This window comes from Odocoileus virginianus, chromosome 22 (genome assembly GCF_023699985.2).
Source record: "Odocoileus virginianus isolate 20LAN1187 ecotype Illinois chromosome 22, Ovbor_1.2, whole genome shotgun sequence".
NCBI lineage: Eukaryota > Metazoa > Chordata > Mammalia > Artiodactyla > Cervidae > Odocoileus > Odocoileus virginianus.
Window position 1 is genome coordinate 31,646,447 of NC_069695.1, and position 72,089 is coordinate 31,718,535.

At 40.2% G+C, this 72,089-nt stretch overlaps 1 long non-coding RNA gene across 1 annotated transcript; it reads right to left on the reverse strand.

Moving 5' to 3' along the window:
- Nucleotides 1-4,100: 4,100 nt before the first annotated feature.
- LOC139030388 (uncharacterized) lies at nt 4,101-31,058 on the reverse strand. The gene is made up of 2 exons (XR_011482753.1): nt 30,839-31,058; nt 4,101-5,092 (listed from the first exon to the last, which is right to left on the reverse strand). It is a non-coding gene; the product is annotated as an uncharacterized lncRNA (long non-coding RNA).
- Nucleotides 31,059-72,089: the final 41,031 nt, after the last annotated feature.

The following is a 72,089-nucleotide window of genomic DNA, read 5'->3' on the forward strand; positions in this document are numbered from 1 at the left end:
GGCATCTGTGACTGTGTGTGAATAAACTGAATATTGAGAATTGGTCCTTGAATGCTCTGAAAGGGATGGATGGTTAGTTAAACCAAATACACATGCACAAAAACATATGCAAGGAAAAGGTAGAAAATTTTAAAAGAAAAACTTTGCTTTTTTAATGAGAGGCAGCAGTAAGATGAATTGGAGGGAATTTTGTCATCAAACAAAAAACAGACCAGTTCAGCTTGTTTAGCATTTTTATTGGACGTCTCCTGTGTTTCTCAAACTTGGCTGATTATCAAAACACCCAGGGTGCTTGTTAAAAGCACAGATTCCTTTGGTCCACTTCAGACTTAAGGAATCAGATTCTTGAGGGAGTGACCAAGGAAGCTACATTTTTAACAGTTGCCCCTGGTGATTCTGATGACTAGCCAAGGAGGAGAAACACTGCTTAGGTCAGGGGTTCTCAACTTCAACCAGTTATAAAGTTAAAAAAAAAAAAAATTACTGATGTCTGGGCCCCACCCCAGGCCAATTAAATCCAAATCTCTGGGATTTGAACTCAGATACTTAAATAAACAAAGAAACCAAACAAAGATATCCTTCCAGGTGATTTTAATGAGATGCCAAGGGTGAAGACCACTGGCCAGCTAAATAAGCTAAGAGAATCCTCCTCTAACAAGAACTAATAAACTTTTCACAAGAAATGCCTTTCATCCAATCTGTGGATATCTTTAGAAATTTAAAATAAAAGGTAGCAAATTTGGGGCACTTCTGCGTGTTTTGATGACTACAAAGAAATGAGTAGTCTACAAAGTCTACTACAAAGAAATAGTTCTTCCTCTTGTCATCTCATGTATTAATTTTTAAATAGAGAAATGGAAGGTAGAGAGGGAAAAAAAGTGGATTCACTTCCATGTATATTCTGAGTGTTTAAAATCTCTAAGGACATCTCACTCATTCCCCAAACGATTTAAACCAGAGCATACATAGCAACTCACTCCAGTATTCTTGCCTGGGAAATTCCATAGACAGAGGAAATGGGCAGGCTACAGTCTATGGGGTTGCAGAGTTGGACATGACTGCGTGTGCACTCACGCACACATGCTACCCTATGTACGCAAATATCTGCTTGCTATTTAAGAATTTTCTTTTTATTTTCATTACCCAGTCTTGCAGAGAAAATTCTCTTCTTTAATTTTAATAAGGTCCAATGAACATTAAAATAAATAAAAAGTGGCTCATGGCTAAGATCAACACTATTGGAGAAAACCTTCTTTTAAAAAAATTGTTTCTTTAAAATTTCCAGTTTAGACTGGTTGTGAATCCTAAGTGCTACTTATGCAATAAAACATAGAACTAATGTAATTACCAAGAACAAGATACAAAGCTGCAGATTTACCTATAAAGGTTTTCTTTGAACAGTCAAGAGAAATGTCATGCTTCGTATTTACCAAATTAGGAAGATTTAGCTTGCTTTCGCATACTTTGTATATTCTAATTAAAGGGCTCTAAGAAACAAGGTACAGTATTTTTTAAAGTAAATCTTTTTTAAAAAGTTTTTTTGGTTGTGTGAAATGTGGGATCTTAGTTCCCCAGTCAGGGCTTGAACCTACACCCCGTGAACTAGAAACATGCAGTCTTAACCACTGGACTGACAGGGAAGCCCCAACCTTATTTTCAGAGCAGATTTAGGGTCACAACAACCTTGAGAGGAAAGTACAGAGAGTTCCCACATGCCTCCTGCCCCCACACATTGTAACTTCCCCTATTTGCAACATCCCCATCAGAATGGAACATTTATTATAGGCACACAGATAACACTGTTATCCAATGTCCAGGGTTCACAGTAGAGTTTTTTTCCTGTGGTATATACTATATGGGTTTGGTGAATGTAGCCTCCATTACAGTATTGTACAGAATAGTTTACCTACCCTAAAATTAGGCTGTGTTCCACCTATTCATCCTTCCTCCCCACCTCAACCTCTGTGGACCACTGACCAATTTACTGTCTCCACAATTTTGCCTTTTCCAGAATGTCATATAGTTGGAATTATACAGTGTGGAACCTTTTCAAATTGGCTTCTTTCATTTAGTAATACACATTTAAGTTTCTTCATTGTCTTCATGACTTGATAGGTCATTTCTTTTTAGTACTGATGAATATTCCATTGTCTGAATGTATTGCAATCTGTGAATCCATTCGACTGCTGAGGGACATCTTGGTTTCTTCTAAGTTTTGGCAACGGTGAATAAAAACGCTATAAACATCTGTGTGCAGGTTTTTGGGTGGACGTAAGTTTTCAGTTCTCTTAGGTAAACACAGAGATACAATTGTTGGATCATAGGAGTACGCTTGTTGTTCAAGTCACTCAGTCGAGTCCAACTCTTTGCAACCCATGGACTGCAGCCCACCAGGCTCCTTTGTCCAAGGGATTTTCCAGGCAAAAACATTTATGCTTGCTGAGTCACTTCAGTTGTGTCCGACTCCGTGTGATCCTATGGACTGGAGCCTGCCAGGCTACTCTGTCCATGAGATTTTCCAGGCAAGAAGAATGGAGCGGGTTGCCATTTTCTTCTCCAGGGGACCTTCCTGACACAGGGATCAAACCTGTGTCTCCTGCTTTGGCAGGCAGGTTCTTTACAGCTGAGCCACCTGGGAAAGAAACTGCCAAGCTGCCTTTAGCACAGCTGTATCGTTTTGTTTTCCTTTTGTCCCACACGCTTGTCAGCATTTAGTGGTGTCAGTGTTCCAGATTTTAGCCATTCTAATAGGTGTGCAGTGGTATCTCGTTGTTTCAGTTTGCATTTCCCTGATGACAAGATGTGAAGCATATTTTCATATGCTTATTTGCCATCTGTATATCATCTGGAGAAGGGAAGGGCAACCCACTCCAGTATTCTTGCCTGGAGAATCCTGTGGACAGAGGAGCCTAGCGGGCTACAGTCCATGGGGATGCAAAGAATTGGACAGGACTGAATGACTAAGACACACACACACACACACACACACACATATCATATTTGATGAGGACTCGGGTTCTTTGGCCCATTTTTTAGTTGACTTGTTTTTTTACTGCTGAAGTTTGAAACATTCTTTGTATATTTTTGGCTACCAGTCTTTTATCAGATACATCTTTCACAAATATTTTCTCCCAAAGGTGTAATATTTTTGTTTGTGTGTGTGTACTTTTAGGATACATTACCAAGTTATAGGTGAATATATATACATTCTGTGGCTTCCCAGATAGCGCTGTGGTAAAGAATCTGCCTGCCAATGCAGGAAATTCAAGAGACTTGGGTTCAATTCCTGGGTCAGGAAGATCCCCTTGAGAAGTAAAAGGCAACCTACTCCAATATTCTTGCCTGAAAAATTCCATGGACAGAGGAGTCTGGTGGGCTACAGTCCATGGGGTTGAAAAGACTTGAACACAAATGAGTGCTTACACATAACACATATACTTTCTGTATATTCCTTTCATTTAAGACAATCATGTAAGTATTTTCTAGTTTATGTTTATATTAGCTTAGTAGGGCTGCTGTAACAAAATATCACAAACTGGGTGACTTAAACAACAGAAATTTATTATCTCATTGTTCTCAAGATGTGAGAAAAGTGTTTTTTCCGGGGGACAGGATCTGTTCCAGTCCTCTCTCCCTGGCTTAGAGATGACTGTCTTTTCCACATGGCCTTTCACATTACCTTCCCTTTTTATGTATTCCTGTGTGCAAATGTCCCCTTTTTATAAGATACCAATCAGACTGGATCAGGGCCCATAATAATAGCCTCATTTTAGCTAATGGGCATATGCTATGACCCTGATCCCACGTAAGGTCACATTCTGAGGTATCAGACCTCAGCATATAAATATGCATGTGCGTGCTAAGTTGCTTCTGTCGTGTCTAACTCTGCGACCCTATGAACTGTAGCCCACCAGGCTCCTCTGTCCATGGATTCTCCAGGTAAGAATACTGGAGTGGGTTGCCTTGTCCTCCTCCAGGGGATCTTCCTGACCCAGGGATCAACCCATGTTCCCTGAAGCTCCTGCATTGCAGGTGGATTCTTTACTGCTGAGTCACTGGGGAAGCCCATACAAACATGGGGGGAACACAGCTCAACCATAGAGATGTTGAAGTCATTTATTCAACTCTTCCAATCCAATGAAAGGAGACAATTACACCCCCTGTGTTTCCATGCCCTGTTAATGATATGTAATTCCCCTTGTGCCCAGCTGTCTGCTTGGACGTTACCTGTGTAGGCAAACCTTTCCTGGTTCATTACCCCCACGTGAATTGGTAGTAGGTATGCTTCTCATATAAAGCCTCTTTTTACTCTGATTAGTCATTTCCAGTTGACTGACAAGTTTTCCTTCCTGAACGATAAATTCTTTCTGTTCAGGGACTGTTTATTCCCATTGACTAGAATTATGCCTCCCACATAGAAACAAATAAATATTTGTTGCATAAAAAAGAAAATGACAGGATTAGGTGTTGAGAAATTAATTGGTCCCCAGGAGACCACACAGGTAAGTCATCGTTCTTGCCTTGACTTGGTCATGCCCTATCCCTCTGTCTCGAATTCCTGCTCAGCAGCTAGTTCACTCCTGGTTCATCCCCCTTTCCACGGTGGTGGTGATTTAGTCACTCAGTCGTGTCCCACTCTTTTGTGATCCCATGGACTGTAGCCCGCTGGGCTCCTCTGTCTATAGGATTTCCCAGGCAAGAAACTGGAGCATGCTGCCATTTCCTTCTCTGGGGGATTCTCCTGACCCAGGAATCCAACTCAAGTCTCCTGCTTTGCAGGTGGATTCCTTACTACCTGGGAAGCTATGAATCAGCTTGTATCTTCCTCTCAGAGAGCTTCTCCTGGCCACCTAACAGAGCAGATCCCAAGATCCCAATGACTTTCTCTGCCAGTCCCTTCTTTGATTGCTTCTTAGCAGTTATTATGATTGTACACTGTATCTCATTTATTTTTGCCTCTTTGTCTATCTTCTCCATTAGAGTGTGCCCTCCGTTAGGGCAAGGACCCAGCAGCCTTGCTGATCATCGTATCCACAGAGTCCAGCAGTGTTCAGCACACAGATTTTGTTCCTTCCCCTGTGCTGGGGTTTCCCTGGAGGGGGGGAAGAAGCATATGATGAATAGACTATTTCTCTGTCTCTTTAGGAAAAATTTACAGGCTTTTGTATTCTGAGTTTGGAATTCCTTGCCGAAAAATCTGTTGCAGAGTCCTAAAAATTCTTTTCAAGCAGCAGACTTCCCTGGGGGTTCTCTCTGTGCTCCCAGCGCAGGGGGCCCAGGTTCCACCCCTGGTCAGAGAACTAGATCCCACACACTGCAACTAAGAGTTCGAATGATCCCACCTGCTGCAGCAAAGATTGAAGATCCCACATGCAGGCACAGCCAAATAAGTAAATAAATTATTTTCAAGCATAAAAAGGAGAGAGATAAATATAGAAGAAAAAGGAAGAAGAGGGATAGGGAACATGGCCGAGCTCCTGCAATAACGCTCTCATTTAGAGTAATTCGCTCATGCTAAGTCATTTCAGTCGTGTTGGACTCCCCTGTCCCTGGAATTCTCCAGGCAAGAATATCGCAGTGGGTTGCCATGCCCTCATCCAGGGGATCTTTTGGACCCAGGGATCGAACCTGAGTCTCCTGAATTGCATGTGGATTCTTTACAGTCTGAGCCATCAGGAAAACCCCATTCAGAATAATAGGTAATGTCATTTAGCCATTTAGTCATTTAAGGGGTAGGTTTGCCTCTTACACTTGTGTACGTTGAGTTAAAACACTTCTCTGCACATGAATTGCTTAATCTGTGAAACTTGCAGTTACCTGGATTAAATATTGAATTTGTTACAACACTGTTTCTCTTTTATACTTTGGTTTGTGAGTCAGGTAGCATGTGATATCTTAGCTCCCTGACCAGGAATCAAGCCCCCACCTCCTGCATTGGAAAGCAAAGTCTTCACCACTGGGCCACAAGGGGAGTCCCTCAAATATTCATATATAAATCTAAAGGCAAGTACATTTCACAGCAAACAGCATCCTGATATAAGGTTGCAAAGTTTCTGTTTTTGTTTTCATTTTTTACCTCTTCATTTGTATGAGAGAGAACATTTTAATAAAAAACATTTGATTTATTTTTATTTTATTGAGGATATTAAATATTAAACTCTAGTTTTAGCATAGCAACTTAGTGGAATTGCATTAATAAATAGAGTCAAACAATATTCTTAGGAAACTTATTTATGAAATCATTCCAATAAAGTAGCTGCTAGGCTTCTTGGGAGAATTTCCTTCAAAAAGATGACTCCTACCGTTATAAACTAGAAGTCTATTAAAGATAATATAACAACATAATATATAAACTCCCAATTATCCTCCATGTACAACATGGAGGTATCCATGTTTAAATTCTGCTTATAACCCATGCCATTGTTTTAAATATTATAAAATTAAAATGACATTTTCTGAGCAATAATCTATTTAGGACTTAAAGTCACTCCAAACCTGTGTGATGGGGATATGGAAGGGACATGGCAAAAAACTCTGTATGATCAGGAGGCAAGATGCCCTTTGTATCTGTGTTAAGTCAGCCAGGAAACATGCAGATCTGAGAGCGAAACAAGAGAAGGCAAGGCTAAGAGATCGAGGGTGGAACATACAGTGCATCCCGTGCATTACATTCATTTCTCAGAGATGAATTTAGGCTCTCAAAGACCTGATGCTTTTAAACTGTGGGGCTGAAGACTCTTGAGAGTCCTTTGGACAGCAAGGAGATCAAACCCATCAGTCCTAAAGGAAATCAACGCTGAATATTCATTGGAAGGACTGATGCTGAAACTCCAATACTTTGGCCACTTGATGTAAAGAGCCAACTCATTGGAAAAGACCCTGATGCTGGGAGAGATTGAGGGCAGGAGAAGAAGGGGATGACAGAGGATGAGATGGTTGGATGGCAACACCGACTCAATGGACATGAGTTTGAGCAAACTCCGGGAGACAGTGAAGGACAGAGAAGCCTGGTGTGCTTCAGTCCATGAGGTCACAAAGAGTCAGACACAAATGAGTGACTGAACAATAACAAAGGAGAGCTGTCTTCCCAAGGGAAGAGAGAATTTTAAGATTCAGCAGTGATCCCTGTAAGCTCTCAGGATTCCTGGCTTCAGACAAGAGAAAGGAACACCAGTTAATATCACAGAAAAGGAATTTGATGAAGCAATAAGACATACATGACAGAATCAGCATAAAAGCTAATGAACCAGGTTCAGAAAACTGGGAAGAGCCAGGGAGACATCACTCTGAGAAAGTGCACTGAAGACCCTATTACAGGATGCTTCTGCCTAGGATGGCCACCTGCAGTGACAGGACACAACACTGTCACCCTCACAGGCTTTTGAAGCCTCTGATATAGCAAGGAATATCTTCTCAGCCTTTGTTTCCCTTGCTCAGGTATCAAATCCCCAGGAGAGGGAGTCTAAACTCCTAGCTCGCATGCCAGAAGGCAGGGACAGGGGATCCCTCACCTTTGCATTGCCTCCCATGAAGTCTCTCAATAGATGTATTCCCTGCATCAAGAAGAATAATAGCTTGCGATTTTTGGCCTCACTGTGCGGCATGAGGGATCTTAGTTGCCCGACTGGGGATTGAACCTGCATCCCCTGAATTGAGAGTGTGGATTAAGCCTTAACCATTGCACTGCTAGGGAGGTTCCAATAACAACTATTGCTAATATAGCTCATATGATGTTCTAGGTCCTGTTCTGAGCACTTCACAGACATTAACTTCTTCTCACAACCACCCAGTGTGATGATTATTATTATTTTCCATTTTCATAGAGGTTAAGCTGAGAAATCCAGTAGCCAAATAACTCCCCAAATGTTACACTAGTAGAAAGTGGCAGAGCAGAAATGGAAAGCCAGCAGTCAGTGGGTTACAGAGTGCTCTTGGGACAGGGTCTTATACATTGACTGGCACCTGTAGGTAGCAACAGGTGCGTTGATCAAGGAAGCAAGAGCAAATGTTGAACTCTTAGATTTAGATAATGATACAGAGTGCCTTCTGAGCTTAAAGGAAAGGAGGGGAGGATGGATGAAGATGCCGTAGAGGATGGTTTTGAGGTCCTTATCTTGATTCAAGTTTCTGCTCAAAATAAGTAAGAACATCACTCAAAAAAAAAAAAGAAAGGTGAGATAATGAAAGTCAACTGCAAAGGGCAAGACTTTGCAGTGACCACTGTGTAGAAAGGTCTTCCTTGACAGCTCAGCAGTAAAGAATTTGCCTGCAATGCAGGAGATGCAAGTTTTATCCCTGGGTTGGGAAGATCTCTTGGACAAGGAAATGGCAACCCACTCCAGTATTCTGCCTGGAAAATCCCATGGACAGAGAAGCCTGGTGGGTTACAGTCCATGGGGTCGCAAAGAGTTGGACATGACTGAGCAGGCACACAATGACTGTGTAGAAAAAGTAGACTTACCCTACCCTCATCTTAAGAAGATGAGTAAGTACGAGCCCTAATCTTCCTTTTTTGGTAATTATACTTGAAAAGTCCAACTAAGATGAAGAGACCATAAATTCAAATTTGACATTTATTGGTTAGGACCAGCAGAAACCCAAGGGTCAAAAGGTGAGAGAGTAAATTAAGTGAGTGATGAACTGTAGTGCCTGAGCTAGACAAATACCCATCATTATTATAATTACCATCATAGTCATACTAGCTGTCATTTATTGACTAGTTTCTATGTATCAGACCTTGCTAAATGCTCTATGTGCATTATCTCAAACCATGCTCATAACAATTTTATAAAGTTGGTACTGTTATTACCCCATTTTTATAGACAAGAAAACTAAGGCCTAGAGAGTTTAAGGTCAGAGAGCCAGCAAGTCATGGAGATAAGATTTGAACTTACTTGGAAGCAGTAGAGCCCTGTGAATGGACAAATTGTAAGAATCAAGGATTAGAAATTGGGGGAAGAAAGATTACAAGTTGGAAAACTGGTCAAATAAAAGTAAGAAAGAGAGTGGATTGAATTCCAGAAGATTGGTTAAAGTCAGAGAACAGAATGTTTGGGTTACTATCTTACCCCTCCAGTGGCTCTGGGTGACCAGCTCCAAGGTTCATTATGGGATTAGTAAATACACACAAAATTAAAAGACACTTGCTCCTTGGAAGGAAAGCCATGACAAACACAGCAAATTTAAAAGCCGACATCACTTTGCTGACAAAGGTCTGTATAGTCAAATCTATAGTTTTTGCAGTAGTCATGTACAGATGTGAGAGTTGGACCAGAGCAGGCTGAGCACCAAAGAATTGATGCTTTCAAATTGTGGTGTTGGACAGGACTCTTGAGAGTCCCTTGGACAGCAAGGAGATCAAACCAGTCAATCCTAAAGGAAATCAACCCTGAATATTCATTGGAAGGACTGATGCTAAAGCTGAAGCTCCAATACTTTGGCCACTTGATGTTGGGAGTGGACTCATTGTAAAATACCCTGATGCTAGGAAAGATTGAAGGTAAAAGGAGAAGAGGGCGGCAGAGGATGAGATGGTTAGATAGCATCACCAACTCAATGGGCATGAATTCGAGCAAACTCTGGAAGATAGTGAAGGACAGGGAAGCCTGGCATGCTGCAGTCGATGGGGTTGCAGAAATTAGGATATGCCTTAGTGATGGAACAACAAAAGCAAATACATGTGATGCCCAAATATGCACAATCTTAAACAACGGAGGACACAAACTGGTGGAGAAGTAGTTCTCCCTTTTATTCTCAAAAGTTTTAGGGGATATTTCATAACGCCTCTCAGAAATTGACATGGGATTGAGGGCCAGTCACCTACAGTGGTGATCAACCCAGTAATGTCCCCGTGTATTGGTTCTTCCTCCCCCATTTTTCTCTCTCCCATCCTTTACTCTGTCTTCCTCAAATAAGTAACCTGCACTTAAGAGTCTACATTGCCTCAGGCTTTGCTACTGGGAGAACCCAAGCCAAGACAATAGACAATATAGTATCCCTCGAAGAAAAAACTTTAAGATGAGTGGGCCTTCCTGGGAATAAGCATTCTCTTTCCAAATCTACCCATTCTCTTCTCATTGCCTTCAAACCTATGATCAAGTTTGGGTTTGGGTTAGAGTTTTCAGAGAATCAGAACCAACAGAAAAAATATATATCAAACACTCTGTGTGTGTGTGTGTGTGTGTGTGTGTGTGTGTGTGTGTGTGTGTATGCAGACTGAAAGAGAAAAAGAGGTCTATTTTAAGGAATTGGTCTGGATGATTGTGAGGTCTGCCAACTTGGAAATCTATACAGCAGGCCAGCAAGCTGCAAATTTATGAAAGTGTTCAACATGAGTCCAAAACCGGCTGAGGAACAAACTAGAAACTCAGGCGAGGATTTTTATGTTGCAGCCTTGAGGAGAATTCCTTTCATTTCAAGGAAACTTTGTCTTCACCCTTAAATCCTTCAGTGGATTGGACGAGGGTTGCCCATATTGTGGAGGGTAATATGCTTTATTTCAAGTCTACTGACAATTTACAACTAAAATATACCTTCACAACAACATCTAGACTGGTATTTGGCCAAACAACCGACACCATAGCCTAGCCAAGTTGACATATAAGATTGAGTATCACAGTTCTCACAGGGCTTTATGGAGAAATACAATCTCTGCTGTGGGGAGAAATAGCTTACACACCAAAGGAACTGAAAGAGCTTGTCTATCTATACAGGTAGGAACTTTGAGACCACATGTAGGAGTAGATGTTGGGCTTTAGAAGGTAGCATATAAAGCTGGTTAAGAAAGGCTCAGACTGTAAAGAATCTGCCTGCAATGCTGGAGACCCAGGTTCAATCCCTGGGTCAGGAAGATCCTCTGGAGAAGGGAATGGCTACCCACTCCAGTACTGTTGCCTGGAAATTTTCTTTGACAGAGGAGCTTGGCGGGCTACAGTCCGTGGGGTCAGACACGACTGAGCAGCAAACACTCTTGCTACTTCTGCTGCTTCACTCAAGGAAGAATTATTTGATATGATAATACTCCCTTGTGGCTCGGGATTTAATGTCTACAAGAACAGTTGGAGCCATTCCTAATATGCTGCTGAGAATATTCCTTGGCATTTGGATACGGAAATGACCTACAGTAAATGAAGTGGCAATGTTGAAGTTTGAGGATTAGAAGGTTTGGGAGGTGGGAATATTTTAATGAATGTGTTATATGAGATGATAGAATCCACTATCTGATTATGTCCTTGAGAAGGCCTACATGGTGCTCATGCTCAATCATGTCCAACTCTTTGAGACCCCATGGACTATAGCCCACCAGGCTCCTCTGTCCATAGGATTCTCCAGCAAGGATACTAGAGTGGGCTGCCATGCCCTCCTCCAGGGGATCTTCCTGACCCAGGGATCAAACCTGCATCTCTTATGTCTCCTGCATTGGCAGGAGGATTCTTTACCACTAGCGCCATCTGGGAAGTCCCAAGGCCTACATGGCACTACTTAGACAAGGAAGTAAGGACTACACTGGTGCAACGATACTGGCATCTTTGAGACTGACAGTGCTTGTCCCCTTTTGGCTGGAGTTTACTGTAAAAGATGCTGCCACCATTACCGCTATGGTAATGACATTCCAGAATGGCAGAGGCTAGAGCTAAGTATGACACAGTTATTACAATGAGTGGCAAGGCTGGAATGACAATTATTAAGGTCTGGAGAAATTGGTATCTGTGGTGATGGACCACAGTTTGTGGTGTTCTCAGAGTGGAAGGAGATAATCAGTCAAAATAAGCTTCATCAAAAGATGGTGAGCAAAAGACTGATAGTCATCAGGACAGAAAATTCATGGTCCCTCATCCAGTTTTCAGATGGAAGAGAGCTTATAGACCCAGAGTCCATTCATTGAAAGGTAAATTGGGTCTCTTTGAGGAAGGACCCTGCAATTGAGTCTTTCCATCAATAACCTGGGTATTATAAAATCCACCAAGAAATAAGACCTTGGTCTTACTTGTGAGAACATGAAAAATTTATTAGCTGATGGAAACTGAAATTTTGGGATGGATCCCAAGAACGCTCAGAAAACACAAGTACATGATATGATTAGGTGGTCCTGACTGTTGTGGCCCCTATTTCCTTTGTATTCTTGTTCTCTTCCCCAATTAACACAGATAGCCTCATGGGCATCAATTATGATCCACAGATGAAACAGGGCAAAAACAAAAACAAGATTAGAAATAAAAGCCCCTGGCTCACAGCTGAGTCAGCACACTATGTCAGAGCCAGTTGTAGGAGGACTGTGGCCACATTACAGCCCCACTCGGGGGTGGCCGCGCTGGTGAAGGGAAATCCTCCCAAAGGGCAAGGCCAAGAGCAGTGTACCCAGTTTTTCACTTTGTGTAGAGGAAGGAGGAGCCTGAATTAGGGATATTCATGAACTCCTGGGTGGGGATGAATGGCTAGGCTAACTGGTCAGCGTTGTCACAAAAACCAGATTAGACGATTGGAGAAATTCAGAATGAAAGATGATGGTAATAGTGATAATAGTGGCAAAAGTAAGCAATGACATCTAGACCCATCTGCTAGCATTTGTTCCATCTTACCATCTGAATAGCGTCAATCTATTTGTCATAAATACTCACCCTTTCAGCCTCCTTTCTCCTTTCCCTACTGCTTATAAGATTTCTCCATTTCAAAGGCAGTTATTGAGACTTGGAGAGCTGAAGAGGGTGAATATTTCTGTGGGATTGTGTTGTGGTCAATAAAGGGTCAATAGTGAATAAAATAAAATAGATAATTAGTAAGGACCTACTGTAAAGCACGGGGAACTCTATTCAGTACTCTGTTTGGTTTAGTCATTCAGTCATGACTGACTCTTTATGACCCTGTCCATGGGCTTTTTTCAGGCAAGAATACTGGAATGGGTTGCCATTTCCTCCTCTAGGGGATCTTCTCAACCCAGGGATCGAACCCGTGTTTCCTGCATTGCAGGCAGATTCTTTACCCGCTTGAGCCATCAGGGAAGCCCACTGAGTACTCCATAATAACCTATATGGGAAAAGAATCTAAAAATCAGCGGATATATGCATATTTATAATTGACTCACTTTGCTGTATACCTAAAACACAGCATTGTAAATCAACTATACTCCAATGAAAATCATTTTAAAGTAAACTAATAAATAAAGTTCAGATTCACTCATAATAAAAAAATAAAAATAGAAATTAAAAAAGAATATTGAAAATCAATTATCCTCTAATAAAAAATAAATCAATAAAACAATAAAAAAGAGTTTTATAATCTAAAAAACACCCTTTACATCCCCCAGAGCCTCTGCTGCAGAACACACTATTTTAGTTGGAGTTTCCAAAATCTGTCAATATTTGCATCAACAGTTGATGTGTTTAAAACTTTTAATCTTCCAATTTAGTTACAAGCTATGATTCTCAATTTATTATTTTATATGTATCAGTAAAGTTTTGAATTTTTTTCATATGGATGATGCATATATCTTATTCAAGTCATCCTTAACCATATTATATTTTATTCTTATGGTTACTAATAAGTTCTCTTTCCACACATCTGCTGTATATGTTTGTTTGGGTTGATCTCTGAGTAGGGGGACCCGGGGAAGGGCAAGCGGGAGGTGGAAGCTGGCCATGGTCTCCTCACATCAACTGTGTGCCCTGGTGTGAAGCTGTATCTGCCAAAAGGAAGAGCTCCTTTGTCTATTTCACACACAGGTACCTCCTGGACCCCATGTGTGTGTATGCTTCTGTGTGTGTGTGAGAGTGAGAGAGATTTTAATAATCATTTATATCCAAAATATACTGATTTACATATTCCTTTTCCTTATCATCCATTTTAACAAGTATATTTTTAATTATTTTTTCCACTGTCCACTGAGATGGAAATACTAGGCGGTGTTGCTTAGTTTCTGGGCATTCATTTCAACTTATCAAGACCCTGTATTTAGAGTTCACAGTACCTTGAGGGTTAAACTTAAGCCCTATAATAAGACAAAAGAGTTTATAAGAATGAGTAAACCTATATTCTATATTGGAACTGTAGTCAGCCTACTATAAATGTTTCTAAAAAACAAATTATAAAGATGTGTTTCACAGAGATTTCCGTGAAGCATCAATACACAACTCTCTACTGGTTGTTTACTAATTTCACGCACGGTAATATGTGGATCCTGCAGTGCAGGAGACACGGGTTTGATTCTTAGGTCAGGAAGTTCCCCTGGAGAAAGAAATGGAAACCCACTCCAGTATTCTTGCCTGGAGAAGCCCATGGACAGAGAAGCCTGGCAGGCTACGGTCCACGGGATTGCAAGAGTCAGATACAATTTAGCGGCTAAACCACCACCACCAGTATGTTGATTAAAATGTTATGTGCAAACAGCAATAATTTTTCTCTATTCCCTTCCAATTTTTCTAATTTTCTATCTCTTTTTCTGTTGTGGATGTTATTATACTTGTTGGAATATTATCTTACTATACTTGTTGGAATATTATGGATCTACAAAATTGATCAAATGGGGAAGGAAGAAGGTGGCACTGCCCACTCCCGAGTCGGGGCGACCCTGCAGCTGCGCCTCCACACCCCTCCGCTAATCCACAGGCTGCCAGTGCTTTCTGCTCTTCAGCACGTGGAGCTCCCTGGCCACGCTTTCTGTGAGTCTGTCCAGTCAGCCCCATTGTCCCAGCCTTTTACTGACCACAGTGCCAACCCCGACATAAACGCACAGGCACACCAGGGGTTCCTGGAGGTTTGGAGAGATGAGGGAGTGGGTAGGAGAAGCCAGGAAGCAGAAACAAGAAGACAAAACATCACAAAATTTAAAAATGCTTCTTTTTAAAATTTTGGGATTTACTCAAACGCCTGATAGCTTTTGTCATTCTCTGGCTCCAACCCATGTGGTCATGCGTGAATTCCCTCTCTTTTCTCTGCTTTCTAGTCTTTCCTTTTCTATTTTCTGCTCTGATCTCTTCTCTAGTCCCCTCTAAATTCAGGTTTACTTCTAATGTAGAATGGTTTATCCATTTAGGGGGTTTGTTTCCTTAACTCTTCCCAGTCTTTGCTTCAAGTCCTCACTTCATGTCAACAAACTTATCAAAGTATATCCTTGAACAAGGGCATTTTTCTCCTAAGGCAAAGGTCTGGTGTCAGAGGCCAAGATACCCTCATGACGATGGTCAACCACCAGTAGGGACACAGATGAGGCAATACAGCAGACAAATGTGAGCTCACAGGTTAAGCTGGGAGGATTTGGCTAAAGTTAAGGAAATGTATTTATCTTCCTCATTTAAAAAATTACAGTAAGGTTATTAGGAATAGTTGCCAAATTCTGTCAAATGGCTTTCTGTGTATCTTTTGAAATAATTCTTTATTACTGTTTTACACATTGATAGGAGACACTCCGCTTCATTCACAGATATCTCACTTATTTCTACAGTTCTCCCCTGCCTTCTTTAAGTTGGTTATTATGCCTAAGTATGGATTTATTTATGTTTATAGAGAGGAGCCAATGGTTCCTGAAGATTAGTAAAAGGAACACTTCTTTCCTTAAATCCAAGACTTAAAGCCTCATTTGTTTCACACCAGGTATTTAGGCCCAGAAAACTGGCCCACTGGCTTAAATATAACAAATCATAAGTAAAACTTATTCAACTTTAACATTTTCTTTGTGCTATTTTAAACTTTGGCTACCTGATGCGAAGAACTGACTCACTGGAAAAGACCCTGACGCTGGGAAAGATTGAAGGCAGGAGAAGAGGACGACAGAGGATGAGATGGGTGGATGGCATCACCGGCTCAATGGACATGAGCTTGAGCAAACTCCAGGAGGTGGTACTGGACAGGGAGGCCAGCTGCAGTCCATGGGGCTGCAAAGAGTCAGACATGACTTAGCGACTGAACAACAAGCCAGCAATCCTGGCTTCAACTATTACACAAAACTTCTCTAACGAAGAGTGGAGCAGTTGATGAGGAATATGTTTCAGGAGTACCCTCTTATGGTGAAAGCACTTCCTTTGAAAGGGATTTACTGTAAATTCCTAGCAGTTATCATCCTAGAAAAATGAAGAGAAATTGGATCTCATCTGAAGGGCCCATGGGTGGAGAGTAGATTTGAGGGAGGAGCTGATAGAAAAGGAAGCGAGAAAATGAAATGTTACAGTTTTGGTTCTATCCCTGTGGATCTCCACCCTGGCTGGCCCAGGCTATGAGAAACATTTTGTTGCTACCTTAGCCACACCCGTCTTACATTTCCAGCTGCTGTTCTAGTCACTGATAACCTGCAGGTGTGTTCTGGAGTGGCATCTGGATTACAAGCGTTGGGAAACACCCAGGTGCTCAGTAAACCTGATATTCCTGATCTGGTTCCAGATCAGATGACTGTGTCCTAGGGTGGGGGGAGGGGAGGGATCAAGGAAAATGCACTTTGAGCAAGAACCTCAGGCAGTATTTCAAACTACAGGTTGCAAACCACTGCTTGACCACTTTTTGCGGGTGAGTTTTTCGTGTTGGTTAGCAGTGGGGCTTCCCTGGTGGCTCAGATGGTAAAGAATCCGCCTGCAATGCAGAAGACCTGGGTTTGATACCTGAGTTAGGAAGATCCCCTAGAGGAGGGCTTGGCAACCCACTCCAGTATTCTTACCTGGAGAATACCCATGGACAGAGGGGAGCCTGGCAGGCTACAGTCCATAGGGTCACAAAGAGTCGGATATGACTGAGTGTCTAAGCACTGAAATAACTGCAAAGGGGTCTCTTTACCTAGAGTCTACAGTCCTGGGAGCTTGTGTGCTAAGTCACTTCAGTTGTGTTCGACTCTTTGTGACCCCATGGACTATAGCTGGCCAGGCTCCTCTCTCCATGGGATACTCCAGGCAAGAATACTGGAGTGGGTACCATTCTCTTCTCCAGGGGATCCTTCCGGCCCAGGGATCGAACCCACATCTCACATTGGCAGGTGAGTTCTTTACCACTGAGCCACTAAGGGAAGCCTTCCTGGGTACAGAACCGCAACGTAAATGATGAGCTTCTTCACCTTAGGGCTCAAGTGTTCCTTTGATGTAGCAAATAAACGGACTGGAAAATGCAAAAAATCTCTTTTCCTATGAAAGAGAGCCAAAGGTATACCTCAAAAAGATTAGTATAACTAACCTAACCTTAATAAATCTATAGGTAAATAACTTTACAAAATCAAAAATCCATTAGTCTCCTCTTGTAATATCTTTTACTAGTATTTGTAGCTGCTCTAACGGAGGAGGAAATGGCAACCCACTCCAGTATTCTTGCCTGGGAAATCCCATGGACAGAGGAGCCTGGCGGGCTACAGTCCATCGGATCACAAAGAGTTGGACACGACTGAGCACACTGCACTCACATAGGTGCTCTAAAGCATCTTTTGTCACTTATGTACGAAATGATTGTGTTAAGTGTCTCACAGTACATCCTTGGGATCAAGTATTTTGATGTTGATTTTTTGGATTAAAATATATTTTCACACACCAAGCAAGAAAAAATGTCCGTAAACATAAATGTCTGTTGCTACATTAAGCACTGTATTATAATTCTACCATTTAATCTAGTACCCGGACACTTCAGATCATCCTAAATATAACTGAGCCAAAGAATGCTGCTCCAAATCTGCACATTGGTGGAAACTAAGGAAAAGAGATTAACTGAATAGTCAAATCATTTTTCCACATTGAATTTTATAATTTTATATCTTTAATTTGCATAATAACTGACAGACTATAATCATTTTCAACTTATTCTTTAGTTTTAACATAAAGTGACAGTATACCTTTTATGATGTAATTTTAAAATATTCTATTTATTTTTAATTGGAGGATGATTGCTTTACAATACTGTGTTAGCTTCTGCCATATATCAATATGAATCAGCCATAGGCATATATATGTCTCCCCCCTCTTGAACCTGCCTTCCAAATTCCACCCCACCCCACCCGCTAAGTTATCACAGAGCACCGGGTTTGAGCTCCCTGTGAGACTTGTTAAGTTTTTGAAAGACAGCACAGTCCACAGGGTCGCACAGAGTTGGACCAACTGAAGCAACTTAGCATGCACACACACAGGCATGAAGTAAAACTGGACAAGATTCTATTAATTTGGCTTATCCAATCTTGAATCATTTGGGATAATGCTGACAACATCAGAGTCTACTTCTGTTTGAGAGTTGGGTCTTCCAAGGCATATAATTGAACAAGTTTCTACTTGTATTCTTAGTGCTTATCCCAATTCAAAATATGATTCAGTCTATCTGTGCATGCAGAACAAGTTTTAGTTTCTTGTTAAGTAACGATCACACAGAGCATTTGTCATTATGAATTGACTAAGCATTTGCTAATGCAAAATAATGAAAGTCATTAGAAGATACACCAAGTGGATATTTGAGGTTCCTTGCTTCAGATGGTGTTCATGTTGAGAGAGTGTCACAAATAACCCTAAAGATACAATCCCAGGGCCTGTTGATGATAATAATATCTTACAAATCATCTTTCATCAGGAATCTCAATTGGATTCTATAAATACTAATTTCACCTTTTCCTGAGATGTGTACTGATAGCAATTGTACAAGAGAGAGAAAAGAGCTAGGAAACAGCTCCAACGTGTTCAACCCTTGGGAAACCCAGTGAAAGAGAAACCAAAAGTGGGCTGGCACCACGACAGGCAGAACTGAGTTCCATCCCAGCCACTGTCCTGGGAGAGTTAAAGAAGCTCTCTTTTGTTTGGAATTTTGTTGGCAACTCAAGCAGATTTAGGTGAAAATGTTTCCCTTGGACAAATTAAAACATTTAATTTCTTGAGTGGATGCTGATATAAGAAGATATTTTCTTATAATGTGCATGGAGATGGTCCCATGAAAGTTAGAAATGAAAGATGGAATTACTATGATCAAGTCCCTAACCTACAGTGCCCCTGGCTAGGACTTCCTGTTGGCTTAGATGTGACTTTATGTTATGTTGACCCCAAGTTCCAGAACCCCCAGACAGTCCTAGTCTCTACCCATTACTGCAGCATAATAACATTAATTTCCATCAACTTCAAAAGTGTTCTGGATTAGGTGGGAACATATATGATCACAAAGATCACTTCAACCTCAGTGCATAGTTCTACGTGTAAAGATCCTTTTTTAGAAGAAAGGAAATAGACAGCCTCAATGAGTAAAGAGAGAATGTTCAGCTCTGCTTATCCTTTCTAATCCTTAAGTTTCTCATAAGGAATATGAGTAATGTCATCTACTTTACAGTGCTGTTATGAGGCTTAAATGCAGTAATACAAGTAAAGTGCCTCCTTCCCCCTGCCTCCACACACCCTCCGAAGGGCCAGGCATATCTCTCTCAAGAAGGTCTAATCTCAGTTTATTCATTTCCCTTTTCCCTTTGTCACACCAAAAGAAACTTCTAAGAACCATTCTATTCTAAAGAAATGTTGAAGAGTTGAAGCATCTTCTTCACCTTATCAAGTCATCAGTGGCACAGAGATTTTCTGTTCCGAGAAATCTCAAGGTCCCTAACTCTCCTTTTTTGGAGGAACACTGGACTGCAAGGAGATGCAACCAGTCCATCCTAAAGGAAATCAGTCCTGAATATTCATTGGAAGGACTGATGCTGAAGCTGAAACTCCAATACTTTGGCCACCTGATGCGATGAACTGACGCATTGGAAAAGACCCTGATACTGGGCAAGGTATCAGGTGGGAGGAGAAGGTGGGAGGAGAAGGGGCTGACAGAGGATGAGATGGTTGGATGGCATCACTGACTCAATGGACATGAGTTTGAGTAAACTCCGGGAGTTGGTGATGGACAGGGAGGACTGGCGTGCTGCATTCCATGGGGTGGCAAAGAGCCGGATACGACTGAGCCACTGAACTGAACTGAAAATGAGCAGACAGGAGCTTAGTAACTCTTAGCAAGGCTTCAGATATATCTGCCGGCGGAGGGCAGGGGCCCAACTACCAGATGGGGCCAAAACTTCAGATCAATCTCAATTAAATATAAGAAAGAGCCTTCTAATTACAGTAAGTCATCTACATATGAACCTTCAAGTTGCGAACTTTCAAAGATGCAAATGTATGTTTGCATGTTCAATCACTTAAGTTAGGTCACACGTCTGGTGTACCCTGTCACATGAGCACATGTGCTTTTGTTAACTGTACAGTACTGTATAGAATGATGCTGCTGCTGCTAGGTCGCATCAGTCGTGTCCAGACTTTGTGAGACCCCATAGATGGCAGCCTACCAGGCTCCTCCATCCCTGGGATTCTCCAGACAAGAACACTGGAGTGGGTTGCCATTTCCTTCTCCAATGCATGAGAGTGAAAAGTGAAAGTGAAGTCATATAGAATACAGCAGCACAATATTTTTATTTCTTGCCTGTTAACTCAATGCCAGCCCCTGTATGCTATCTGTTATACCGTATTACTGTACTTTTCAAGGTATGGTACTGCAAGATTAAAAATGTTTTATTTGTTGTTATAAACCTATTACAGTACAGCACTATATAACCGATTGTGTTAGTTGGGTTTGTAGGCTAACGTTGCTGGACTTGGAATGAACATTCTCATGGAAAGAAACTCATTTGTATGTAGGGGACTTACTGTACATTATTCAGGATGGAATGAGTGTCCCCACAAGCTACTGAGTTCCTTGCCATCACTGAGGACAAATATGGGTGGGTTAATCATTTGATTGGGGTATTATTCAGGCTTCCACTTCAGAGAGGGCTTAGCTCAGTACTAAGAAGGCCCCTTTCTTTTTTTTTCTGTTCTTATACATTTTGGTACCTTACAGTTCCTGTATTTTCCAACAAACTGTTTTATCCTGTATTTTTCCTTTTCTGACCTTTCAGTCAAAAGTACAATTTAGTCTTGTTTTTGGGTGTTGTTATTCAAAAGGACCATGCCTGACACACATTTTGACTCTCCCACAGTTGTGATCTCAAATGCTGAGCACTTTCAAATATTCAGCAGGCATTTTACTGACTAGAAACGCAGCCACAATCAAGATTTTCCCATTCCTGTTCTACTACACAATGACACTGCAGTCAGCATCACCTGTGGCTTTACAGTATCTTTCCTGTCTTCTCATGAGGCAAGACACATGGCATTAGGCAAACTCTAAAAATGCTTTGGATCTTTGATTATGACTCAAATTCTTGATTCTAGAGACTACAATTCTGGGTCAACAGGGCAATGGTGAATAAAAACACAAAATACATAAACATGACAGAAAATATGACAAGTGGAACTTGATAAGCTAATAAAAAAACAGCATTAAAAACTATTATAATTATTGTTCAGAACATTAGACATCTTGGGCTACTTTGTTGCTTGAAAGTCTGAAAATATTTCATATGTTAGGTCAAACAGAGTCAGAACTGAGATTATAGCTAAAAATGTGATGAAAGTGACAGACTCTGGCAAGAACATGGATCATTTCAAATCATTTAGAAGATTTTTATAAAATATTATTTATTACTATATTATTTTGTTGGTCAGTTGCCAAGTCATGTCCAACTCTTTGTGACAACATGGACTGTAGCATGCTACATTCATGGGGTTCTCCAGGCAAGAATATTGGTGTGGTTGCCATTTTCTTCTCCAGGGAATCTTCCTGGACCAGGAATTAAATCTGTGTCTCCTTCATCAGCAGGAAGATTATTTAGCATGAACCACCAGGGAAATCTGTATTATAATTAACCAATAGATAAAATACGTTTGAATTGAAAAAAAAGCACACCTAACCTTCTATTGGAATTTATAACTATATGAATAATAAATTTAACTTAATTGGGAAGCTTTTCCCAAAATCACTGGTATTTTGAAATTAAAATACACCAAAAATTCTTAAAAAGGGAGGGGGGACTTCCCTGTTGGCCCAGAAGTTGAGGCTTGCACTTCCAATGTAGGGGGTGCAGGTTCAATCCCTGGTCAGGGAACTAAGATCCCACATGCTGCAGGTATGGCCAAATATTTTTAAAAAATAATAATACACAATATGGCATTAAATTTAGTCTATAGGAAACTGAAGTATGTCAGTGCAGTTATGCCAAATACAAAATATTATTTAGTAATAACTGTTGAAATCTACTCTCATATGTACTGTTCCTCTCTTGGCTTTTGTTGTTGCTGTTTTGAGCTTCTTATTTTTCTAGAAAATAGCCAGCAGTGAAAACTTCTGTGAGAACAGCCACCAATATATTTGCCTCTGCCATCCTCTCTGTACTCAACAAGTGCATTCTATGAGAAAGTCAAATAAGGTGAATTTTCCCCAAATCCTAAGGGTATTCTGAATTTTTATTGTTTTAAAACTCTTTTGGCTGCAAATTACATATATGGAGTCCAAACTGGTTTTGAAACCAAAAATAAAAACGTATTGATTCACCAAAACAAAGAAACAGGGTGGACAGGCTGGGTAGGAGACTCATGGGATGACGGGACAAGGACTCCAGCCCTGCCAACCCTCCTACCCTATTTCCAGTCCCTCCCTTTGCCTTCACGTTCTCCCACAGAAGATGATCCCGTGCCTTCACCAGCAGAGGTGAGAAGGCTTTCTTCTCTTAACTCCCATTTTAATCAATTCCAAAGAGACCCTGTGCCCATATTCTTAAGCCATGTGTCAACCCCTGTGTCTTAGTGAGAAGAATATTATGATTAATACCATCCTCTGAACACATAGCTTAAAAGGAAAGGAAGATGAATTTTCAGAAGAACAGAAGTGTTGCTCCCAGGATAGTGGAAAAGTGTTAAGGGGAGAAGGCTATAGTTGTCCCCTATAACTAATGACTGTCTTTGGAAGCCTATTTGAATCATCAAAACGTGACACCATTAGGAACATCTTTTTTGGTCTTTTAATTATGTAGCTCATTGAAGTGATGAAAAGGGGCACAATTAGGAAGTAAATGGAAAAGACTTTAGAAAACTGGGGTTTATAAAATCCTATGTGAAATATATCCGCTACACTAGCAGTCCCTATCCCCCGGGGCATGGACTGGTACCAGTTGATCCATGGACTTTTAGGAACCAGGTTGCACAATAGAAGGTGAGCAGCTGCCAGCGAGTGAAGTTTCGTCTGTATTTACAGATGCTCCCCATCACTCACATTACTACCTAAGCTCCCTCTCCTGTCAGATCAAGGGTGGCATGAGATTCTCATAGGAGCATAAAACCTACTGTCACCATCTCCCATTATGCCTGGATGGGACCATCTATTGCAGGAAAACAAACTTAGGGCTCCCATTGATTCTGCAATATGGTGAGTTGCATGATTATTTCATTATATATCACAATGTAATACTAATAGAAATAAAGTGCACAAATAACTATGATGCACTTGAATCATCCAGAAACCATCTCGCCCCAGTCCCACCCCCAAACCAGTCCGTGGAAAAATTGTCTTCCACAAAACCAGTCTTTGGTGCCCAAAAGGTTAGGGACCACTGTTCTACACATCAAGCTTGGTCTGTGATTTTGCCTAATGTCATTAAGTCAATTATTTGGCCTAAGATGCTGTGGTTTCTGTTTTTTGTTTTTTTTATGTTATTCTTTCATAGACATCCTTATATTACTATTTTTAAAAATGCACCATTCATTAATTCCTATTGGGTTATTTATTCAGAATTTAGTCCAAACACTGAGTTCTCAGTTTAAAATATTCCAAGATGTATTTTGGTGATAGAGTCAGTTGTAAAATCCTCAGTGAAAATTAAGTGGACATGCCTGTTCATTAAGCTCAGAGGTTCTCTTACCGAAGCTAGAAATCACACAGTGACAACAAGGATCCTGGAAAGAATCAGCCTGAAATTAAAAACTATTGGAGTTTCACCAGACTAAAATTTTACAGCTGCATTCCTTAAGTAGCCAGATACTTGAACCGCCTTGGAAAGCAAAGTGTTGCCTATTCAATATCCTCTATTTCTCAAACAGTGGATCCATATTCATCACTTTAGCAACACCCAGAGAGTTTTCTCATCATATACTAGTGCCTGGGTCCAACCTTACCAACCTGAGTCAGTTGGTCTGTGTTGGATCCCTTAGCTGTTTATTTTCTTGCTTTGTTTTTCTGATTTCTCAGGTGATTCAGAAGCACTGCCATCTTGGGGAAACCATAAATGTAAACTCAAATGACTAATCTTTCTGCAGATTTCATTAGTAATAATTTGCAGTGTGTATTCATTTTATATAACTCACAAAAGAATGCTGTTCTTAAAAATCAGAGTATTAGCAGAGGAGATAATCCTGGGTGACAGTAGATATGGCCTCTATTTTGCTCATCTATAAAATGAGAGGTATAGATGACATGATTCTTAAACCTTTAAGTCATAAATTTGCTTAACCTATATAATCCCAGAGAATTAGACATTAAAAAGAAATGCAAGTAGAAGCATTTATTACAATTTTTTCAAAAGTGTACAGGTCATATAAAATTGTAGAAAAAAATATAGAGCAAATAAAAAAGCCATACATAAATGAGATTAGTTGTTGAATTAAAAAAAAAATCCATATTCAGAGCTGAATCTATCACAAGAGCCAGCAGTAAAGTCATATAATGATTTAAGCTGACTTGGTCAGCATTTTCATATAATTTCTTTGCCAATCCAGAACAACATGGTGACATGTCTAGAAAGTGGTTGTCAGTATGCTGAGCTTGGGCAAAGAACAGTTTCCAGGATGGGTGGAGTAAACCTTTTTTTTTTTTTAAAGTGAGATGTCATGCCTGTCTGATTAGGACGCCGTGAATCACTGTATTTGGCATACTCTCAACTGAAACACTCATCTGCTTTTCTTCCTTTGGTCTCTCTCTCACTTATCATCCTGGGAAAAGACACAATTCACAAACTACAGATGAAGCTACTACCACTCAAAAGAAACATTCTGTTTTAGAAGTACAGAATCTTACCTTGTTTAGATTGCCTTCAATCTAAAAATATTACCTGTGATAAAATGGTCTAAATGTTTGCATTGCTCTCTTATGCCTTTCAATTGAACTGTGAGGATATTTACTTTTCATTCCATTCCACTGGTTAATGGTTGTAGATCAAATATTAAATAGGGACTGCTAGACTTTCAGGTGGCAATATTACAAACCATTTCTTAACCTTTGAAGATTATTTCCGCCTTTACTCTCTTGCACCCTGAATAACCCACTTCCATTCCTTTGCTAATAAATGCTATTATATAGATATCAGTCCCACAATAGAGAATAAAAAGAGAAATAGTCATGAGTTTTATTTAGAGTGTTGTGTGTGCTCAGTCGCTCAGTTGTGCCCAACTCTTTGTGACCCCATGGACTGTAGCCCATCAGGCTCTTCTGTCCGTGGGATTTTCCAGATAAGAACACTGGAGCAGGTTATTACTTCCTCCTCCAGGGGATCTTCCTGACCCAGGGATCGAACCTGCATCCCTTGTGTCTCCTGCATTGACAGGTGGATTCTTCACCGTAACAGCTTCATCAGAGTAAATGCTACAAGATCTTGGTTCCTCTGTCTCCACTTTTTCATTTACTTTGAATGAAAGTCAAACTCACTTCCCTTAGAGTCATTCAACAAGGGTCATTTTCCTTATTGCAAGCCTACCTTCAGACCTTGGCAATACACTGCCCTCAGTGAGACAATTCCAATGAGCTGCAGAAGGACGCACATGAAGAAGGACCAGGGAGGACAGGGCAGAGGCAGGTTCCAGGAGAGGTGGCCTGGCTCTAAGACAACACCCAGAAAGTCAAGAAGTTACAGCTGAGATTCTAGACTCGTCATTTGAGGTCTGAATGGAACATATCATAAGAAAAAAAAATAATTTATAACTATGTACGGTGACAGATGTTAACTAGACTTTTTGGGGTGATCGCTTGTGCAATATTTACAAACATCCAATCATTATGTTGTACAGCTGAAACTAATATAATATTGCATGTCAAAGAAAACAAAGACAATTCCATTCCAAGTGTTCTCTCTGGCCCACTGACCCTGCTGTACAGATCTAAGATTTCCTCTCTTGACGTTAAAGCAGCTCTGATGTCACCACCTCCTCCTTTTCTCTCTTTTGGGTCTTTTATTCTTCAAATCCAAATGTCTCCTTGCTCTGAAGAGCTCAGAAATGAGACACTGGACTTTTAGATTGATACAAGCAGATAAAACTTGATTTTCTTCCAAGACTCCAACTGGCTTCTCTTGTTCCTTTCATCAGCAACTGACTTCATTTCACAGCTCACAAAGTGGTGACAAATTCAGGGTTGGCACGTCAAAGAAACACGCCACCTCTCGCACCAAGCAAAAATGATCCTGTTGGCACATTTAAACCCATCCTGAGGTATGAAATGAGTACTTTGGTCAAAATTAAAGTACACATTTACTAAATGTACCCCACCTTGTAAAAATCCTTCCCAAAGCAAAACTTTCGGTCTATATAAAATCTAAAACGTCTGACACATGTATGGAATGTATGCATCAGACTTTAATAATAAAGTGCAAGACTGAGGGGTGTGATTAACATTTACATGGAGGAATGGAGGCTCTATTGCTGGCTCGCTGCCTGTGCCCATTTTCTGAAGAATGAAGCAGCCATCAGCCTCCAGGTCTCTCCCAGGTGTCCCGCTCGTGATGATTTCTTTCCTGTCCTTTCTTTCTTCTCTTCTTTTTTAGTCTTTTGGCCACACCACATGGAATGGGAGATCTTAGTTCCCCGACCTGGGATCGAACCCGTGCCCCCTGCATTGACAGCGCAGAGTCTTAACCACTGGACTTCCAGGTAAACTCCCCTGCTAGTGATGGTTTCTATGCAAATCCATCTACATAAAATTCTCAAGCACCCAAGCCCATACCTCCTCCATGTTGAGACCTTGTCCCACTAGTCTTCCAAGGTCGCACTAAATGCAGGTGAAAGTCCTGATTGCTGGCTGAGATAATCTGGAATAACTTTATTGCATTTTGCAACTTCTCAGCTGGGCGGTGGTGGTGGGTCAATCATTATAATTGAGGGATTCCATAATGTCTTCCTAGAGATTTCTATCTGTATCAAAAGCCCTCACCTAGACACCATGGGATTTGTCTTGGAACTTTAAACTCTGCAAACTTCAGGAAGCCTCTTATATAAAAGCTGACAGTTTTGTTTACATTACCCTTGACCTGTAGCTTGGCAAGAAAAATGCCTTTATTGCTTCCCCACGTGAGAATGTTTGATATCATAAAAATACAGAATACACAGCAAGAGAAACCAGTGTTGACGCACTGGATGTAATATTCCAGACACACTGTCTTAAAAATATACTTTTCTGAAGTAAAATCATCTACAGTTACAAATTATGAGTATTTTAGGGAAATGTATATTCTATAGCCAGGAAAGGCACTTTGCCCTAAGTTTACCTACCTGTTTCCTTTTTAAATCAGTTTCTTAACATGTCTTGAAATTATTTGTAAATGTTATCATGTATAGACCAAACACAGTGTTCATTGAATTTATGCTTAGAAAATGCTCGTATTCTCCTTTTTTGGGAAGTAAAATATTTCCTTTCACTTTCCACAATATGTTGTGTCTAAAACAGAAGTTCCCAAATCAAGTCCTTAAATTCTAGAACATAACTGTCAGAACTTTTAAACAGGATCCATCTACTGTTATGTTTAAGAGTGCTCATTTTTGTACATTGGTGCAAACACTCAGATCTTGCAGAAATAATTAGTATCATGCAAAAACAAGAAATACAGAAATAATTATATGCATGCTTGTAGTATTATGGCAGAATACAATTTGCTGGAAAGCTCTGCTCATAAGCGCCATTTTTTCCCTGAGAAGTTGCCTTTGCAAACTGTAGAATTATGCTTCTGAGCATACTTTTACCCTTTCAACAAATATTTATGGAGTGCCTGCACAGCTGTTTGCTGGGCCTGGAGTTAGGATGAGGGGACACAGTGCTGAACTGGGAAGCTGTGAGCCCTGCCTCGAAGGAGGGATCTTAGGGGGGTGAGGGGGTGGGGCGTGTAGGAGGGTGGGTTGGGGGGAGGGGGGAGTGAGAAAGGGGGTGGGGAGAGCCAAGGCAGCAGAGCAGTGAGCTGGCGTTGGGAGCACCCACCAGCAACTCCAGTGCAGACTTCATGAAAAGGAGACCATTCCTGCAGGCAACTTGCAAGCAACTGTCTGCTTGTTAAAACAATTACCGATGCAGCAAGAAAGGCTGCCACACCTTCAGCCCACCCCTACTTCCTCCCACAGCTGCCCGTCTTTGACATCTCTATTGTAGACATCAAATGCCAACTGTCGCTGGAGAAGCCCAGTTGTCTATGAAGCCTCTATTGCAAGATGGTGTCTCCTCTTTCCTTTGAACAGGGAAAGTAAGCAGGAAGCCCAACTGCGGAGAGCTCAGCTATTTTTATTCTCAGTTTTCCGTTGCCTTCCTTCTACAAGTATATTAGAGAACCATTGGAGAGAGAAAACTATGAAGTGTTGCTTTTTAGAAATGACAATGAAAGCTTTAATCACTGCTATATCCTTAAGAGCCTAAGCTCTATGCTTTTTGAAATTTTAGGGAGAGTGAGCCTATAATTTCAAGATACCTAGCAAAATTTGAACCATATCTTCTAAGTGCCATTCTTCATAAATCTATTTAGAATCAAGCTTAAAAACTACCACCAGCAAATCATTTTCGAAGCCTATATGGCAACTGAACTTTCTTCCATTTAATTTTTCATCTCTGCTTTATTATAAGACATAGGTTGCAAAAAAAATAATAAGTTATTTGTATTGTAAGCTGAAAAGAATGAGAATCATAGAGTAGATGTGCAGCAATCTCTTCTGAGGATAGCAAGAAAAACAGACATTTCAACTGTGCCTTTAGATTCGCAGTCAGGTTGATGGAAACGAATAGCCCAGGTCATTCACCTTAAAACCTAAATAAAGAAACAAGCAATTGGCCCACCAGAGGTGTAGAATCGGTATAGAATTTAAAGACTCAAGAGACAGTTTTCTATAACAGGTTAACCTGGGGTATTCTCTAATGCACATTAATGATGTCTCCTTTATGTACAGTTGGGAAGGTCCCCTGGAGGAGGAAATGGCAACCCACTCCAGTATTTTTGCCTAGTGAATCCCATGGACAGAGGAGCCTGGTGGGCTACAGTCCATGGGGTCGCAAAAAGTCAGACACGACTGAGCGACTAATACCACTTTTATTGTAGACGTATCTCCTGAGGCATCCCCACCCACCCCCACCCTTTGTAAGTGAAGCAGGGAAATTGTCCTGTATGTTCAGATCCTCCAGGGATGGAGGATCTATAAAAAGCTTGTCAAGCCCAAATGGCCACCCCCAACTGAGCCCAACAACTTCCTTTCCTGGCAGTGGAACATGTGATAATTTTCACATCGTGCTAAGAAGTCAAGCTGAGTAAATACTGAACAGCTGTCCTGATTCCTAGTTCCTCGTGTCTGTACATTGTACATGCAAAGGGCACTGGGTTTGGAAGTCAAAAGATTCAAACTTTAGTGCTAGCCTTGCTACCAGGCAGCTCTGTGATTCCAGCAAATAGTGTAACAAGTGTAGCCACATGCCCTTCCTCTGTGAAACAAATCACACTCCTGTCTCAGTGACTTTGAAAGGACATCTGAGATAACTGAAAAGAAAAAGCATCTAAGGTAAAACTTAGTGGCAAGAGCTGTCATTTGTTGTGTCTGGCTATGCTATATACTTTATTTAATCCCCATAACACCTCCTCATAGGTATCACTTTTCACTTTCTGCAGGTGAGGAAAAAAACCCTCTAAAGGGGTTAAGCCACTTGCCTCTAAAGCCACATGGCTAAGCAGACGAGCTGGAATTTGAACTGGGTTCTAGCTTATATTGAGCTTCCCTAGTTAGCTCAGATGATAAAGAATCCGCCTGCAATACAGGAGACATGGGTTTGATCCCTGGGTTGGGAAGATCCCCTGGAGAAGCGAATGGCTACACACTCCAATATTCTTGCCTGGAGAATCTCAGGGACAGAGGGGCCTGGCAGGCTACAGTTCATGGGGTCCCAAAGAGCTGGACATGACTGAGCAACTGACACATTCACTTTTTCACTTTTAGTTTATACCAAAGTCTCACTCTTCACCCCAGAGAAGTTCTCTCTCCTCTTCTTTCCTATTTCTTACATTTCAGCCACATAGTGCTATAAATACTGAATACAAACATTTTAATCATAAAACCCCAAATACTACTTAGGTATGCACATCATTTCATGAGCAACACATTTTTGAAATATAATTAATTCAAGTAATAATTCTGTCCCACCCCGATATCGGGTCTGTCCCTTTCCCAATACCATCTTCCGTGTCCCAGAGAGGTGCAATCCTGTGCTTGCTCAAGAGAAATAGACTCAGCTGCTTCTGGGCCACTCACCCCGCCAGCGGCGTGAAGCCTTCTGGCCGCCTAAGTGAGTCATAAGAGATTAAAGACAACAGAGAAAGGAAGCAGGGCCCTGATAATAGAGCCGCCAGAGAAGAAGACATTCAAGCCAACTGGAACCACTGCAGATGATTTATTGGGAGAGCCCCACCCCGCCAAGCCCAGCAATTTCCCATTTGTCCCTTCCCAATCCTGCCCCTCCCATGTCTCCACCTCCCCACCCCACCCCCGCCCCGGGCCACCCTTCCCAGGCCCCTCCCGAGTTTTAGGGTGATGGCACCTCTGCAGCTCCAGGCTCACACGCCACGCCCTGTCTACCGCACTAGCTCTGACTCCAGCAGATCCTCTGCGCCCCAACCCTCAACCCCCACACCCACCTCCCCCCCATCCCCACCCTCCGCTTCTACCTTAATGAAGCCTCCCATTAAGGGGTTCTCCTTAACTGCTCCGCAGATAGTTCTCACCTAGATTCTTCAGCCTGTCTCCCTGAATCTCCCTTCTCATCTTGGATTCTTTCCAAATTACTTCAACTCACCAGCAAACCGGATCAACTGAGGAAACCTCCAGGACGACTTTTTCCAAAGACAGATCACCTGGCAAGCATGGACGGCTGGACTCAACTGGTCAATCCAGCTTTCCCGGTAATGAGGCAATGCCTCCTATAAACGCTGTATCATGTCCATTCCAGTGCAGATAGACAACCACATACCACTGACTAACAATTAGGATGGTTCTTATTTCCTCACAGTAGCCATCTAATAACAAGAATAATAATAACTTCCATGTATTGGTCCAGAACTCATTGTGTGGCAGGTGCCTTTCATGTAGTTGCTCACTCAGTCCTCATAAGCATCCTGTTTAGGTAGGTTATTTTTATTTCACTATAGAGATGTGCTTCCCTCATAGCTCAGTCGGTAAAGAATTTGCCTGCAATGCAGGAGACTTGGGTTTGATTCCTGGGTTGGGAAGATCCTCTGGGGAAGAAAATGGCAACCTGCTCCAGTATTCTCGCCTGGAGAATCCCATGGACAGAGAAGCCTGGCAGGCTATAGCCCATGGGATTGCAAGAGTTGGACACGACTTAGTGACTAAACCAGCACAGATGTGAAGGAAGAGAAGTGGGTGACAGAGGATGAGATGATTGGATGGCACTGTTGTTGTTGTCACCCAGTCTTGTCAATGCTTTGTGACCCCATGGACGCCAGGCCTCCCTGTTCCTCACCACCCCCCAAAGTTTACCCAAGTTCATGTTCACTGCACTGGTGATGCCATCCAGCCATCTCATCCTGTGATGCCCTCTTCTCCTCTTGCCCTCAATCTTTCCCAGCATCAGGGACTTTTCCAATGAGCTGGCTGTTCACATCAGATGACCAAAATACTGGAGCTTCAACATCAGTTCTTCCAATGAATGTTCAGGACTGATTTCCCTTAAGACTGATTGGTTTGATCTTTTTGCTGTCCAAGGGACTCTCAGGAGTCTTCTCCAGCACCACAGGTTGAAGTCATCAGTTCTTTGGTGCTCTGCCTTCTTTATAGTCCAGCTCTCACAACCATATGTGACCACTGGGAAGACCATAGCCTTGACTATATGGACCTTTGTCAGCAGAGTGATGTCTCTGCCTTTCAACACACTGTCTAGGTTTGTCATAGATTTCCTGCCAAGAAGCAATCTTCTTATTTCATGGCTTCGGTCACTATCTGCAGATTACTGACTCAATGGACATGAATTTGCGTGAACTCCAGGAGATAGTGAAGGGCAGGGAAGCCTGGCATGCTACAGTCCACTGGATTGAAAAGAGTCGGACACAACTTAGCAACTCAACGACAATAATAGAGAAGTTCAAAATAAGACAAAGAAATGAAGATAGATATTTGTTATATGGAATTAAGTACCAGAAACAGATGCAAACCCAGTCTCTCCAAATGTATAGCCTCCCTAATGCCACCAACATCTGCTCTTCCCTCAACCCATCATCAGCTTCTCCACCCTCTCCATCACTTAACACCACAAACCACACAGTCATGGGTGGTTTCTCCTTATTCATCACCTTCCTTAAACAATCCTTGCTAGAATCATATACCTTGTATCTATTTAACACTTTTTATATTGGTCTCTTTTTTTCCTTCTAACTGTAACCACCCTAGCTCAGACCTTCATTACCTTTCTCCTAAACTATCCCAAAGAGCTTCTCTGGTGGCTCAGTGGTAAAGAATCAACCCACCAATGCAGAAGACATGGGTTCAATCCCTGTGCCAGGAAGATCCCCTGGAGGAGGAGATGGCAACCCATGCCAGTATTCTTGCCTAGGAAATCCGATGGACAGAGGAGCCTGGTGGGCTACAGTCCAAGGGATTGAGAAAAGTCAGACATAACTTAGAGACTAAGCAACAACAACAAAGTATCCCAGTGCTCTTCTGATTCTGATTGTTCAGTCTCTCTCTCCAAATCCAGTCTTCATACTACTGCATATCCTTGTTACTTAAAAATAAATAAATAAATAAAGTCAGTATCTTTCTTCTTACTTAAAAAAAAAACATGAGTATCTTTTCTCTGCCACTTGAATAAGGGAAAAGTCTCACTCTGGCCTTGACCCAAAAAAACCTTCATAAAATGAGATCTGACCCATGTGTTGCCATATTTACCTAAAGTAGTCATAAAATATCACAGGAAGGGCTTGGAAACAGAGACCAACCCCACAGACAGATTGAGGATCATGACTAAAACGTCTATAAAGGACCGATTCCACAGGCAGAGATATTGGGCAGGAAACCCAAGACTTAGCTTCAGGCAGAGAGATGAGAGGTACTGAGGCCCATAAATTTTGTAGTGGCAGGAACAGCACTCACAAGGAATGGGTTCATTCAGAAGATACTGCAGAGAGAGGACTGGGGCAACTTAATGAGAAATCATGATGGTGGTGAAGGAAGTAGTAAAAAGAATAAGTCAGAGATGGTGTGGCTTTGAATCTAAGTGAATGAGAAGGTGCCTGTGATGCAAAGCGGGAACAGCAAAGAGAACATTTGACCTAGAAAGACTGAAATTTTGCTTTAACCCAATTTATCCCTAATCTTGAAATGATAAACTTCTGGTGCTACTGACATATCCTGGTACACCTACCAAAATGAATTAAGCAAATACACGTTTTTTGCTTTCACCATCCAAGACATGTCTCGTTTCTAAAATTTGCATGTTGAGGAACTTCCCTGATGGTCAAGTGGTTAACTCTGCCTTTCCAAGGCAGGATGCACAGGTTCGATCCCTGGTTGGGGAGCTAAGATCCCACATGCAAAGCGATGAGGTCAAAAAAACCCAACAGAGCAACGAAAAACTGCTTTTTGAGTCTAAAAATTAAATCCTAGATTCTATATTAAAAAAAGAACCATTTTATGCTTCAGTCAGTCAGAAACTCACCAGCATATTTAGAATCCATTTTCATAGTTTATGATTTTCTTTGCCTTTAAATAGTTGCTACAGGGCTTTCCCCTCAATGCTTATTGGTAACAATAATATGTTATGAATTAGGAAAGAAAGAGTCCCATCTCAAGCTCCTGTCATTAACCTCCTCTACACTTTAAATGGAATAGTTGCGTTAAGATAGGTGAACTTGGGCTAGTGATTAAAATATTTCAAGGCTATTGATTAATGAAAATGTGTTACAATATATGAGTACTGAATCCAAAATGAATATTTGTTGAAAAATAGCTCCCATGGTGCTTAAACTTCCATTATTTTATTCATTCTTTTTGTATGTACATCATTCAAATAATTCAGGAAATATTTCAGAGGAGTTTTTACAAATGTGAATAAAGCTGATTATAATAAAAAAAATTACTATTATTCCTTTGGAGAGCAAGGCAAGGTAAACTGAATAGTTAAACCATGTAATTATGCAAATTATTTAGCAAGAGATAGTCACCTGGAACATACCTCATTGTTCTTTAACACTCCCACAAGGATTCCTTAGTGAATGAACAATCTGATGCCTTGTAAAATGATGTGGAGAGAGTGACAATGGATATTTGTGAGGAAGAAGAAAAGGATTAATCCAAATGTTAAGTAATTAAGAAACAATTTTTTTAATTAGCAAATATTATAGCACACATTATAAAGAATCTGGCTAGGTCCTATTCATTCACATTTTAATTTAGTGTTCTCTGAAAGGTAGGGCCACTTGAGAAGGCACTCTCTTGGAATTTCAACTTGGAATCATTTAGACATTTCAGAGTAAGAATAGGGGACTCCCTCTTTAGTCCAGTGATTAAGACTCAGATTTTCAATGCAGGGGATGTGGGTTCAGTCCCTGGTCTAGGAACTAAGATCCCACATGCTGTGGGGTGAAGCCAAAAGTTAAAAAAAAAAAAAGTAAGGACAAATTATGTATGTATTGTATACTTGCTAAACATCACCCACCCTAAAAACTACTCTGATACCAAAGTCTGTGTACAGAAACAAAAACAATTCACCTCTTTATTTTTTAATGTGGTTTTATACTTATACACAGTATATTTTGCTCTATGTGAAGATTAGTTCTAAGCCTTTTGACAAATACATTGAGTCATATCCACCATCAAAATCATCCCAGGGAACAGTTCCATCACCCTCTCTCCCCAGGTTTCCTTATCTTGCCTCTTCGCAGGGAGTTCTTCCTCCCACTTCCAATCCTTATCCACTGATAAGTTCTCCATCCTGTGCTGTTTGTTATAGTGTTTAGTTGCTAAGTCGTGCCCAACTCTTTTGCAACCCCACAGGCTATAGCCCACCAGGCTCCTCTGTCCATGGCATTTTGAAGGCAAGAATATTGGAGTGGGTTGCCATTTCCTTCTTCAGGGGATCTTCCAGACCCAGGGATCGAACCCACATCTCTTGCATTGGCAGGCAGGTTCTCTACCACTGAGCCACCAAGGAAGTCCTCTCCATCCTATAGTTTTGCCTTTATCAGAACGTCATATAAATAGAATTCTACTGTATATAGTTTTGGGGGTTTGACTTCTTTCACTTAGCAAATGTATTCAAGGTTCAACTATGTTGCTCGTGTGTACCAAGTCTGTTCCTATTTATGGCTGAGTAGTATTTTCTTAGGCTTCCTGGTTGCTCAGATGGTAAAGAATCTGTCTGCAATGCAGGAGACCTGGGTTTGATCGCTGGGTCGGGAAGATCCCCTAGAGAAGGAAATGGCAGCTCACTCCAGTACTCTTGCCTGAAGAATTCCACGGACAGAGGAGGCTGGTGAGCTACAGTCCATGGGATGGCAAAAAGTCGGACATGACTGAGTGACTCACACACACAGTATTCCATCATATGAATGTACCATAGTTTGTTTTGCAGGCAGATAGATTTCTATAGAATGGATGCTTAAAGTATCATCATAAATGCTTTCTTCTTCTTGGCACATAGTAGCACTGTCCTTCCTGTGTCCTTTTTGGTTAGGCATGACCACATGGCATCTTCTGCCAATCAAATGTGAGCAAAAGTGATGGATATCACTTCTGAGAACTAGCGGCTCTCAGCCTGGGTCTTTTTCTTTAAAGTACTTTTATTTATTTATTTTTAAATTTTGGGCTGTGCTGGGTCTTCATTGCTGCACCGGTGCAGGCTTTTCCCTAGCTGTGTTGAGCAGAGGCCACCCTCTAGTTGCAGTGCACGGGCGTCTCATTGTAATGGCTTCCCTTGCTGCAGAGCACGCACTCTACTCTAGGACACGCAGGCTGCAGTAGTTGCAGCTCTCGGGCTCTAGAGCACAGTAGTTGTGGCACACAGGCTTGGTTGCTCCCCACCATGTGGGACCTTCCCAGATCGGGGATTGAACCTGTGTCTCCTGCATTGGCAGATGGATTCTTTACCACTGAGCCACCAGGGAAGCCCCTTAGCCTGGATCTTTAAGTGACTACAATCAGTCTTCCCAGTCCACTTATACTGCTACGGAGCCCTAATAAGCCTCTATTGGCTTAAGCTTCTGGCATATCCATTTGCATATGCAATATAACCTAACCTGTCTCAACAGATACACTTTCAAAGAGTTAGAATCTTATGTCAATCTTCTTTAAGAAACTTTAATAGGTAGTACCAAGATACTTTCCAAAGAAATAGTACCATTCCATAAATTCACCATTTTTTTTTTCAGCTGCTAGGACTGGAAATTACTATTCTTTAAAATTTTTGCCCATCTGATAGATGAAAAATGACATCTCACTGTTCTTTAATTTTTGTTTCCTTAACTACTATTGACTTTGAGATATTCATGTATTTATGGGTAATTTGTATTTCTTCTTTGAGGAACTGTTCATTTATATCCTTTGCTCATTGAGTTACTTTTTCCTTTTAAAAAAAATAATTGTGGAGTTCCTTTTTATTAATTCTGTTAATACTTCATACCTCAGACACATTGCAAACATTTCATTAGATCTATTTGTCTTTTGATTTTGTTTCATCATTGTAGAGGAGGAAAGCTTTTCCTTTCTTCCCTGCTAGGTTTTTTGGCTGGTTGACAAATTGACATAACACAGATTCATAGGAGAAAAACAAATTTAATTTTGTATGCACAGATGCTCATTAAAAAATGTGAGACTCAAAGAAGTGACCAAAGCAGGCAGCTTTTATGCTTTTTAGACAAAGGAACAATAAATTTGTTTAGAACTGACGAGTAAGAAGTTTGTGTTGGGGTAATAAATTCATGAAGAAGTAACAAAGTTTGTTTATACAGCCTTCTTGACTCTGAATTCTCCATCTCTGGTGATAAGATAATCCTCTAACTCTGCCTCTCTATCTCCTGGTACTTGGAGGGTAACTTTCACCTGTGAGCTTCATTTCCTGCTTTGAGAGGGAATCTACCTGCAGTGCAGGAGACCTGGGTTCGATCCCTGGGTCCGGAAGATCCCCTGGAGGAGGAAATAGCAACCCACTCCAGTATTCTTGCCTGGAGAAGTCCATGGACAGAGGAGCCTGGTGGTCACAAAGAGTCGGACATGACGGAGCAACTAACAATTTCACTAGCTATCTCTGGCTCTAGCCACCCCATTAGATATAAACTTCTTCCATAATTAGAACACAATCATCTCCTTTCCAAGGGAGAAAGTCTTAACATCTGATGCAGTTATTTCATCCAGCTCAAAGTTCAGGATCTCTGATTGAAGTACAATCCTCTTTGTCAAGTCAACATATTCTCTCCCTTCCATAGCCCTCACCCCCTAAATAAACAGCAGAAGAGCAGGTACAGTGTTGACTGCAATAGAGTCTCCAATTTGGAAAAGGGACATTTGAGAACACACTGGGCAGAGTGGCCTAGCACAACTTTTCCTCTGCTTGAAGGGAGCTGTGATCCTCCTCTGCTGACCGTGGAGGTCCTTGGGGGGGGTCCATCTGGCTGTGTCCCTGGTTCTGCTCCTGAAAGTTTCTGAAAGCAGCTCTTCTGTTCAGTGTACTTACTGACCTTGCCTTCTGCGAGCTGTTTCATGTCTGGAATGTGCTCTGGAGAGGCGAGCGGCTGAGAGGAGACACCCCGTGTCCGAGGGCAAAGGAGAAGCCCCAGTAAGACAGTAGGAGAGGTGAATTCGTGTTTAGAATCAAACCCCATTCCCGCCAGAGACGCTCACAGGGCTCCAACAAACCTTGTGCACACCAGGACCCAGGAACCCCACAGAGATGGAGACAGACTGTGTTTGAGCGTCTCCTGTGGAGGTCCGTGTCGGCAGTGGTCTGCCGCAGGAACAGGGGCTCTGGGTGTGGCTGTGGCATAAGTCCTCTTGGGGGAGGTCGCCATTAACCCCACCATAGAGCTGCCAAAACGTACACAGGACTGGGAAATAGACTCTTGGAGGGCACAGCAGAACCATGTGCACCAGGACTCAGGAGAAAGGAACAGTGACCCCACAGGGAACTTGCCTGTGGGTACTCGGGAGTCTCTGGCAATGGCATGGGTTGGTGGTGGCCTGCTGCAGGGCTGGGGGCACAGACTGTAGCGGTACATGCCTGGGATCTTTTGAGGGAGGTCATAATTGTCTTCACTACCTCCACCATAGTTTGGCCCCAGGTAAACAGCAGGGAAGGAACACAGCTCCACCCATCAACAGAATATTGGATTAAATTTACTGAGCATGGCTCTGCCCATCAGAACAAGACCCAGTTTCCTCCTCAGTCAGTCTATCCCATCAGGAAGCTTCCATAAGCCTCTTATCCTTCATCAGAGGGCAGACAGACTGAAAACCACCATCATGGAAAACTAACCAATCTAATCACATGGACCACAGCCTTATCTAATCAATGAAGCTATGAGCCATGCTGTGTAGGGCCACCCAAGACAGACAGGTCATGGTGGAGAGTTCTGACAAAATGTGGTCCACTGGAGAAGGGAATGGCAAACTACTTCAGTATTCTTGCCTTGAGAACCCCATGAACAGTATGAAAAGGCAAAGCTAGGACACTGAAAGATGAACTCCCCAGGTCAGTAGGTGCCCAATATGCTACTGGAAATCAGTGGAGAAATAACTCCAGAAAGAATGAAGGGATGGATCCAAAGCAAAAAACAACACCCAGTTGTGGATATGACTGGTGACGGAAGCAAGGTCCAATGCTGTAAAGAGCAATGTCGCATAGGAACCTGGAATGTTAGGTCCATGAATCAAGGCAAATTGGAAGTGATCAAACAGGAAACTGCAAGAGTAAATGTCAACATTTTAGGAATCAGCAAACTAAAAAGGACCGGAATGGGTGAATTTAATTCAAATGACCATTATATCTACTACAGTGGGCAAGAATCCCTTCGAAGAAATGGAGTAGCCATCATAGTCAACAAAAGAGTCCAAATTCAGTACTTGGATACAGTCTCAAAAATGACAGAATGATCTCTGTTCGTCTCCAAGGCAAACCATTCAATTTCATGGTAATCCAAGTCTATGCCCCTACCAGTAATGCTGAAGAAGCTGAAGTTGAACGGTTCTGTGAAGACCTACAAGACCTTCTAGAATTAAAACCCAAAAAAGATGTCCTTTTCACTATAGGAAACTGGAATGCAAAAGTAGGAAGTCAAGAAACACCTGGGGAAACAGGCAAATTTGGCCTTGGAGTACAGAATGAAGCAGGACAAAGGCTAATAGAGTTCTGCCAAGAGAATGCACTGGTCATAGAAAACAACCTCTTCCAACAAAACAAGAGAAAACTCTACACATGGACGTCACCAGGTGGTCAACACTGAAATTAGACTGATTATATTCTTTGCAGCCAAAGATGGAGAAGCTCTATACAGTCAGCAAAAACAAGACCGGGAGCTGACTGTGGCTCAGATCATGAACTCCTTATTGCCAAATGCAGACTTAAATTGAAGAAAGTAGGGAAAACCACTAGACCATTCAGGTATGACCTAAATGAAATCCCTAATGATTATATAGTAGAAATGAGAAATACATTTAAGGGACTACATCAGATAGATAGTGCCTGATGAACTGTGGTCAGAGGTCTGTGACATTCTATAGGAGGTAGGGAGGAAGATCATCCCCAAGAAAAAGAAATGCAAAAAGAAAAATGGCTGTCTGAGGAGGCCTTACAAATAGCTGAGAAAAGAAAAGAAGTCAAAAGCAAAGGAGAGAAGGAAAGATATACCCCATGTAGAGTTACAAAGAATAGCAAGGAGAGATAAGAAAGCCTTCCTCCATGCTCAGTGCAAAGAAATAGAGGAAAACAATAGAATGGGAAAGACTAGAGATCTCTTCAAGAAAATTAGAGATACCAAGGGAACATTTCATGCAAAGAAGGGCTCAATAAAGGACAGAAATTGTAGGGACCTAACAGAAGCAGAAGATATTAAGAGGAAGTGGCAAGAATACACAGAAGAACTGTACAAAAAAGATCTTCATGACCCAGTTAATCACAACGGTGTGATCACTCACCTAGAGCCAGACATCCTGGAATATGAAGTCAAGTGGGCCTTAGGAAGCATCACTATGAACAAAGCTAGTGGATGTGATGGAATTCCAGCTGAGCTATTTCAAATCCTAAAAGATGATGCTGTGAAAGTGCTGCACTCAATATGCCAGCAAATTTGGAAAACTCAGCAGTGGCCACAGGACTGGAAAAGGTCAGTTTTCATTCCAGTCCCTAAGAAAGGCAAGCCCAAAGAATGCTCAATCTACCACACAATTGCACTCACCTCACACACTAGAAAATTATGCTCAAAATTCTCCAAACCAGGCTTCAGCAATACCTGAACTGTGAACTTCCACATGTTCAGCTGGTTTTAGAAAAGGCCGAGGAACCAGAGATCAAATTGCCAACATCCATTGGATCATCAAAAAAGCAAGAGAGTTCCAGAAAAACATCTATTTCAGCTTTATTGACTATGCCAAAGCCTTTGACTGTGTGGGTCACAATAAACTGTGGAAAATTCTTTCTTTCTTTCTTTCTTTATTTTTATTTTGGAAAATTCTTAAAGAAATGGGAATACCAGACCACCTGACCTGTCTCTTGAGAAATCTGTATGCAGGACAGGAAGCAATTGTTAGAACTGGACATGGAACAACAGACTGGTTCCAAATAGGAAAAGACTGGTTCCAAATAGGAAAAGGAGTACGTCAAGGCTGTATATTGTCACCCTGCTTATTTAACTTACATGCAAAGTAGATCATGAGAAACACTGGGTTGGATGAAGCACAAGCTGGAATCAAGATTGCTGGGAGAAATATCAATAACCTCAGATATGCAGGTGACACCCCTCTTATGGCAGAAAGTGAAGAACTCAAGAGCCTCTTAATGAAAGTGAAAGAGAAGAGTGTAAAAGTTGGCTTAAAGCTCAACATTCAGAAAACTAAGATCATGGCATCCGGTCCCATCACTTTGTGGCAAATAGATGGGGAAACAATAGAAACAGTGGCAGACTATTTTTTGGGACTCCAACATCACTGCAGATGGTAACTGCAGCCATGAAATTAAAAGACACCTGCTCCTTGGAAGAAAAGTTATGACCAACCTAGATAGCATATTAAAAAGCAGAGACGTTCCTTTGCCAACAAAGGTCCGTCTAGTCAAGGCTATGGTTTTTCCAGCAGTCATGTATGGATGTGAGAGTTGGACTATAAAGAAAGCTGAGTGCTGAAGAATTGATGCTTTTGAACTGTGGTGTTGGAGAAAAATCTTGAGGGTCCCTTGGACTGCAAGAAGATCCAACCAGTCCATCCTAAAGGAAATCAGTCCTGAGTGTTCATTGGAAGGACTGATGTTGAAGCTGAAACTCCAATACTTTGGCCACCTGATGCGAAGAGGTGACTCATTGGAAAAGACCCTGATGCTGGGAGGGATTGAGGGCAGGAGGAGAAGGGGATGACAGAGGATGAGATGGTCGGATGGCATCACTGACTCAATGGACATGAGTTTGAGTAAACTCTGGGAGTTGGTGATGGATAGGGAGGCCTGGCATGCTGCAGTCCATGGGGGTCACAAAGAGTCGGACATGACTGAGTGACTGAACTGAACTGAATGTGTGTGTGCACATGTGCTCAGTCGCTCAGTCGTGTCCAACACTTTGTTACCCCATGGACTGTAGCCACCAGGCTCCTCTATCCATGGGATTCTCCAGGCGAGAATACTGGAGTGGGTTGCCATTTCCTTCTCCAGGGCATCTTTCAGACCCAGGGATAGAATCCGCGATTCTTGCATCTCCTGCACTGGCACGCAAATTCTTTACCGCTGAGCCTCCTGGGAAGCCCCCATGTCTCTAACACTCTATGGTAACTCTTAAGTGAATATTGGAAAGTATGCACTCCTTCAGGATGGCTTCAGACCTTACAGTCTGGGTTTTGCAGGCTAGGGTGATGGCTAATTTAGTAACACGATCCCTTAAAAACAGTAATCTGTGTTTTTTGCTTATAGCGTATTTGTGTTGCTTTTGCAAAGATTTGTTTGCTTATAGCATATTGCATGCTCCAATAACCTCACTCACAGTTTTTTGTTTTTGTACTTTTTTAGTCTTGATCATTTCTGTTTTCTGACTCCTATGTTGTAACCATCATTTCTCAGTTTATCACGCCAGAAATTTCCAACTACTTCACCTTGAAGTGCAAGCTCAGTGGGAAATTTGTCCTGCAAATGATCATATGTAATATCAATACTTTTACCAAATGTTGTCACAGCATGAACAAGGGTAACCATCTTTGCAGTCTACTATATGTATACCCTTGCTGTATACTCAACCCAATATTGCATCTGTGTTTTTAGTGACTCCACCTCACTTTTAGTACTAATTTGTCTGTTATGGCAAAGCTAAGCTGTAGTTAATACAGAGACTCCCAAATACAGTGACTTTATTAAAATAAGCATTTATTTCTTTCATATGTAACATAACAGCCCCCAAATAGATGATTCCGTTTTCCAAGGTCACTCTGCTCCATGTAGCTGTCCAGTAGCCAGGTTCCTTCCATTCTGTAGTTTCATCACATCTCAGACTTTATTCTTAACTTTTTGGCCAAAGCTGGCATGTGAACATGTTTGTATTCAGTTTGCAGGAAGAGGAAAACCACTTTTTCTTTAATTTATAGCAGAGATTTTTCATGTCACTTCTGTACAATCCACTGATGTTAACTTAGTCACATGACCACAAGTAGGCACTCTCTTTCTCTTATGCCCTATGGTTAGCTTTCTATTTTTAAGACTCACAAATAAATTAATATTTCTCTATTACTAATTTAAAATTTTAAAATTTTTATACTTCCCCCAATAATTTGTCTATCTCCTACACTGAAAAAGAAACTTTTAGAATGCTTTTATTTTCCACACTTTCTTCTCTTTCTCATTCTACCCATAACTCTGGTGCTTTCCTAAACCAGTTCTAAAAAATTATTTCTAAACCATTACTTAGTTTTCTATTTGTACAATGTTTCTCCTGGTTAAAAAATAAACCTAATGTAAGGGCAAGAATTGTGTTGATCTTAGTATATTTCCTGGCATCCATTATACATGTAATAAATTTTTACTGATTAAATGAATAAGTACTTTTTCCCACTGAATCATCATGTCACATAAATTATTATATATATATTTATATCTAACTATATTTGGGCCTTCCCCAGTGGCTCAGGGGTAAAGAACCTGCCTGCAACGCAGGAGACACAGGAGACATGGGTTCGATCCCTGGGTCAGGAAGATTCCCTGGAGGAGGAAATGGCAACCCCTCCATTGTTCTTGCCTGGAAAATCCCGTGGACAGAAGAGCCTGGCAAGTTACAGTCCATAGGGTTGCAACTATATTTATTATATACATATCAATATACCAATATGTAAATATTCACTGGGATCCCCTGGTGGCTCAGTCAGTAAAGAATCTGCCTGCAATGTGGGAGACCTGGGTTCAATCCCTGGGTTGAGAAGATCTTCTGGAGGAGGGCATGGCAACCCATTCCAGTAATTTTTCCTGGAGAGTCCCCATGGACAGAGGAGCCTGGTGGGTTGCAGTTCCATGGAGTCACAAAGAGTCGGACACAACTGAGCGACTAAACACACACACACACACACACACACACACACACACACACATATATATATAATAGCCATATAATTCTAATACTATATATAACCGGGAGTGAAACATAACAGTGAAAATATACAGGATTTTATTAATATCATTTAAAAACTTTAAAAAATAATATATGTTATGCCAAATAATCAGTAATATTTTATTAGTATATGGCCAGGTGTTTTTTCCTTTCACTAATTTTGAGTAACACTTTGTATGCTGTTCAAAAAAAGTCTATAAACTGTTTTCTTTCATTGGTTCTTTGATTTTTGCTTTATTGTGGCTATGTTTTTATTTATGATTAGCAATTACAATAATACCACAAGGCAGATCATTTTTCACTTGAGAATATAAGTAAAGATATTTTGTATATCAAATATTTAATCAAGTCAACAGTGAGTAGCCAGTTTCCTTTTAACTGTGCTGCATTTTATCAGTTTCTTTGCATTGTTTACAATAGGCCCTACCTATTGGTCTGCTTGGCAAGTCACCAAGCCTGAGGGATTTATGATCATTTTATACACATAAACAGTTCTCATTCTAACAATTTCTTGGAACAAGACAAACACACACTGGAATATCTCCATCTGGCCAAAGAAAAAAGTGAAACTGGAGATGTATAAGAAATAACAATAACCAAGAGGTAAGGAAAAGATATTCTAATTCAAGTCTCCTAACTGAAATTTGCAGTTTGACTGTGAGACAAAACTATCTCCAAGAGTTAATTCACTTGCCTGACATTACAAAATACCGTACTGTCTGTAAGTCTGTGAGAATTAAAATAGTCCTGCAGTTTTATGATAAATAATAATGCATTGCTTAAAATATCACATACTTTTATTGATCATAGTGAAATTATTTTCCACTTTACTTCTATTATTTTCTCTACACTTTTGATTGTATAATGACCCCATGCTGTAACTCCTAGGTATGACTCAGAGGTATAAATGCACAGTAAAAGAACAGCAGAATTGTCATCCAGGTAGCTATCTGTTTTAACTAAATAAGATTAACAATGCTCTGTTTAAACAAGTTTTCTTTTCAGTAATGAAAGACGGCCTTTCTGTTCAGTGAGTCATACCTAACCAAAGACACGCCAGAATAATGCAGTGAATGTATGGGAATAATATATGCTTTGTCTGACTTCTCTGAGAAAGGAAAAGGTAACCTGTATTTGTTAGTCAAGTAAATTTTGGATTAGGTGCGACATTTAATTGCCAAATGAGTATAAAAGTGCTTCAAAATAAATTTAGTAGTTTATTTTCTAAGTACATATACAGTCTTATTGTGGTGAGTCCAATTCAATGGAATGTCAAATTCAGAGTGATTCATAGATTTATAGAATTCATAGATTTATGGAATGTCAGATGATAAGTAAAGTTGTTTTGAAAATCAGGGGAAATACCACACTCTTTTAAAGAAGTGAGCCTATTTCTTTTCAAAAAATTCAACTTTAAAATCTTTCCCTAGATTTTTATTTAATAATTTTTCTAACAGAATCTTTATTTAACTAGAATTGGCAAGAAGATAATAATGAAGTTGTGGACTGGATGGATGTCATAAAATCAATAGACTTAAAGCACAGGCACTTTATGCATTGAAGATTCTGTTGAATACTCTGTCAGAAACTGTTTACTTTTACTTTGAACATGTTTAGATAAGCTTTATTAATTTGATTTCAAGTCCAGTAATGATTAGGATCACTTCAAGAAAATTAGAGATACCAAGGGAACAATTCATGAAAAGATGGGCACAATAAAGGACAGAAATGGTATGGACCTAACAGAAGAAGAAGATATTAAGAAGAGGTGGCAAGAATACACAGAAGAACAAAAAAGATCTTTATGACCCAGAAAATCACAATGGTATAATCATCAACCTAGAGCCAGACATCCTGGAATGTGAAGTCAAGTGGGCCTTGGCCTTAGGAAGCATCATTACGAACAAAGCGAGTGGAGGTGATGGAATTCCAGTTGAGTTATTTCAAATCCTCAAAGGTGATGCTGTGAAAGTGCTGCACTCAATATGTCAGCAAATTTGGAAAACTCACTAATGGCCACAGGACTGGAAAAGGTCAGTTTTCATTCCAATCCAAAGAAAGGCAATGCCAAAGAATGCTCAAACTACTGCACAATTGCACTCATTTCACAGGCTAGCAAAGCAATGCTCAAAATTCTCCAAGCCAGGCTTCAACAATACATGAACTGTGAACTTCCACATGTTCAAGCTGGATGTACAAAAGGCAAAGGAACCAGAGATCAAACTGCCAATACTGTTGAATCATCGAAAAAGCAAGAGAGATCTAGAAAAATATCTACTTCTGCTTTATTGACTATGCCAAAGCCTTTGACTGTGTGGAGCACAACAAACTGTGGGAAATTCTTAAAGAGGTGGGAATACCAGACTACCTTCCCTGCCTCTTGAGAAACCTGTATGCAGGTCAGGAAGCAACAGTTAGAACTGGACATGGAACAACAGACTGGTTCCAAATTGGGAAAGGAGTACATCAAGGTTGTATTTTGTCACCCTGCTTATTTAACTTATATGCAGATTACATCATGAGAAACGCTGGGCTGGATGAAGCACAAGCTGGAATCAAGATTGCTGGGAGAAATGTCAATAACCTCAGATATGCAGATGACACCACCCTTATGGCAGAAATTGAAGAAGAACTAAAGAGCCTCTTGATGAAAGTGAAAGAGGAGAGTGAAAAAGTTGGCTTAAAGCTCAACATTCAGAAAACTAAGATCATGGCATCCGGTCCCATCACTTCGTGGCAAATAGATGGGGAAACAATGGAAACAGTGACAGACTTTATTTTTTGGGACTCCAACATCACTGCAGATGGTGACTGTAACCATGAAATTAAAAAACACTTGCTACTTGGAAGGAAAGTTATGACCAACCTAGATAGCATATTAAAAAGCAGAGACATTACTTTGCCAACAATTGTCCGTCTAGTCAAAGCTATGGTTTTTCCAGTAGTCATGTACAGAGGTGAGAGTTGGACTATAAAGAAAGCTGAGTGCTGAAGAATTGATGCTTTTGAACTGTGGTATTGGAGAAGACTCGTGAGGGTCCCTTGGATTGCAAGGAGATCCAACCAGTCCATCCTAAAGGAAATCAGTCCTGAGTGTTCATTGGAAGGACTGAGGATGAAGCTGAAACTCCAATACTTTGGCCACCTGATGCAAAGAATTGACTCATTTGAAAAGCTCCTGATGCTGCGAAAGATTGAAGGCAGGGGGAGAAGGGGACGACAGAAAATGAGATGGCTGTATAGCCTCACCGACTCAATGGACATGAGTTTGAGTAGGTTCCAGGAGTTGTGATGGACAGGAAGGCCTGGCATGCTGCAGTCCATTGGGTCGCAAAGAGTTGGACACAACTGAACGACTGAACTGAACTGAAATGAATGATTAGGAACAGTCAAATAGGAAGGTTAAATACATATTTAAAAGGACAATGATTGTTCATAATGTTGATTCTGAATTATTAACAAAAAGGAGAAATAATGTTAAAAAGAGAGGAAAAGGGCAATGTACATTTTTCCAGATTTTCATACATGAAATTTTTTTATTTATTTAATTTTGGTTGTGTTGGGTGTTCATTGCCGCCCACGGGCTCTAGAGTGCACAGGTTCAGTAGCTGCAGCACGTGTACTTAGTTGCAGCATGTGGGATCTAGTTCCCTGACTAGGAATTGAACCTGAGCCCCCTGCATTGGGAGCACAGAGTCTTAGCCACTGGATCACCAGGAAAGTGTTCATATATCTCAGATCTGAACTTCTGATTCCTGTACAAAAATTGAATTTGATTAAAACTTGCTCCTCTCATATACTGTATCTTCTCATGTTAAATAATTCTCTCAAAAAAAATTCTCTCTTGCAAATAAATCATCAAAATTATGCAAATAAAACATAAAAAGCTTTCCCCAAGTATGAATGGAAAAACTGAAACCTAGACTGTTAGCCTAAGGACCTAAGATTGTACAATTAGGCTATTACCATATAGAACAGAAATGAATGTACAACTAGTAAAGTGTTTCACAAAGGATATTAGAACTATATTAATGAAACTAATCATATTCATTGTATTTCATTGCTGTTTTCACAAGGTATTGTTAGCGAATTTATCTTCATTTCTCCTAAGGAAAATAGCACTGGAGATTAAAGTGAACAAAGGTCCACTGCACCACCTGCTTCCCAGCTTCCTAATCCCTTAGGCTGAATTATGAGAGCAAAGCAAGGAGACTATGAAAAGACCCACATAATCAGTTTAAGACTAAACTGGTAACAAGAGGAAAATTATGATAATATATAATGATAAAAGGATTCATAGAGAAGATATAACAAGTAAATACATTTGCAACCAACATATATACCAACCCAACATATATTAATATATATACCAATACCCAACCTACATATATTAAACAATTACTAACAAATCTGATGGGGAAAACAGGCAATAATATAATAATAGCAGGGGGCCTTTAATACCCCTCTTTTAGCAATGGCTAGATTATCCCAACAGAAAATCAGTGAATAAATATTGAACTTAAATATTTGAACAAGTAGACTTAATAAGGCATGTATAGAACATATCATCTAACAGAAACAGAACACACATTTTTCTCAAGTACATACAGATCATTTTCCAGAATAGACTATCTGATAAAACATGAAACAAATGTTAGCAAATTTAATAAGACTGAAATCATAACAAGTATCTTTTCTGACCACATGATATGAAATTAGAAATCAACAAGAAGAAAGTTGGAAAATTCACAAATATGGAAATTAAACAACATACTCTTGGCTAACCCATGGATCAAAGAAGTAATCAAAAGAAAAATCAAGAAATATTTTGAAAGAAATGGAAATAGGAGGACAATATAACAAAACCTATGGGATGCAGCAAAAGCAATTCTAGTAGGAAAGTTTATAATGATAAATGAATGATTAAGAAAATAGAAAGATTTCAAATAAACAACCTAACTTTATGCCTCAAGAAACTAGAAAAAGAACTAAGCCCAGTTAGCTTTTGGATTTGCTGTCATCTTACTTCCATTCATGTGAATAGTGATGTGTTGGCACAAATGGCAGAAGATCATCTTGAGTTTTAAAGCAATGAACCGTGTGAATGATGTACATGGCCATTAAAGAGACAGAAAAATAAATAAAACATCACATTCCAAACTAGCAACAACAATTGAAACAATATACTTGGCATCACATAACAAAATTAGTCTATTAAAATACCTTTTAATATTTGTTGAAGACTTGTAAATACTGCATTTAAATGGGATAGGCGGGTAGAGGCTCAGCCCCATTTAGTGTTTGCCTAGATTGAGAATGACACAGATTTGACTGGAGATTATAAAATCTTCAGCAGAGCACAAGGAAGTCTTCGTGATTTCCTCTTCTCTTGGGGGTCTTCTCATGCCAGAAGTGCATGTGCAGAGGGCCCCAGCCCAGAGAACTTTCTGGTATATTTTAGAAGAGGAGTAAATATGGAAGGGAGATTTTCATGTTTCCTGTGGATTCAAAAACTCATATTTGTTTTATTAACAGCAGCCTATCTTAAGGTCAACTGCAGTATCTCTGGGTATTAATTCTTTGGGGGATAATATCTTCCTTTACTAGAATTGCTCAGTCTTCGGTCATCTGGAATGAAGTGCATTTAAGCCTAACTGTGGGGCTTCCCTGATAGCTCAGTTGGTAACGAACTTGCCTGCAATGTGGGAGACCTGGGTTTGATCCCTGGGTTGGGAAGATTCCCTGGAGAAGGGAAAGGCTACTCATTGCAATATTCTGGCCTTGAGAATTCCATGAACTGTATAGTCCATGAGGTTGCAAAGAGTCAGACACGACTGAGCAACTTTCACTTTCAAGCCTAACTCTTTAGACAAAACCTGTCCTAGAGTAAACAAGTGAATTTCCACTCACTGTGTCTGTATAAGAATCATAGAAGGTTTTGATTTGCATTTCTCTGATAATGAGTGATGTTGAGCATCTTTTCATGTGTTTGTTAGCCATCTGTATGTCTTCCTTGGAGAAATGTCTGTTTAGTTCTTTGGCCCATTTTTTGATTGGGTCATTTATTTTTCTGGAGTTGAGCTGGAGGAGTTGCTTGTATATTTTTGAGATTAATCCTTTGTCTGTTGCTTCGTTTGCTATTATTTTCTCCCAATCTGAGCGCTGTCTTTTCACCTTGCTTATAGTTTCCTTTGTTGTGCAAAAGCTTTTGAGTTTCATTAGGTCCCATTTGTTTATTTTTGCTTTTATTTCTAAAATTCTGGGATGTGGGTCATAGAGGATCCTGCTGTGATTTATGTCGGAGAGTGTTTTGCCTATGTTCTCCTCTAGGAGTTTTATAGTTTCTGGTCTTACATTTAGATCTTTAATCCATTTTGAGTTTATTTTTGTGTATGGTGTTAGAAAGTGTTCTAGTTTCATTCTTTTACAGGTGGTTGACCAGTTTTCCCAGCACCACTTGTTAAAGAGGTTATCTTTTTTCCATTGTATATCCTTGCCTCCTTTGTCAAAGATAAGGTGACCATAGGTTCGTGGATTTATCTCTGGGCTTTCTATTCTGTTCCATTGATCTATATTTCTGTCTTTGTGCCAGTACCATACTGTCTTGATGACTGTGGCTTTGTAGTAGAGTCTGAAGTCAGGCAGGTTGATTCCTCCAGTTCCATTCTTCTTTCTCAGGATTACTTTGGCTATTTCCAAACTATCCATGTTTTGCCATCAAATTTGTCCTAAGAGTTTGTGTAGGTTTCAGTGTAAACTCTGAATTTTAAACTGAAACTGAAACTGGAGGAGAAGTAGGACTACTGAGGGGCTTTCCAGGTGTTGCTGGTGGTAAAGAACTCGCCTGCCAAAGCAGGTTAGACTTATGAGACATGTGTTTGACTCCTGGGTCGGGAAGATCCCCTGGAGGAGGGCACGGCAACCCACTCCAGTATTCTTGCATGGAGAATCCTATGGACAGAGGAGCCTGGTAGGCTATGTTCTGTAGGGTCGCAGAGAGTTGGACACAACTGAAGCGACCTAGCGTGCACACACACACACACACACAGAACTACTGAAGGAACTTTCCCTATAAGAATGAACCAAAATTTGTGGGTGCATGCGTGCTAAGGGGCTTCAGTTGTGTCAACTCTCTGCGACCCTATGGACAGTAACCCACCAGGCTCCTCTGTCCATAGGAGTCTCCAGGCAAGAATACTGGAGTGGATTGCCATACCCTCCTCCAGGGGATCTTCCCAGGGATTGAACCTTCCATCCCTTACATCTGACCTGTATTAGCAGGCAAGTTCTTTACCACTGGCACCACCTGAAAAGCACTAAAGATCATTTAAAACCTCAAAATTCATTTCTGGGCAAAAAAGGTAATATTAACTGAGGGCTCAATACATTCTAAGCACTACATGGAGCAGAGTACATGGGCCATCCTCTTTAATCCTCTAATAAGAATCTCCCAACTTTGGTAAAATAATCACCTTATGTTACCGATGAGGTACTTGAAGGTTGGAAATGTTTAGTAACTTGCTTGAAGTCATACAACCAGTAGGTGTTAGAGCCTTAGTTGAATCCAAGAAGGCTCTTCTTCCAGGACTTTTAACCATTGGTGTTTATAATATTTGATGGAATATCTTCAAGTACCATCCATTTTCTGGGCACATTAACACTGTGGAGACTAATAAAAGACGCAGACTAATAGTTGTAGGAAAGGAGTCCAGTTTTTTAACATTTGCCATGTATATGTAGTTCCTATGTTATGATTTGTTCTACAGAAAAAGAAAAACTTACTGAGTAATGAGTGGTACTTAAAACTGCTTCTTTTTTAAAAAATTTTTACTAGAGTATGGTTGCTTTCCAATGTTGTGTTAGTTTCTGCTCTATAGCAAACTGAATCATCCATATATATTCATATAGTTCCTCTCTTTTGGATTGCCTTCCCATTTAGGTCACCACAGAGCATTGAATAGAGTTCCCTGTGCTATAAAGTAGGTTCTCATCGTGGGCTCAGTTGCTCAGTCATGTCTGACTCTTTGTGGCTCTATGGACTGTAGACCAACAGGCCCCTCTGCCCATGGAATTTTCCAAGCAAGAATACTGGGGTAGGGTACCATTCCCCACTCCAAGGGATCTTCCCAGCCCAAGGATTGAACTGGAGTTTCTTGCATCTCCTGCATTGGCAGGCAGATTCTTTACCACTAGTGCCACCTGGGAAGCCCCAGGCTCTCATGAGTTATTTATTTTACATAGTAGTGTATATATGTCCATCCCAGTTTCAAAATTTATTCTACACAATCTCTTCCCCTCTCGGTGTCCATACCTTTGTTCCCTACAACTGCGTCTCTATTTCTGCCTTGCAAATAGGTTTGTCCTTACCATTTTTCTAGATTCCACATATATGCATTAATATATAATATTTATTTTTCTCTTTCTGACTTACTTTACTCTGTATGGCATTTTATAGATCCATCCATGTCTCTGCAAATGGCACCATTTCATTCCTTTTTATGGCTGAGTAATGTTTCATTGTACATATATGCCACATCTTTGTCCATTCCTTACAACTGCTTATTCATAAATAAATGTTCATAAAAGAGATCTGGACTTTATATTGTGCCCCATTAGGGCTACTGAATGGGTGAGTGAATCTGCCTTTCTCATTTCTAAAAGCCAAGTAAGAGTTGAAGTAACCTACAGCTTGCCCTTGGTCCCATACAAAGAAAATGTCAGTCCTCTGTTCCAAACCTGACATTTTTTTCCCACTCATATTCCTCTTCATTATTTACTTCCTCAGGTAAGCGCTAACTAAAGAATGAACAGATGAAATGAATTTTAGAGAAGAAAATATGAAAACAAGAAAACACTTGTTTAAGTTAACTAATACAAATTAGGAATAATTTCCCAAACAAGGATGCATTTATCATCACTTCCCTATTTAAAGATGTGCTGATCTGTTTCCCACTATTAAAATCAAATATGGCAAAATTGTAAAAGAATGTCTTTCTTCCTCTCAGTGTTTCCTTTCTTTCCCACAAGATGCCCTCTTTAACTTCAATAGAATCACAAACAAACCAAGCATCTTGAAACTTCATGCTTTCTTTACAGTTCAGTTCAGTTCAGTCACTCAGTCGTGTCTGACTCTGTGACCCCATGGACTGCAGCATGCCAGGCCTCCCTGTCCATCACCAACTCCCAGAGTTTACTCAAACTCATGTCCATTGAGTCGGTGATGCCATCCAAACATCTCATCCTCTGCCGTCCCCTTCTTCTCCTGTTTTCAATCTTTCCCAGTCTTTTCAAATGAGTCAGTTCTTCACAACAGGTGGCCAAAGTATAGTGCTCTCTTTACAAAGCATCACCAAAGTACCCCAGATTTCTATTCTTACTTCCTTCCTTAAAACTGTTCACCTCTCTTCCTTTTCTTCAAACATCCCCTTTCTCAGGGAGATTGATATGTTATATTCAGGAAATATGTCTGAATAAAATAATTCATACTAAGATGTGAATCACTAAAAATTCTAACTAGTTTGTTTAAAGGGCACTGTCTTTACAGTCAGAAAGATCTAATCTTGAACAGTATTTTAACTAATGAAAGAGTTTCTCTCAACCTCAGTTTCTTATCTCTGCAAAATTGGCAGAAAAGTATCTCACAGACTCATTGTGACAATTAAATGTGATATTATTTATGCAAAGTATAGCAACTTGATGTACTGGATTACAAAAAAAATGTTATCTTCCTACTTGAGTCTATGACAATGTCTAAGTATGTTAAAAAAGAAATCTGTTTACATACCTAAATCTGAAATTGACAGTATTATAATGTGAAGTCCTTTTTAGATCACTCAACTCATTTTATTTCTTACTCTACCATAGGCTTCATGGCCATATTCAATAGAATGCGTATTTGTAAAACATTATAAATAGAAACATACAGAGATATTCACGCACTACACCCAACTTAAGACAGCCTTAGATGTAGTTAGTAATTCATTCAACAAACCACTTGCTAGACCCCTCCTCGTTCAGGCTGTATGCTGGACACTTGACACTGATAAAAAAGACATCGTGAGCTATGAAGACCAAGAGGAAGCAGCCAATCCTGTTGGAGAGGGACTAAACCAAAGTCTTTAAATCAGATCAGAAATCTGTATATCTGCATTCATATCTTTGCTATGTTGCAATCTTCCAATTCATGAACATATATGCAATCTCCATTTAGTTGGCTCTTCTTTGATTACTTTCAGCAGCATTTTGTAGGTTTCAGCAGACAAGCTTTATATGTGTTTTGGCTGATTTAAGCATAAGTGTTTTGTTTTTTATTTTGAGCAGCTATAAATGGAATTGCATTTTTAATTTTGATGTCCCTCTGTTCATTGCTATTGTATAGAAATAAAATTGACTTCTGTATGTTAAATGAATTAATTAATCACATCAAACTGTTAACTTAGTTGTATTTTTAAAATTATATTTCTCCCTTTAAGATCTGGGGAAGAGGTACTTGAGGACACAGAATTTCTGCTGAAGTTCCCAGAAAACTATGTGAAAATGGTAGTTGTAAAAAGGATATATCTCCTAAGTCTTTGTTGCCTTAAAATTTTTATTTTTATTTTAAAATTTTTATTCTAAAAAGAATAATGATGAAGGAATCAAGTATGCATATTCTTTGGTTTTTACAATATAAGAAAGGTTGTTTGCGGTTAGTATCTGCACAGGCCTGTATGTAGAGTCTCTAAACAGAACTTCAGTGAGTAATATTTTATCATGATCTTCCCACAGTAATACATGGCATATTTCCAACTTTTCTCCACATATTCACATCTTAAAAACACAAAGAAACTTTAAACATGTCCTTTTAGTGAGATGTTTGATCAACAATTTTTTCCAATGAGTCAACTCTTTGCATGGGGTCGCAAAGAGTTGGACACGACTGAGCGACTGAACTGAACTGATCAACAATTAAGGCATGCTCTTTAGTTCATTTTTAAATATAGTTTTAAAGACTGGAAATTAAAGGAAGTCCCATTTATTTTGTCATAGCTACTTGTCTTTTCTCTCTTCTCTCCGTGTATAATTTTTACATAAAATAAAGTTCTCTGTTCAAATGTGGCAATGTCTCTTTAAAAGTCTCCACCAAACAGCCAGCAAACCAGTTTAGCAACTTTCCTGGGTGGATTCTCCTATGAATAATTAGCCTTGAGCAATGAAACTGTTCTGCAACACCTCCTCTTGAAATCTTTGATCTGTGTGAGACTGCAGGATTCACAGGAGAGGTGTTTGTTTCATGGTGCATCAGAATATTGACCAAGAAAAGGAAATTCTTCCTTTGCTTTAATGCTCCAGATTTAGGTCCCAGTCTATGCAATTACTCTGTGTGGTGGAGAGGGAACCCCCCACTAAGGCCCATCAGGCCTCTCCATCTCACCCACTGCCTATCTTGAAAGTCTTCTTTCTGGTTTCTCAAACCCTACTCTCAAAAGCTCAAATTATGTGACTCATTTATTTTGATACCATCAAAGTTCTGCTGACAACATGGAAATTCTGCCTGCCTTATGTTAACAAGTATATTCTTCAGGTAATTAGACTGACAAATTCAGGCTCTGGTTAAGGGCCTAGAAAAGGAAACTTAAGCCATTGTTCATTCCAGTGTCCCCCTCACCCTTCATCAAGGCAGTCATTAGGGAATCAATGAATTGTGTGACAAAAGATGGTACAGGGTCAGAACCTACAAAAAGTCCCATCCAGTAGTTCCAGACAAAACGTCATACACTAACCATATGTCCATAGGACCCGAAACAGTATCTTATATGATAGACATATAGGTAGATGCATTTGGTAAAAAGTATTTATACACGCTACAATATAACTGACTTTTTACCAAAGTGTGTTGAACCAAGTTGCTGTGTCACTGATGGATTTGCCAAAGATTCTGTGGCTTTATTAACATTGGAAGAGCAATCATTTGAAGGAGTAGTTTCAGTAGATAGGCTTTATTGTTCTTATGAGATAATAAATTCCTTGCAGCAAGAACAATGTTATTTCATTTTCTGTATGAGGTGCCTGATAGACTGACAATCAATAAGTACTGTCCCAGTGAATGTTTTTGAGTAGGTGACCACTTGAAAGTAACCAACACACAGAAAAGAGGAGGTGTTTTTTTTATCCAGATTCATTCATTGCTAATTGTGAAAATTCTTAAATCACTTAAATGTACTGGGTCTCAATGTTTTAATACACAAAGAGTAGGGTAGATAAAAGTGTTATCTGATGATTTTTATTCATTCAATGTTTATTTAATGCAAAGTAAAATAATATTTCTACTCTAATGGAATATATATGATAGGTGAATGGGATTGTTGCAGGAAGGGGGACCCCTTCCAGAGCCCGAAACTGGGCTCTTGTCTAACACTCGGAAATGAATTGTCCGAGGAGACACATGTGCTGATAAAGCAAGAGATTTTATTGGGAAAGGGCACCCGGGTGGAGAGCAGGAGGATAAGGGAACCCAGGAGAACTGCTCTGCCGCGTGGCTCACAGTCTTGGGTTTTATGGTGATAGGATTAGTTTCCCGGTGGCTTTGGCCAATCATTCTAATTCAGAGTCTTTCCTGGTGGCGCACGCATCGCTCAGCCAAGATGGATGCTAGCGAGAGGGATTCTGGGAAGTGGACAGACAGGCAGGGTCTCTTCTCAACCTTTCCCGAACTCTTCCGGCTGGTGGTGGCTTATTAGTTCCATATTCCTTATCAGGATCTCCTGTCATAAAACAACTCATGCAAATGGTTACTATGGTGCCTGGCCAGGGTGGGCGGTTTCAGTCAGTGTGCTTCCCCTAACAGGATGATTTCTAGCAGTAAGAACTGCTATGAAGACAGGACCTCAAGGGAAAGGAATAGAGTTAAACCCCTAAGATGTCTTTGCTTTTTGGTTTTGTTTTAAATTTCTCCTTTCTCTTCAAATAAAAATCAATAGACCTTGATAGTTAAGGGCGACTTTAATTATCTGAATCAACACTGGAGTGTTCTACAAATGCAGGTTTTAAATGTTTCATGGGTGAGTATGGCAAACACTAAGGCTATAGAACTGCAGCCCTAAAACCTCTAGTGTCTTCATAAAGTCTCTGAAGACAGCTGGTATCTGCTGGAGGCAGTGGACAATAATGTATGTATGTGTCATTTATATTTCAGTTATCTCTAAGTGTGAGGCTCTGTAAGCAATGCATTTTGAAAACCACTCAAGTTTTCCTCACTGTGACTTCCTCACTGTCCTTAGCCAGTACAACTATGGACTGAGTTGACTTCTAAAATACCTCATTACAACTGACTTGAATACATTTGATAAACCCAAAGCGTTAAAACTCATTAATTTAGATAACTCACTTCCAGGAGAATCTAGCAAATTGGAAACCAGACTTGGTATGTGAGCTCAGAGGGGTAGGAATGCTACACTCTGGTCATTGTGGTTAGCCAGGTAAGACTTCCTTATTTAAACTTGGCACATGAAGCACAGACATGAACAGAAGATGGAATCACTTGTTATCTTTAGCACTGTATGCCTGCTCAAGAACTGCAGGATGGGGAAACCCCACAAAACAGAGCCAGAGCTTCAATCACCCAAGCTTTGGGGCAGATGGAGTTGACATCACACTTTCTCTGAGCGGAGAACTACAGCAGCCTTCCTGGCTTGCTCCTTGAGCTCTCTCCCCACATCAGACATTGGCCATGCATCGTAGGGGTTTTCAAGGTATGAAAAAAAGCTCTCCAAGAATGCTTTTAAAAGGGATGGTAGGACTTCCCTGGTGGTCCAGTGGTTAAGAATCCACCTGCCAACACAGAGGACATGAGTTCGATCCCTGGTCTGGGGAGATCCCACATGCCGCAGGGCAACTAAGCCCATGTGCCACAACCACAGAAGCCTGTGTGCTAGAACTCGTGCTCCAGGACAAGAGAAGACTGTGCACCAAACCTAGAGGAAGTCCACATGTGGGTGTTAGTAAATAAAATTTTTAAAAATAAATACAAATAAATTATGGACTTAAAAAAAGGGATAGTGAATATGTTTTCAACATATCTATGTTTTTATACTATCAGCATTCTAAATTTGCACTTATCGGAAAAGCCCTTTTCCTCTCTTTCCTACATTTTTCTTGGCCTTTGAAGGATGTGCTAAGTAAAGATACCCTGGATAATAAAGAAACAAACCAAACAAACAAAGAACTCCACTTGAACTGGAATGGAAGCTGAAGGTAAGAGTCTGAAATGGCCATTTGCCAGTCTTGAATATGGCTAAGTATCTGTAACATGTGGATATTATCCAACCCACAGAGGTTTTGTGAAGATTAAATAAGAAATACTTTGGATATGAAAATGCTCTGTAAGATTCAAATGCACACTTAGAAGACTTGAACAGTTACTGGCCTGTTCTTGCATACGGCATGTGGGACACTTATCAGAGTCTGAACACAAGACTGGGCTAAAAATAGCTTATTCGAAGTCAGCATCAGGTTTTTGAGATAAGAGCTTTAGAAAAGGACTGGAAATGAAGGTAATCTAATGTCCCTGAGAAGGCCATTCTAGTAAGGAAAGGCAGTGATACCCTGAGCCTCGTGGTCTTGGCTAGCTTTGGCTAGTCTTATGGTGGCTCAGTGGTACAGAATCTGCCTGCAATGCAGGAGATGCAAGAGACGTGGGCTTGATCCCTGAATCAGGGAGATCCCCTGGAGGAGGAAATGGCAACCTGTTCCAGTTTTCTTGCCTGAAAAATCCCACGGACAGGAGGAGCCTGGTGGGCTACAGTCCATGGGGGTCACAAAGAGTTGGATACAACTGAACACACACACATACATGGTTGAAGAAATCTGGCAGGACTGAGGGCAGAAGGAAGTGGAAAAACACACAGATTCAGGAACCACGTTTCTGAAGACCAGAACCACATTCAAATTGCCAAGCAGCAGTGTAATCTGTAAAGGCCCAGGATGCAATAATATATGAAGTAAAATAATAATAGGGAAGTGAAAGATTTACAGTAATAGTCTACCTGACTATAGAGTCTAACAAATGACAAAAATGGAGTCTCTCTGTCAGGGTTCATAACATACATTTAATTTCTTACATAATAGTTTCTCATCTCTTTCGCACTCATGATTTGACTTGTCTTTTGGGACGTGGCTTCTTAAACTGGAAAGGAAAACTGCTGAATTTCAAATTGTACTTTGCCAAACAATGACAGTCTTCATTGCCAACATCAAGAGCACTCCCTTCTTTAATCCATTCTACCTGATCAAGCACAGCATTTTATATATCCCTGAGTTGTTCGAAGAAGGCTTGAAACTGCAAACACACAAAAAGAGATGTTTAGGATGAAATGAACTATAGGTTAATTGGTAAGGGCTTGAATGAAGGCCAAAATAGGAACTCGTGTAAATCAAACTTTCAAAAAGAAACCTATGCTAAGAGAGTAGAAAACAAGCAAAAAAACTGGCTTCAGTCTTTTATGTTTATTGGTAAAAGTTCCTAAAAAGTCTTCAGAATGCACTTCAGAACTTAAACATTATTTTATTTTATAGTGAATGTCTGAAGGTCTATTAGAAATTGGCCTAGTTAGGAAAGAAAACAGGGACTTCCCTGGCAGTTCAGTGGTTATGACTTTAGCTCAGTTGATAAAGAATCCACCTGTAAAGCAGGAGACCCTGGTTCGATTCCTGGGTTGGGAAGATCCACTGGAGAAGGGATAGGCTACCCACTCCTGTATTCTTTCTTGGGCTTCCCTGTGGCTCAGCTGGTAAAGAATCCGCCAGCAATGTGGGAGACCTGGGTTTGATCCTTGTGTTGGGCAGATCCCCTGGAGAAGGTAAAGGCTACCCACTCCAGTATTCTGGCCTGGAGAATTCCATGGACTGTATAGTACATGGGGTCACAAAGAGTCAGCCACGACTGATCAACTTTCACAATTTAAATTTAAACAATAGGGAATGAGAGTTTGATCCCTGATCAGGGAGCTAAGATCCTACATGCCTTGCAGCCAAAAAAAAAAAAAAAAACAGAAACATAAACAACAGAAGCAATATTGTAACAAAGTCAACAAAGACTTAACAAATGGTCCACATTAAAAAGAAAGAACCAAAGAAGACAAGGAGGAGATAAAAGGGCTACCCTCAGGGAAAAAATGGCTCAGATTGGGTAAATTTTGATGTTGGCTGTGCCTCAGAGAAACACCAGACTAATTAACCAACTGCTACGATCTGATTAGAAAGCAGGAAGTAAAGAGATCTTGACCACCTTTGTCAGAGACAAAAGCAGGAAGAATTACAAGCAGAGAGAAGCTTGTTAGCCTGGGAAGTTAGCTGAGATTCTTCTCCAACACTTAACAAACACATTCAGAAAGCTGGAAGACAGCTCTCAGGGATGAGCCTTGCCTAATAGCCCTGCAAAGAAAGAAAGAACTAGAGGATTTTTGTGAAAGAAACAGGATTTGTAGACTATAAGCTACAGAAACTGTGAATCTTTGCCATCATAATTATATATAAAACTGGCAGTTCATTAAGATTTTAAATACACCTTTATGGACTACTGTTTGTTTTGTATGCCTTAAGGAGTGATGAGGATGAGAATTCAGCCACTTGGAAATAGTCCATGAAATTAACACCCTCAGAAAATGCATAGAATATGGAATATAAAGAGGTGCTATCACAGCATTGACAATATATGTCATCATCCCTGTCTTGGGAGAGAGCTAGCTCTTCTAAATAAATCATTGATTTATCCACCTTTAAGATGAATCAACTGAGGAATACGTCTTGGATTTTCTCTTGCTCATGACAGAAAACGTATATGTTAGTTGCTCAGTCATGTATAACATTTTGTGACCCCATGGACTGTAGCCCACCAGGTTCCTTTGTCCGTGGGATTCTGCATTTTTCAAGATATGTACTTTTCTTTCTTCATGTTCTTCTTGAATTCACTCCTCAGAGAAAGCATGTGTTTGCAGAAAGAGCCACCACTGATCTCCTTGATTACTTACTCTCAGAGAGTTTACGTAATGGTGTTACTACAGTACGTTCCTGGCTTTGTGGGATTGTGTTGGGGGTTCCAGGATGACGTTTTGCAGACATCACCCTGGGGATTGACTGTACTGTTTTTTATTTCTTCTTTTAGAGTTGGCTTCAGGGTCTACTTGATATGGAATTTATCTAAAGAAGACAAAATTGTTCCAATTGCTTATCATCCTCTGAGAATCACAGATTTCTAAGATCTTATGTCTAATCTAGGGTTAGGTATGACAGATATTTATGGTTAAGACAGTATAAAAAAACACACAGTATACTTAACCTTTATTCAGTCTGCATGTCTGCATTACAAATGTGGAGCCCAGGCTTTTTACCAAGCTAGGGTCAAGAATCAGAGCTGCCAACTAACATTTAAGCATTTAAAACAACCTCCCTTCCTCTGTGAAGTCTTAATGGGCTCAGTCCAGCACCTGGCATGCATCTGTCTATATCACACATAAAATAAATTTAAATTGGCAGTGCCAGCAGAGAAAATGAGATTTCATGGGTGTGGAGATAAGCCAAACATTCAGGTGAGAAGTGACTTCAGTACTAGAGAAAGATAGTCTCCTCTTGATGCGTTCTGAGAAGCCAAACATTTTAAACACCTTCCTCACTGTCTTCTAACCCATAAAGAGCAGGTACAAGAAAGGATGCCCTCGGACCTCCTATGATGAGAAACACATCAAATTCCACAAGCATGTGTAGCTATTGTGTAAGAGTAGTGATTACACACTTACAGGTTTATTTCTACTTCTCTTTTACTCATTTAAAACTCATTTACTCTCATAACAGCAGGAGCTAAGTGGGAGTGTGTAGGTGTCAACTATTGTTATGCTTTTTCCACTTTTCAAACAGAGGTATTTGATACCCATCCTTGCTAAAGAAAATATACAAAATCAACACGGTAATCTGGTTAACACTTTGATATATTCTAAACATCCTCTTGAAATATGACCTAGGTGTTAAAATGAGCAGCTCTTCCTTAAAAATGTTGACTGAAACCTCCAACAGCACGTGAGTTCCTACAAATGGTCCTAACGGCTTTGTATCTCTTTCAAAACATGTCAGCTAAGATAGAAGCACTGTAGTTAATACTGATAGGAATAATAAGAATAAATACCAGTGTGTCTTTTGTACATGATCTCATTTCCACTTTCTCTCAGATGTTATCACGGTGGTGTAGGGCTTCCCAGGGACTCAGTGGTAAAGAGTCTGCCTGCCAATGCAGAAGACCAGGAGACTCAGGTTGGAGTCCCTGGTTGGGAAGTTCCCCTGGAGGAGGAAATGGCAATCCACTCCAGTAATCTTGCCTGGGAAATCCCATGGACAGAGGAGGCTGGTGGGTTACAGTCCATGGGGTCACAAAGAGTCAGACATGACTGAGTGACCAAGTGTACACACACTATTTAATGAATGTCTGCACCAAAATAATTGCCTCAGAAAGCTGGAATAATGGCATAGAACATTATAGAATTTTTTTTTTTTTTTTGGCCATGTGGCGCAGCATGGAAGCCTAGTTCTTCCACCAGGGATGGAATCCGTGTCCCCTCTGCCCCCCACCCACACACACTCAGAGGAAGTGTGGAGTCCTAACCACTGGACTACCAGGGAAGTCCCGGCATAGAGCGTTTTTTTAAAGTACTCCTTTTAAAACTATTTGTAGACTCAATTAATGTCACAAGAGAGACTATTATTTTTATTCTAAAATATTTCCTTACATCTAAAAATGCATCACTCAACTTAAAGAACTAATTCAGAAACTTGTTTTCTGAATGATTTTTGGTCATTGTTAAAAATCAATCCACCTCAAAGCACAGAAATTTGACACCAGAAATTTTGGCACAAGCTTTAAAATCAATTGCAGAGTAATCCTAAAACACTGAGAGATATGGCCAACAATGGACAATAATTGGGTAGTTTTCCAATATGAATACATTGAAGGAATATCACTAATTTTCTAGGTATATTTTTGTATAAACAAAATTAGCCATATCAAGGAGAGGAAGAATATTGAGTAGTGAATATTTTTTCTTTTGAACATTTCATTTAATAATGTTATACTATTAGCATTATTTTTAAATGTTCTTAAATATTTTAAAAGATATAAATAAATCTTTTTTTAAAAGGACATTCCACTTATTCATTGGAAATGCTAAAATCCTTTGACAATCTGTATGCTAGACCAGTAGAAATGTGATAATTTCTTCATAGTCTTTAACCTGGCAATAATATTACAATGATGGAGAGTTAGACAATGATTATAGTAGCAAAATAAGCATTTTTTTTAAAAATAGATTTTTTTAAAAATGTGGACCATTTTTCAAGCTTTACTGAATTTGCTACTTCATTGTTTCTGTTTTATGTTTTGATTTTTTGGCCCCAAGGCATGTGGGATCTTAGCTCGCCCACAAGGGATCAAATCTGCTGCACTGGGAGGCGAAGTCTTAACCACTGGACCACCAGGGAAGTCCCAGATAAGTATATGCTTTGAACACTGCCATCTGTCACTGTCATGTTCCTAACCATATAAAGTATACTGTTTAAAATGGAAAGTAAAAATACACAAACGTGCTAAAAAATAAAATAGATAAATGTAATTGTGAACAGAAATACAGACATTGTCTAATGGATAGACTGTTAGACATAGTCTAATAAAGCTAAGCTGCAGTAGAGTTCTTGCCTTATTTTGGAAAAGAATAGAAATTACAAAATAACTCTAGACTTCTTAGAAAAAAAGATGTTTGGTGTGTGTGTGTGTGTGTGTGTGTGCACGCTAAAATTTGAAGATAAATACTAAAACTATAGATATACAACTTTTGCTTTTAGAAGTACCCAGTGTGAGGTAGAATACTGGAGTCCGGTTAATTGCCTAAGTTTGGATGTCATAGTGGAAATACCCACCACTTTTTAAATGAGCCTTAAAAGGTTCAAACTACTGCCTAGAGTGAAAGCTTATACAAAGTCACTAGGGAAATTGGGAGAATGGACACTTTTGCAGTCAGTAACTGGGCTGAGACATCTCCTAGCTTAGTAACTAGTGCAGCATGTTGCCAAAAATAGTAGAAGATTCATAAAACATGGATATAAGCCCTGATTTGATGTGATGCCCTCCAAGTCATCTCAAAACTACAAAAGACAAGAAAGCGTCAATAAGGAGAAAGGAGGAGAATAAATAAGTGTTTTAGTGAGTTCACAAATCAAGACTTCTAAACAGACTCATGTTTAAGCAAACATGGCAGTAAGAAAGACAATAAACAAAATCAACAATCAGAAAAGTAATTATTCTAGATAAGATGAACATGTAGGAGCAGTCCATAAATAATTTAAAAATAATTATGATTAGGATATTAAGAAAGATAAAAGAAGAAATTTCTGGTAGAGTAGGAAATCAAGCAGCGATATGAGGCAGAAATGAGACAAGGACAGAAGTATATGCAAGTGCAGATTTGCGAGTTCAATTATAAATAGGTATGCCAATAAAATAAACAAGAGTTTGCCTTGAAATATTCTTATCAATTTGACTGTAGTAGTCCCATTGAATCATAGAAAGTAAGTTTATTTTCCTTGTCTTCTTTTATCAAAACTTAACTCATCCCTAAAAAAGAGTCAACTGTGTTAACTGATTATATGATGTTTCCAATTTTACATATTCATATCATATAAGGAGGAGTGATACTAAGACTTTGTAGATTTGTAGCACTGAAGGTTTTTTTTTCAAATATTTAAATTTTTTTATTCATTAAAATCCAATTCATGTTGTACATGGAATTATTATTTTTTTAATTAATTTATTTTAATTGGAGGCTAATTACTTTACAATATTGTAGTGGTTTTTTGCCATACATTGACATGAATCAGCCATGGGTGTACATGTGTTCCCCATCCTGAACCCCCCTCCCACCTCCCTCTCCATCCCATCCCTCAGGGTCATCCCAGTGCACCAGCCCTGAGCACCCTGTCTCATGCATCGACCCTGGACTGGTGATCTATTTCACATATGGTAATATACATGTTTCAGTGCTATTCTCTCAAATTATCCCACCCTCGCCATCTTCCACAGAGTCCAAAAGTCTGTCCTTTACATCTTTGTCTCTTTTGCTATCTTACATATAGGGTCAACATTACCATCTTTCTAAATTCCATATATATGTGTTAATATACTGTATTAGTGTTTTTCTTTCTGATTTACTTCACTCTGTATAATAGGCTCCAGTTTCATCCACCTCATTAGAACTGATTCAAATGCATTCTTTTTAATAGCTGAGTAATATTCCATTGTGTATATGTACCACAGCTTTCTTATTCATTCATCTGCCAATGGACATCTTGTTTCCATGTCCTGGCTATCATAAATAGTGCTGCGACAAACATTGGGGTACATGTGTCTCTTTCAATTCTGGTTTCCTCGGCGTGTATGCCCAGCAGTGGGATTGCTGGGTCATATGGCAGTTCTATTTCCAGTTTTTTAAGGAATCTCCACACTGTTCTCCATAATGGCTGTACTAGTTTTCATTCCCACCAACAGTGTAAGAGGGTTCCCTTTTGTCCTCACCCTTTGCAGAATTTATTGTTTGTAGACTTTTTGACGGCAGCCATTCTGACTGGCATGAGATGGTAGTTCATTGTGGTTTTGATTTGCATTTCTCTGATAATGAGTGATGTTGAGCATCTTTTCATGTGTTTGTTATCCATCTGTATGTCTTCTTTGGAGAACTGTCTGTTTAGTTCTTTGGCCCATTTTTTGACTGGGTCATTTATTTTTCTGGATATACATGGAATTATATGCATTATATTGTAGATATAAATAAGATGTCTAATTATTGTTGAAAAATTAAGTAGTAGTATTTGTAAATGAACTATAATACTTACTAAATAATCTAATATTGATTCTTGAGAGTCTCAGATATTATTTTATAAATGTTATTAATTATACCATGGTCCTATCATGAGTAGTTGCATAAATTATATTCATTTTTTCTGCCCTTGAAGGAGTTGATTTCTTTTCATATCAAGATTGTAGATTAATTGTTAAGAGCACAGGCTTGGAAGACTATTTGAATTTTAGGTTTAAATTTTATATTTGAAATGTGAATCCATTAGGATAAAGCCAGGAAACAGAAACCACTTTTTGAATAAAGAAAATTAAGTAGAAAGTTACTCATATGACAAAAGAGCTGAGAAGTCAATCTACAAGGCTATTTAGAGATTAACAACAATAGGAAGAAGTTCCCTCCTTGATGGCTGGAAGGAGGGGATAGGGTTCTCAAGGATTTAGAAGCGTAGTGGGAGCTAGAACCATGGAAGAGATGCCAGGTAGGGCTGAGACCTTGAAGAGAAGGCCATCTGGTAGGAGCTAGAACTAATGAGAAGAAGCAACTGTTTCTGGAAATGTCCCAGGAAGCAGAAAGAGGAGAGATATACCTACTTTCTCCCTTTCTCCCACCCTCCCATGTTCCACCAAGACCTCTCATTGGCCATATCTCCCAGAAGTCAAAGAGAGCAGGAAGACTGGGAAATGTAGTTCTCTGTGATACATGGCAAAAAAAGGGGCAGGAAATATAGATTTGAGGAAAAACAGGATACTTCACATTTTTTATTAGTTCTATTTTATTTTCTCTTATGAAGTGATCATTGTAACCCAGTGTTGTTGCTAACATTGTTGTTCAGTTGCTAAGTTGCTAACATTAAATTATGCATTTAAAGCACCAAGTGGAGTGACTGTCATATTACAAGCTCTCATTAAATGTTAAGTATTTTTATGATAATTTTAAGTCCCTGTGTTGTTTAAAATCTTTATCTAATCTTAACTGTGTTTTGGTTTCTGTTTATGCTTTTCTAAATTATAACTTCATACTCCAGAAGTAGTCCTTTGTCTTTTCTCTTTATAGCAAATATGACTTCCTTCTCTTCAGTTCCAAAATCCTTATCAAAGTAGTGTGTTGATGGTTTCATGGGCAAATGATATCTAGAATTTCTATTTGACTTTGAGAAATAATTTAAAAATTATTTGAGAATAATTTTCTTGAGTGTTTATGATATGTCATGTTTGAGGCCTTAAACATGGTATTTTATTTAATCCTTGTCATAATCTACTTCATATATGATGTAAGTACTGTTATCACCATTTAAGAGAAGAGAAGGCAAAAGATCAGAAGTAAGATGACTTGCTTGGAGTCAATCTAACCAGACCCAGTGCTGAAATCCAGGTTTGTTCAACTTCAAGGCCCATACTTTGACCACTGTGATACCAACTGCCTCCCCACTACTTTGGTCCATTTTTTCAACGTTCATATATTAAATTATCATGGGGATTTCTCTGCCATTTAAAATGTTTCATAATCCAGTTATTTTCATTCATTCCTTCAACAAATATTTTTACAGCATTTTAAATTACTTATTATTTTATTTTTGTCTTTGCTGGATTTTTTTTGCTGCACGAGGGCTTTTCTCTAGTGGCAGCAAGTGGGGGCCACTCTCTAGTTGTGGCGCACGGGCTTCTCGTTGCATGGCTTTTATTGCTGCAGAGCATGGGCTATAGAGCTCAGAGGCTTCAGTCGTTGCAGCATATCTGTTCAGTAGTTGTGGCTCGAGGGCTCCAGACCAAGGGCTCAGTAGTTGTGGCACAAGGGCTTGGTTGCCTAGCAACATGTGGAATCCTCCTAGACAAGGGATTAAACCTACATCCCCTGCATTGCCAGGCAGATACTTAACTACTGGACCACCAGGGAAGTCCATCTGCAACAAATATTTTTAAACACCATGTGACAGGTACTCTTCTGAATGCTGAAGTTTACATCCCGCTGGAGAGAGACAACAGACTGGCGTCTTTACATTCTCTTGTTGTGTAACCAACTACCACTCACTTAGCAGCTCAAAACAACACACATTTAATATCGCATAATTTCTGTGGATCAAAGGTCCAAGCACAGCTTACCTGTTCTCTGATTAGAGTCTCAGACAGCTGTAACCAAGTTACTGACCAGACCCAGCTCAGGGTTTTTCCAAGCTCATGTGGTTGTTGGCAGCATTTATTTCTTGCAGGTATAGAACTCCAGGGTTTATTAGCTGCTAGCAGCTCCTGCAGTTCCTTGCCACATGGCTTTCAGAAAACATGACAGCTTCTTCTTCAAAGCCAGCAAAGATAAAGTCTCTAAAGCAAGTCTTCTAAGGAAATGGAATCCTTTATAATGTACCCTAATCCCAGAACGATACTCCATCACCTTTGCAATAAAAGGTGACATCCCATCACTTTTGCCACATTCCATTGGCTAGAAGCAAGTCAAAGGTCCTGCCCATACTCAAAGAGAGGAGATTATTTATGCTTTTTAGTCCCTAAGTCGTGTCTGACCCTTTTTGACCCCATGGACTGTAGCCCACTGGGCTTCTCCATCCATGAGATTTCCCAGGCAAAAATACTGACTGTGTTGCTATTTCCCCCTCTAGGAGATCTTCCCAACCCCAGGGTTTGAACCTGGGTTTCCTGCATTGGCAGATGAATTCTTTACCACTGAGCCACCAGGGAAGCCCTGGAGGAGACTATACAAAAGTATAAATACAAGATGAAGATGATGGGGGTGGGGGTGGTACCCTGAAGTCTGTCTGCCACACCTGTAGATAAATACATGAGGATAATAGCAAATGGAAATAAGTACTCTGCAGAGAATCAAATATGGTGCTATGATTGTGACTGGCATCTCTTGACTGAATGACCAGAGAAGGCCTCCTTGTGGAAATAGTGTCTGAACTGAGACCTTAATGACTAGAGGAAGCTAGCTAGTCTGGCTATGTTGACAGTGAGATGAGCTGGAGAGGAATGGATGACAGGGAAAGTGGCATGAAATGAAGTCAGACTGGTAAGCAGAGGCTGGGCCATGTAAGGATTTACGGATGAACACATTTCTTCTCTACGCTATTATTCAGTTCATTTCAGTTCAGTTGCTCAGTCGTGTCCAACTCTTTGCGACCCCATGAATCGCAGCACGCTAGGCCTCCCTGTCCATCACCAACTCCCGGAGTTTACTCAAACTCATGCCCATCGAGTCAGTGATGTCATCCAACCATCTCATCCTCTGTTGTCCCCTTCTCCTCCTGCCCCCAATCCCTCCCAGCATCAGGGTCTTTTCCAATGAGTCAACTCTTCACATGAGGTGGCCTATTATTAGAAGGTTTGAAATAGTGTGAGGGTGTGATCTGGTTATACACACACACACACACACACACACACACACACATATATTTTGAAAGGTCATTTCAATTGCTGTAATGAAAATAGAGCCTAGGGATTTACCAGCGGAAGAAAAAAAATAGTCACTCAGTCATGTTCAACCCATTGGGACCCCATGGACTAGAGCCTGCAAGGCTCTTCTGTCCATGGAACTCCCCAGGCAAGAATACTGGAGTGGGTAGCCAGATTTCCTAAAGGAAATCAACCTGGAATAGTCATTGGAAGGACTGATGCTGAAGCTGATGTGAAGAGCCAATTCATTAGAAAAGACCCTGATGCTGGGAAAGATTGAAGACATGAGTTTGAGCAAACTCTGGGAGATGGTGAAGCACAGGGAAGCCAGGCGTGCTTCAGTCCATGGGATCTCAAAGGGTCAGACATGCCTGAGCAACTAAACAACAATCGGTAATCCAGAGTGATAAATATTTTGATGTAAATAAGGAGAGCTGCATCGAAATTAGATTACTTTAAAATATTTAAATTATTTTTGCTTTTCTCTCTCTTCATGTATATATACACACATATGTACATGTATGCATGTGTGTACATATGTAAAACCCTTTAGTACATCCATATTGGGAATCTTTTTGATTTCTGAGCTCCTTCTCACTCATCCAGTTTATTTGAATCAGAGAGTCAGACCACATAGCTAAGGTTCCCAGAGATGACAGGTAGGATCTTGCCTTCAGCCTATCAGGCAACTACATTCCTTGTTTTGCCAGGATTGCTGATTCAAAGGGGAGCCCCCTAATCAAAGGCGGAACACACCCTCAGCTCTTAAAAACATCAAAATGCTCACTGGAGTGTTCTTTCAGTCCGTGTTTTCTTAAATCTTAATAAATCTGGATTCTTTTTTCCTCTTTTCATGACTTCTGAAAAAAAGTTACATAAATATCTTTATCAAGAAGGCCAATGAAAATATGTTTAGCTAATAGAAATATAAAACTAATTTATTATGAGACGTTTATAGACAGAGAAGTAAGAATGCCAACACTGGCCTGTCCCCCCACCACCAACCCCAGTCCCACGTTCACTATTTCACAACTGTTTGTATCCCCACAGCTTGTCTGTACTTGTTGGTTATACTTTCAGGGGATGGTCCACTTCTTAGAGTATTCATCCCTTTTCATATTACTCTAAGAAAAATCAGTAGGATTCTGTCACATTATTCATAGATAATGTACAAAATTATTTCTTTTTTTTTTTTTTTTTTTTTGCCAACTTTGTATAAACCATGAATATCTACAAATACAGAGAAAAGAGGGAAGAAGCAGAATACCTCTCACAGACAGAACTCCAAAGGGACAGCAAACTGACATTGACCCTGGGGTGTAGTTATCCCCTTTTAACCATGTTAGTAATCATGCTCATTTGAATTTACTCACTGTCTTGGGGGTGAGCAAACATAGCACACACACATCATCAGAGCTTGCCTCTCAGATCCTCCCACAGAGGAGGACAGAATGTATTACATCAGTCATCCTGAATTCTACTGCACAGCGGACTTCTCTTTAATCATGCAAACACTCCAAAGGTTACAACATAATACTTCTCTTACACACTTTAAGAGAATGGCTCCCTCTTGATTTCATTCATTCATTCATTTGCCATAGATTCCTGGAATGCCTAGAACTACAAACACTTGGTGAAGAGTTGAAGATACAGTAGTGAACAAGACATTCTTTGCATCAGGAGCTCACCATCCACTGGGTTTCCTCATTCCATAGGCTTTCTTGAGCATCTGTCATATGCCAGACCATGTTCTAAGTGTTGGGACACAGCAGAGAAGCAGATAGAAAATAAAAAGTTTTCGAAATAGTGTAATTTTAGGAACTGATATGTCCTATGAAGAGAGTACTGCAGAGGAGGTGACTGCAGGTGCTTTTTTCAGTAGATGGATCACAGAAGCGATGTTGGAGTAAGGACCTCCATGACTAAAACAATGAATCAACCAATTTTCCTGTGAAAAAGTATGCTGGGAAGTTGTTGCTGTTGTTCAGTCACTAAGTCATGTTTGACTCTTTGTGACCCCACAAACTACAGCACACCAGGCTTCCCTGTCCTTCACTATCTCCTGGAGTTTGTGCAAACTCATGTCCATTGAGTCAGTGACGCCATCCAACCATCTCATCCTTTGTGGCCCCCTTCCCCTCCTGTCCTCAATCTTTCCCAGAATCAGAGTCTTTACCAATGAGTTGGCTCTTCACATCAGGTGGCCAAAATATTGGAGCTTTAGCTTCAGCATCAGTCCTTCCAATGAATATTCAGGGTCGATTTCCCTTAAGATTGACTGCTTTGATCTCCTTGCTCCCCAAGGGATTCTCAAGAGTCTTCCCCAGCACCATTGTTCAAAAGCATCAATTCTTCAGCGTTCAACCTTCTTTATGGCCCAGTTCATCTGTACATGACTACTGGAAAAAACCATGGCTTTGACAATACGGACCTTTGTTGGCAAAGTGATGCTGGCCAGAGAGAACACAAAACATGAGACCTAAGCAAATGAGGACCATGAACTATTTCTTCTGAAGCTTGACTACATTTTTAAGGTCATATGAACAATGTCCAACTTTGCTATGTTCAAACTTAAACCACATTGCCATTAGGTCTACCATGCAAAGTCAACACTAATACACTTTTGGTACACTGAGCTTAAAGTTTGTACAGCTTGCTATCTCATGCTTTTCTCTGCTTTGTTTACTGAGATTGTAGGTACCTATCATGCCTGGAGTCTCTGGGAGCCATGCAAATCATTCAACTGTATCACTAGTCTATAGAAATCCTTGGAGACAAATCCACCAGAGTTCTCTATCCTCCTCTGACCTGAATAGTTTGCTCTTCAGGCTGGATATTCAGTTATCATACTGAGTCTTTCTTTCACCAGCATCCTGAGCATTTTCTTCTCTCCTGTTCTGGATCTCCTGATTC